Source organism: Cetorhinus maximus, chromosome 32 (assembly GCF_964194155.1).
Source record: "Cetorhinus maximus chromosome 32, sCetMax3.hap1.1, whole genome shotgun sequence".
NCBI classification, from domain to species: Eukaryota; Metazoa; Chordata; class Chondrichthyes; order Lamniformes; family Cetorhinidae; genus Cetorhinus; species Cetorhinus maximus.
In genome coordinates this window covers 17,455,123-17,526,692 of record NC_135910.1, presented here as the reverse complement: position 1 = coordinate 17,526,692, position 71,570 = coordinate 17,455,123, and the positions used below count along the sequence as shown (strand labels likewise).

Genomic DNA, 71,570 nt, shown 5'->3' with positions numbered 1-71,570 from the left:
CTGGAGGGAGATAGGGAGGAATGCAGAGACCTCAGAGTGTGAATAGATGAGCCATCAAATGAAAAAGATCTCAAGTTCATTTCCAAGTTTCTGCTATGTCAGCTAATCTCAGTGTGGATGTGCATTGACCTGTTACAGTTGCCTGGGAATCCCTGAGCTAGGGAGGGAGAAATTATAGTGCTTTCCTGATCCTGATCCCTGGTAGGACAATGTACTGTTACACACATTGGCCGAGAATGTGATCAGACTGAATTCTGTTATTCCTGAGGCAAATGGAACCCTCAGTGTTCAGGGACCAAATAACCACATGAATAATGGCGTTTTACAAGAAAGAAAGACTTGCGTTTCATAATCTCAGGACATCCCAAAGCACTTTATAGGTGCTTTTGACATGTAGTCACTGTCGCAATATCAGAAATGCAGCAGCCAATTTCTGTACAGAAAATGCCCACAAACTGCAACATGATAATGACTAGACACTGGCCAGGACACCAGGGAGAATTTTCCTGCTCTTCTTGAGAATAATGGTCGTGGGATCTTTTACATCCACCTGAGAAGTTTGAAGTCTCATCCTAAAGACGGTATCTCCGACAGTGCAGCTCTCCCTCAGTACTGACCCTCTGACAGTGCAGCTCTCCCTCAGTACTGACCCTCTGACAGTGCAGCACTCCCTCAGTACTGACCCTCCGACAGTGCAGCACTCCCTCAGTACTGACCCTCTGAAAGTACAGCACTCTCTCAGTACTGACCCTCCGACAGTGCAGCACTCCCTCAGTACTGACCCTCTGACAGTGCAGCGCTCCCTCGGTACTGACTCTCCGACAGCGCAGCACTCCCTCAGTACTGACCCTCTGACAGTGCAGCACTCCCTCGGTACTGACTCTCCGACAGTGCAGCACTTGAAACAGGGGGAACGTGTGGAAGAACCTCTTTACTTAATGAGTGGTAATGATCTGGAGGGAGGTGGAAATGAATAATATTGTAATAAATCCTTCAATCACAGAAAATGTCTCATCTTCAAGGACTAAGAACATTCTGGAAGAGTTTGTGATTTTAAAAGACTTTGTCCCTTAAAGGATTAGTCCAAGGACTCTGGTTGCTGCTGTTCCTGGAAAAGACCGCATTTTACAAAAAAAGGTAATTAAACAATTTCAAAGAAGCTGGAAACCTCTTGACCCCGGTGGATGTTTACTCAAGGGTCACATGGTGATTTATGACTTTGAAAAAAAACACGCCTGGAAAATCTGTGTGTTAAAAGCTGGCTTTGGTTTTGCTTTGGAGGAGAAAGAAGAAGGATCACCTGCTTGTGTACAAAGACCACAGCTCTTCACAGTCCAGAGTCAGCCCAAAGCCTGAAGTGAATGGAAGCTGCTCCTCAGTTAGTCTACATGGTAAAACTGGGTATCTGCAAAGTTTTCCCTGGAATCAGCCTGAAAATTAATGCAAGAGTCATCGATTGTTTCCCCAATCAGTGCTGAGAAAGTGTGTGTGTGATAGGGTATTTAGAAAGGGTAATTATTATACTTTCATGTTTCATACTGTATGACCATAAGACATAGGAGCAGAAATTAGGCCATTCGGCCCATCGAGTCTGCTCCGCCATTCAATCATGGCTGATAAGTTTCTCAACCCCATTCTCCCGCCTTCTCCCCGTAACCTTTGATCCCTTACCAATCAAGAACCTATCTATCTCGGTCTTAAATACACTCAATGACCTTGCCTCCACAGCCTTCTGTGGCAATGAATTCCACAGATTCACCACTCTCTGGCTAAAGAAGTTTCTCCTCATCTCTGTTCTAAAAGGTCTTCCTTTTACTCTGAGGCTGTGCCCTCGGGTCCTAATCTCTCCTACTAATGGAAACATCTTCCCCACATCCACTCTATCCAGGCCTTTCAGTATTTTGTAAGTTTCAATCAGATCCCCCCTCATCCTTCTAAACTCCATCGAGTATAGACCCAGAGTCCTCAAACGTTCCTCATATGTTAAGCCTTTCATTCCTGGGATCATTCTCGTGAACCTCCTCTGGACCGTCTCCAGGGCCAGCACATCCTTCCTGAGATACGGGGCCCAAAATTGCTCACAATATTCTAAATGTGGTCTGACCAGAGCCTCAGCCTCAGCAGCACATCCCTGCTTTTATATTCTAGTCCTCTCAAAATAAATGCCAACATTGCATTTGCCTTCCTAACTACCGCGTCAGCCTGCAAGTTAACCTTAAGAGAATTCTGACTAGGACTCCCAAGTCCCTTTGCACTCCAGATTTCTGAATTCTCTTAATAAACTTCACCTTTGTAGTTGACAAGACTGGTTTTCTAACAAACTGATAGTTTTGTTGTTTATTGAAGAAACCTGGGCACTGAGCGGTCATTCTGAGGTATGTTATGGCACAGCCGATGGTAAATGCTGAGTTGTTCAAATCCCAAAGGGAAATTTGAAACAACTTATTTTGCAGTTTGTATAAATTTCGAGATGCGTGCCTTGAATTCGGTAGTGATAAGACCCCCAAGTCTTATAGGTTTTTATAAAACTGCATTAAACATTTATTAATAAGAGAATTGATTTTAAACACGTACATAGATCTACAAATTACTACTGTGGTAACTTCCAAATCCCCCAGTCAATCTAACGCCCAGTTACACTTTTGTTAAGGCAACAGTAAGACACACAGATTTTAAAAGACCCAGGCAAAGAAACTTGATATCCTGAATGAGTTGAATTCAAAGTGAGTTTACTTAACTTCAGTCCTTTGAAGACAGCAGTTTGAGGCATAGATGCTGAAGGCTTTTCACACTTGTAAGATCTTAAAATGCCTACCCTTACAAACTTTCATCTCTCCTTTATACATATTTTCCTCTTTGAATGCAAATTCCCATTGCCTTTTGAACTTTGCCTCTCTACAAACAAAAATTCCATCATGGTACCAATTCCACCAGTAATCTTTGGGAAAAATAAATAAACACACTATTTCTTACTACTTCTGCTGGCTAGGTATACATTTCACCCCCTCCTTTGAATTCACGCAACTATAGTTTGATTAAAAATGCAAACGTTCCCTTTACACTTTACATTCTCAAACTTCCCGGGCAGAATTTCCTGCCTGCCGGGCGGGCGAGATGATCCCCACCGGAGAAGCGGGCCCCATTGCCATTTTACGTGGGCAGGCCAATTAAGGCCTTTGCGCTATGCGCTCTCTGTGCGGGCAGGTGGGGGGGGATTCCCCAAAAGCGAGACTGCGCTTTTTCGCGCATGCGCACGAAAGAGCGCACATCTCCCTGAGGCTAAGTGCTGCCTCAGGGAGATCGTTGACACTTTTAAAAAGATTACAAATAGAAAAGAAAAATTCCCTAACATGTCCCCCTCATGTGACAATGTCACATGAGGTGGGGCATGTTCATATATTACAGTAAAACTTTATTAAACTTTTCAGAAGCCTGCATGAAACCTCATCCTGGCTGTGGATGAGGTTTCATGTTTTTTCTAATTCCCGCTGGGGCTCCTGGCCTGCCCACCAACCTTAAGGTTAGATGGGCAGGTCCTTTAATTGTTTCAATGATCCTGTCAATGGCCTCAATTGGCCATTGACAGGTCGGTGGGCGCACAGCTGATGTTGCTGAGCCCCCGCCTACCTGAAAATTTAAATGGGGCAGGATGACATCGGTGGGGGGGGGGGGGTTCCGCCCAACATCATCCCACGCCCTGCCCCCTGCTCGCCGATGGCAAAATTCTGCCCCCCATGTTTACCTAATTAACATTTCAAACCTAGCTTCTCTTCTTACATCAAAGCACCCAGACTGGCTGCCTCTAATTCAATTAAATCTCACACACACTCACACACACATACACACACACGCAGACACACACATAGACACACCCCACTATTGACCCGTGGAGTATTGGAACTGGAGACAGACAGTACACTCCCCCCATCCCAGTCATAACAGTATGAATGAAATTGGATGGGTACTTGAGGGTTAAAAGCTTGCAGGGCCACAGGGATAGAACGAGGGAATATGGGACTGACTGGATTGCTCTACACAGAGCTGGCATGTACTTGATGGGCTCAAAGGCCTCCTTCTGTGCCAAAATGACTCATTGACTCTAGGGATGTAGGGATGTGCTGTAGGAGTTGTGATGGATTAGACCCCTGTATATTTGGTTGGCGTAATGGGAATCAGCTTGAGCTCCTACATGAAATATTAATCCAGTTGCTCTCCCACTTGACATTGTGTGTTATAGGAATGGGCTCGGCTGAAAAATGTTTTGTTTTATTTATTGACGGGATGTGGGTGTCGCTGGCTAGGCCAGCATTTATTGCCCATCCCTAATTGCCTTTGAGAAGGTGGTGGTGAGCTGCCTACTTGAACCGCTGCAGCCCATGTGGTGTAGGTACACCCACAGTGCTGTTAGGGAGGGAGTCCCAGGATTTTGACCCAGCGACTGTGAAGGAACGGCGATATATTTCCAAGTCAGGATGGTGTGTCGCTCGGAGGGGATCTTCCAGGGGTTGGTGTTCCCATCTATCTGCTGTCCTTGTCCTTCTAGGCGGTAGTGGTCATGGGTTTGGAAGGTGCTGTCTAAGAAGCCTTGGTGAATTCCTGCAGTGCATCTTGTAGATGCCTCCACAGTTTAATAGCTGGGAAGCATTCACTGCATTTACATAAAGAAGATTGGCCACTTGGGATTGTTCCTGCCGGGAGAGTCGGTAACCCATCTTCCCCCCACCCCACCAGGGCAAGAAACTTACAGGAGAGGTTGTGTGAATCTAAAATTAGGCTCTATTTTTGTTCTTAAAAGGAATGAATGAAATGATGGAATTTGCTGAAAGGTTGGCAGCTTCTCCCTGAAATGCCAAAGCTGGTTCCTCTCAGTAAAAGCGGCTCTGACCACAGTAACGCCGTGAATGTGAGACCCCACTCGTAACAACGCAGAACTCAGTCTACAACTGACTTGCAGCTGGCACTGGTGTGTCTGGGAGCCTTACGTGTTGCTATATCTGGAGAAATTAAGATTGATAATCGGGATGTGGAATTTCTTTGAAGAATTCGGGAGAGACAGCGAGCACAAGGAGAGTCTTTCTGTTCTGTGGACCATCAGCTGCTCCTGATGTGAAATAGAGCCCGAGGAACTAGTCAAGACAGAACAAACACTGGACAATCGAGCATTTTAAGAGTCTTTTATTAGATTGCACTGCCCGGAACAGTCACTGGGCTGAATTCAGTTTATCATTAGACCACTTGATTCACCTACTGGTGCCGACCGCAGCTGAGATGACCCAGTTCCAGCCCACCCACTACTCCCCATCCCCTCACTTTGCCCACAAGCAAACCTCGCTTCCCCCCCACCCACCCCCAGCAAACACATCCTGAGCAAGCCCCATGGCTGGCAAAAAGCGTGCGAGTCGGTTTGCTGTCGGTCGATGCCCCGTCACAGCCTCTAATAACTAAACCCACACACACACACACACACACAACACTGGCTGTGTAAGGCAGTGAGTGGATGGCCGCTGTCTCCTGCAGCAGCTCAGACGCTCTCCAGTGAGGACGCAGCTCCCTCAGGAGGGGCGAGCGTCAAACCTGGAAGGGAATTGTGAGGGGGGGTAGCGTTTAGCGAAGTTAAGATCAGGTTACTTAACAATCCTATTACTGTAATTGAGGATTCCAGGCTGAAAGACTGCAGCACACGACATTAAAGATTGAAAAGGAACAATGACCAGTGATTGGATTGGATTTTGAATTTGGATTTTCAAAAGACTCTGGGTTTTCAGGATGCAGAAAACAAAAACCTTTATATATCGACACAGGAATGAGAGAAGGTCCATTCAGCCCCGGAACCTGTTTCTTTTTATTCATTCACGGGATGTGGGCTTCACTGGCTGGGCCAGCATTTATTGCCCATCCCTAATTGCCCCTTGGGTAGGTGGTGGTGAGCTGCCTTCTTGAGCCGCTGCAGTCCATGCGGTGTAGGTACACCCACAGTGCTGTTAGGGAGGGAGTTCCAGGATTTTGGCCCAGTGACAGTGAAGGAACGGCTGATATATTCCCAAACAAAAACAGAATTACCTGGAAAAACTCAGCAGGTCTGGCAGCATCGGTGGAGAAGAAAAGAGTCGACGTTTCGGGTCCACACGACGCTTCAACAGAACTGTTCTGTTGAAGGGTCGTGTGGACCCAAAACGTCGACTCTTTTCTTCTCCACCGATGCTGCCAGACCTGCTGAGTTTTTCCAGGTAATTTTGTTTTTGTTTTGGATTTCCAGCATCCGCAGTAGTTTTTTGTTGATATATTCCCAAGTCAGGATGGTGAGTGGCTTGGAGGGGAACTTCCAGGTGGTGGTGTTCCCATCTATCTGCTGCCCTTGTCCTTCTAGGTGGTAGTGGTTGCGGGTTTGGAAGGTGCTGTCAAAGGAGCCTTGGTGAATTCCTGCAGTGCATCTTGTAGATGGTACACACTGCTGCTACTGTACGTCGGTGGTGGAGGGAGTGAATGTCTGTGGATGGGGTGCCAATCAAAGGCTGCTTTGTCCTAGATGGTGTCCAGCTTCTTGAGTGTTGTGGGAGTTGCACTCATCCAGGCAAGTGGGGAGTATTCCATCACACTCCTGACTTGTGCCTTGTAGATGGTGGACAGGCTTTGGGGAGTCAGGAGGTGAGTTACCCATTGCCGGATTCCTAGCCACTGACCTGCTGTTGTAGCCCCAGTATTTATATGGCTAGTCCAGTTCAGTTTCTGGTCAATGGTGAACCCAGAATCTTGATAGTGAGGGATTCAGCTAATGCCATTGAACATGAAGGGGCGATGGTTGGATTCTCTCTTGTTGGAGATGGTCATTGCCTGGCACTTGTGTGGCACAAATGTTACTTGCCACTTGTCAGCCCAAACCTGGATATTGTCCAGGTCTTGCTGCATTTGGACATGGGCTGCTTAGTATCTGAGGAGTCACGAATGGTGCAATCATCAGCGAACATCCCCACTTCTGACCTTATGATAGAAGGAAGGTCATTGATGAAGCAGCTGAAGATGGTTGAGCTGAGGACACTACCCTGAGGAACTCCTGCAGTGATGTCCTGGAACTGAGATGACTGACCTCCAACAACCACAACCATCTTCCTTTGTCCTAGGTATGACTCCAACCAGTGGAGAGTTTTCCCCCTGATTCCCATTGACTCCAGTTTTGCTAGGGCTCCTTGATGCCACACTCGGTCAAATGCTGCCTTGATGTCAAGGGCAGTTACTCTCACCTCACCTCGAGAGTTCAGCTCTTTTGTCCATGTTTGAACCAAGGCTATAATGAGGTCAGGAGCTGAGTGGCCCTGGCGGAACCCAAACTGGGCGTCAGTGAGCAGGTTATTGCTAAGCAAGTGCTGCTTGATAGCACTGTTGATGATCCCTTCTGTTACTTTACTGATGATCGAGGGTAGACTGATGGGGTGGTAAGTGACCGGGTTAGATTTGTCCTGCTTTTTGTGTACAGGACATACCTGGGCAATTTTCCACATAGCCGGGTAGATGCCAATGTTGTAGTTGTACTGGAACAGCTTGGCTAGTGGCGCGTCATGTTCTGGAGCACAAGCCTTCAGTACTATTGCCGGAGTATTCTCAGGGCCCATAGCCTTTGCAGTATCCAGTGCCTTCAGCCATTTCTTGATATCACATGGAGTGAATCTAATTGGCTGAAGACTGGCATCTGTGATGCTGGGAACCTTAGGAGGAGGCCGAGATGGATCATCCACTCGGCACTTCTGGCTGAAGATTGTAGCAAATGCTTCAGCCATATCTTTTGCACTTATGTGCTGGGCTCCTCCATCATTGAGGATGGGGATATTTGTGGAGCTTCCTCCTCCAGTGAGTTGTTCAGTTGTCCACCACCATTCATGAATGGATGTGGCAGGACTGCAGAGCTTAGATCTGATCTGTTGGTTGTGGGATCGCTTAGCTCTGTCTATCACTTACTGCTTATGCTGTTTGGTATGCAAGTCGTCCTGTGTTATAGCTTCAGCGGGTTGACACCTCATTTTTAGATACGCCTGGTGCTGCTCCTGGCATGCCCTACTGCACACTTTATTGAACCAGGGTTGATCCCCTGGCTTGATGGTAATGGTAGAGTGGGGGATATGCCAGGCTATGAGGTTACAGATTGTGTTCGAGTACAATTCTGCTGCTGCTGATGGCCCACAGCACCTTATGGATGCCCAGTCTTGAGTTGCTAGATCTGTTCGAAATCTATCCCATTTAGCACGGTGGTAGTGCCACACAACACGATGGAGGGTATCCTCAATGTGAAGGTGGGACTACGTCTTCAGAATGACTGTGCGGTGGTCACTCCTACTGATACTATCATGGACAGATGTATCTGCGGCAGGCAGGTTGGTGAGGATGAGGTCAAGTATATTTTTCCCTCTTGTTGGTTCCCTCACCACCTGCCGCAGACCCAGTCTAGCAGCTATGTCCTTTAGGACTCAGCCAGCTCGGTCAGTAGTGGTTCTACTGACCCACTCTTGGTGATGGACATTGAAGCCTCCCCCCCCCACTCCCATTCATTTAGATCATGGCTGATCATTCGGTCTTGACTCCATCTGCCCTCTATGGTTCCCTAACCCTTACTACCCCCACCTAACCACAATCTATAAATCTCTGTTTTGAAATTTTCTATTGAGCCCAGCCTCAACAGCTTTTTTGAGGGAGAGAGTTCCAGATTTTCACTATGTTTGACAATGAGGATGAGGTGATCGCTGTTTATTGGTTATTCCAGACTCTGCAGAGATTCCCGTGGCTTTCTGTGTGAAGATCTTATGCAGCCTTTCAGCTGCACAGGGTGTTCAAGGCGCCTTATAGACAATGAAGTCCTTTTTAAAGTGTAATCAATTTGCAATGTAGGAAATGCAGCAACCAATTTGCACACAGCAAGCTCCCACAGACAGCAATGTGCCAATGGCCAGATAATCTGTTTCAGTGACGTTGATTGAGGGATAAACATTGACCAGGGCACCAGGGATAATGCCCCCGGCCTTCTTTGAAATAGTGCCATGGGATCTTTTACATCAACCTGGAAGGACAGATGGGTCTCGATTGACATCTTGACCAAGGCAGGACTGACTGAGGGAGGTGAATTGGTCAAAGAGTAGAGGGGACCTATGATGAGTTAGGGGAGGAGAAATTGATTAAGTGTTAAAAATGTTATATTTCCTAGAGGTCAATGCTTGTCCCCTGTAGTTATCTTGAAGTCATTCATACCCTTATGTTTATCTTTTTTTATCTGAGCTTCAGATGTTTGCACATTGTTTGGCAATACACCAGAGGAAAGGACAGAGATAGACAATACAATAATATTGTCAGCTCCCACTGGATGTTAAGATGTGTAAGAATCGTCTGTAAGGTGTGAGAGGTGATGTGATCTTGTGGCCCTGCTCTTGCATTTAATGTTATAGAACTGTCTCCACTCCTCACTCTTCTCCTCATCACCTTGCTGTGCTCTGAATGAGTTATTAACCTGTCCAAACGGTCCTGGGGGTTGTTGGAAATCCCACAGCAACATACGAGAGAGAGAAGGGAGCTTTCCCGGGGTCCTGTTCACCATTCCCCACCCGCCCACCACCAATCCCCCCGTGTCTCTCCATGCTCAATAGCATTGAGATTAACAAATGGAAAGGCTGGAAAAGTTGGGATTGGCCTTAGAGCATGGAAGGTTAAGAGGAGATTTGATAGAGATGATCAAAATCATGAAGGATTTCAATAGAGTAAATCATGAGAAACTGTTTCCAGTGACAGGAGGGTCGGTATGAAGGGGCCGAATGTATGGGAGCTAAATCTTGACACCAAGACAGGTAGGAAAGTAAGTTGTCAAGAGGAGGTAGAAAGTCTGCAAAGGGATATAGACGGGTTAGGTGAGTGGACCAAAATTTGGCAGATGGGGTATAATGTGGGAAAATGTGAACTTGTCCACTTTGGCAGGAAGAATAGAAAAGCAGCACATTATTTAAATAGAGAGAGATTACAGAACTCTGAGGTACAGAGGGATCTGGGTGTCCTGGTACATGAATCACAAAAAGTTAGTATGCAGGTGCAGCAAGTGAATAGGAAGGCAAATGGAATGTTGGCCTTTATTGTAAGAGGAATGGAACATAAAAGTGGGGACATTTTACTACAGCTGTTCAGGGCCCTGGTGAGCCCACATCTGGAATATTGTGTACAATTTTGGTCTCCTTATTTGAATAAAATATATAATTGCTTTAGAAGCAGTTCAGAGAAGGTTCACATGGCTCATTCCTGGGATGAAGGGCTTATTTTATGAGGAAAGGTTGAACAGATTAGACCTGTACCGATTGGAGTTTAGAAGAATGTGAGGTGATCTTATTGAAACATATAAGATCTTGAGGAGACTTGACAGGGTGGATACAAGGAGGATGTTTCCTCTTGTGGGGGAAAACTAGAACTCAGGGACGTACCTTGAGAATAAGAGGTCTCCCTTTTAAGACAAAGATGAGGAGAATTTTTTTCTCAGAGGGTCGTTAAAGTGTGGAATTCCCTTCCCCAGAAGGCAATGGAGGCTGGGTCCTTAAATTTATTCAGGGCTGAGTTACATTTTTGTTAGACAAGGGAGTCGAGAGTTATGGGGGACAGACAGGAAAGCAGAGCTGAGACCACAACCAGATCAGCTATGATCTTATTGAATGGTGGAACAGACTGGAAGGGCCGAAAGGCCTACTCCTCCTCCTATGTTCCTATGTCCTATGTTCCTACGGTAACCAGTGGGCCACAGATGTAAGGTAATTGGCAAAGAAAGCAGAAGCGACACGAGGAAACGTTTCTCGTGATGTGGACTGCGCTGTTTGAAAGGACGGCTGGAAGCAGGTACAATATTAGCTTTTAAAAGAGAATTGGATAAATTCTTGAGAAAGAGAAAAGGAAATTGCAAGGTTAATGGGGAAAGAGCAGGGGGGAGTGGGATGAATTAGACACTCTTTCAAAGGGCCAGCACAGACATGATGCACCAAATGGCCACTACACATGCTGTATCGTTCATGTGCTGTATACATGTTGTATCATTCTGATTGTACAAACTGGTTAGCCATTTGCTGTTTGTGGGATGCTGCTGGTCAGAATAGCTGCTGTATTTACCTAATTAACAACAATCATTACACTTCAAAGAGTGACTCATTGTGTGAATGGCTTGAGTCTGAAACAAGCTGCTGTATAAACACAAGTTTTATTAGATTATTACTGCCTGGCAGTTTACACTCAGCTGAATGACTTTATTTAGGAGCCAAATGCAGTAATTGTCGCCACCTCGTGGCTATAGGTAGTGTAAGCCTCAAACCATCAGCAGCTCCAACCTGTGAATCAGTTTTAAAGCTTGACTATGAAACTCTTGCCTCAGGCTTTCCTTAAAGCTTAATGTTTCTCTCTATCATAAACACTCTTCACTGGGTGTTGGAGTACGTGTGAGACCAGTCTTAGCAATCAGGGTTCACAATCTTGCTTGTTAACTCATGGCCCAGTTGGTAGCACTCTTACTATAAATCAGAAGTTATGGGTTCAAGACCCACTCCAGCATCTGACACTCCTGAGTGCTGCACTGCTGGAGGTACTGTTTTTTGGATGAAATATTAAACTGAGACCCAGTCTGTCCTCTTGGGCAGATGTAAAAATCCCATGACGCTATTTTGAGGAAGAGTTCCCCGTGGTGTCCGGGACAATATTTAATCCTCAACCAAAATCACAAAAAAAACAGGTTATCTGGTCATTATCGCATTGCTGTTCATGGGAGCTTGCTGTGTGCAAACTGGCTGCCGCATTTCCTGCATCACAACAGCAGCTACACTTTAAAAAAAAGTGCTTCGTTGGCTGTAAAGTACGTTGGGATGTCCTGAGGTTGTGAAAGGGGCCACAAAAATGCAAGTTTTTCCTTTTTGATTTTACTCTGCCTGTCGCAGGTGTGACTGAGCCTGGGACAATCTGTTCTTAATGGTTTTATACCACAGCAAAGTGTCTATCACCAACTGAGCCCACCCAGACCTATTTTAATGCTCATGTAGGTATATCCGCTTATTTTAATGACAAGTGTAAAAAAGGAGACAATGTACCAAAAATGGTTTTGCCTCTTGTTAACTGAACTGCTTCCATTTTACACTCACCGGCTCAGACTTTGCCACTCTGCTGAGGAATACTATTCCTCTATTGGGCTCACTCCACTCACACTCAATTCTACGCTACTATGTGTCATATATCAGACCCAATAAGCCCTGCTCCCCTCCAATTGTTACCAGTGCTCTGCGTTATGTATCCCTCCCATCTTCCTTCTTCAGATGTGGTAGCGAAAAGGGACAATAGACTTTGTGACAAAATCATGTTGTCAGTACACTCTGATTTGCCCCAACTCAATATGGTCAACACCCCCCAAATTTTCCTTCCCCCTCTTGGGTATGAAGAATGAAGCCTGCCCAGCTGCATTTAGCTTATCTGCTGCTGAGACCCTCATTCGCATTCTTGTTACCTCCAGACTCAACTATTCCAAGGTAATCCTGACCGGCCTCCCATCTTCCTCCCTCTGTAAACCTGAGCTCATCCAAACCCCTGTCCCAACTTGCACTAAGTCCCAACTTGCACTAAGTCTCTACTTAGTTCTGTTGAAGGGTCGTGAAGACTCGAAAAGTTAACTGTGCTCTTCTCCGCCGATGCTGCCAGACCTGCTGAGTTTTTCCAGGTATTTTTTATTTTTTGTTTTGCACTAAGTCCTGTTCATTCATCGTCCCCTCTGCTCGCTGACCCACACGGGCAGGTGGTTGAGCAAAGCTTTGATTTAAACATTCTCATCCTTCTTTTCAAATCGCCCCAAGGCCTCTCCCCTCCCTATCTCTGTGATCTCCTCCAGCCCCACAGCTCTCTGAGATCTCTGCGCTCATCTAATCCTGACCTCTTGCAGATCCCGAGTTTTAATTGCTCCACCATTGGCGGCCGTGCCTTCAGCTGCCTGGGCCCTAAGTTCTGGAATTCCCTCTCTCAGCCACTCCATCTCTTTCTCCTCCTTTAAGACGCTCCTTAAAACCTACGTCTTCGACCAGTGTCAGGTTTTATTTGATAACTGCTCCTGTGAAGTGTATTGGGACAGTGTTCTGCATTATCACAGAGATAAAAACAAAAAACTGCGGACGCTGGAAATCCAAAACAAAAACAGAAATACCTGGAAAAACTCAGCAGGTCTGGCAGCATCGGCGGAGAAGAGCAAAGTTGACGAGTCAACTTTGCTCTTCTCCGCCGATGCTGCCAGACCTGCTGAGTTTTTCCAGGTATTTCTGTTTTTGTTCTGCATTATCACAGATGTTATTGTTGACCCATGCTCACCAGCCGAACTGCTGGTGTCCTACACAGTTTGATCACTGGGAAGACAACACTCCAAGGTGGATGGAATTAAACGCCAAGTTTAAAGCAATAATAATTTCTCTTGAACTCTGTCAGTGCTTTCTGCTGGAGTGTGTCAGTGGAAGAATGCCAAGGAACAGTAGAACCAGATTTGTTTGAGTTGCTCTCTCTGATGCATACGTGCATGCACACACTTCACAAACACACGCGCTTCTGTACACACGTTCTCCCACACTCTCGCTCTCTCTCGTACACTCGCGATTGACAAATATTAATCAGGACGCCGGGGAGATCTCCCATGCTCTTCTTCGAAATAGTGGCCGTGGGATCTACTATGTCCACCTCAGAGAGCAGACGGTTTGGCATCTTATCTGAAAAATGGCACTTCTGACAGCGCAGCACTCCCTCAGTCCTGCACTGGGAGGGTCAGCCAAGATGATGCGCTCAAATCTCTAGAGTGGGGCTTGAAGCTACAACCTTCTGACACATAAGTGAGACCCCTGCCCATAGATCCACTTTAACCAGTTGCGCGTGGGCACCAGGATAGGGCACAGGTGGACAGGAATACATCCCCACACAACAAAACACTGCAGAGTTCCAGAGTGTGAGGTTCCACTTGCGACGTCTGGCTCCGAGTGTGCATCAGCACCTTCAGAAAGGAAGGAACAAAAACTCTGAGCTAAGACGAAAAATCCTTAATGAGTGGCCCTTTCCCGAAATTAATCAACGAGGAGCATTTGTTTAACAATGTCCAAGAATCAATGCCACAAACAGCAAAGCTTTTCGAGGAAGGCCCAAATTGTCGTGTATTTTCCTTTGCAGATTATTTTCTGTGCAGGCACAAATTCAGTTCAGGGACTTTGCCTTTAAGACAGATTTCTCTTTAATCCTGCCAGCTAACCTCCTTCATGCAATGATTAATGTGCTCTTGCTTGACTGCACTGAATCAAATTGCCCAGGGCTTCCTGGAGACTCCGATCGAGGGCTAAAGCGGTTTGGTCACTATGTTCCTTTCACAAGGGGGTTTTTTTAATCTGGCCTCTTCGTCACCGTGTAAAGAGACACTTCTGACCCCTTTAAGGGAAGTGAGTGCTCAGTATTTGGCAGGAAATGTGGGACTCTATCCACAGGAAGTGAGTGAGTGTGTGTGTGGGGAGCAGGATTTTGCAGCTCTGAATTCACACACTGGCTTCTGTGAAGAATGTGGAAGCGCTGAGAGTACAGAGGCACGGTGAGGTACTGGTGGGGGGGTGGCACAGAGCAGAGTGGTCAGTGCGAACTCATTAAGTGACGCCAGACTCCTGCTGAGTCCTTTCCAATTCAGTGGGTTTGACTTGGCAATCCTGTGGCTGGCACTAGCGCACAGTTAGCGGTAGAGACAAGGCCATAATCCACACTGGGTAGATTTATGTCCAGTTTCAGGCAGTAAACAGTTCAGCTGAGCAAGTTTCTGTCGTGAATGATGTTTAGAAGGTGCTGGGAGAGAGGACAAACTTTCTGGAGTGGTTTGCTAAGGGGGGCCTTAGAGGTAACTGATACATATTGTGAAACAGACCCAGCTTAGGCCTGTAATGTAACAGCTGCAGGTACCTTGTGTGCGTATATCAAACTGACTGCCTTTCGCCACGTTCAGTGTCACTCTCATACCCAACATTTCTGGGCAGTTTCAGGGAGTTTGGGCTATGTGCTCCGCCCTCCATTTCTTTTAAGTCTTGGGGCAAACTTATCGGAGGCTGGTCCGAGGCGGCAGGCTGTATGGGAACAGCGTTCCGGAGGCAGTTGCCCCTGGCAGACAAGCCCAACGCTGGGTGTGCTTGGGCCATGTGACTGTTTTGGGTGGGGTAGGGAAGGATGGAGATTAGGGTTGGATGGTGGGAGTTAGTGTTGGGTGTTAGGGTAGGGTAGAACTCGGGGCCATAAATATGAGACAGTCACTAATCAATCCAGTGGGGGATTCAGGAGAAACCTTTTTACCCAGAGAGTGGGGAGAATGTGGAACTCGCTCCCACAGGGAGTGGTCGAGGTGAATAGGATGGATACGTTTAAGGGGGAAGCTGGATCAACACACGAGGGAGAAAGGAATAGAAGGATAGGGTGAGAGGAAGGGGGGGGCGGGAGGAGGCTCATGTGGAGCATAAACACCAGCACGGACAGGATGGGCTGAATGGCCTGTTTCTGTGCTAGAATATTCTTTATAATTCACAGGATCACCGCTATCTCACCCGGCTGTCCATCTCTCAGACATGAAGCAGCCGACATTCCAGTGCTTTAATCTTCTTTATGGAATCTGTCCGTGTGTGAGATTCAGCAGTCAGGTGGTGGTGGGAGGGTGGAGTTTGTGCTGGCTGTATAATCCCAGGCCGGCGTGGTGTTTTGCTGATCACAGCAATCTGACAGGGTCAAGCAGTTAATCTCCCAGTTGAGATTTCCTTCGTGTGAAGGAGCTTTGAGGTTTAGTTAGTTCTTACCTTCGGCTCAGTTCCTTTTTGGGGAGTGGGGGGCGCGAGATGGGGTGAGATCAGTTTTGGCCGATGGAATAGAAAATCCAAGCATTGATTTGTGGGCCTGATTTCATTCTGAAGAAGAGTCATACTGGACTCGAAACGTTAACTCTTATTTCTCTCTCCGCAGAGTCTGCCAACCTGCTGAGTTTTCCTGGCACTCACTGCTTTGGTTTCTAGTTTCCACTCCCGTTTTCTCGAAAGGTTCGGTTAACTGTTGAGTTGAGACCTGAGTTTTAATTCCCCAGCTCAGTAAGAACAGGGTGTGTGTGTTGGGGGGGGGTGGAGTTTAAAATTTCAGCAGCCACTCAGTGTCGTCTTCTGGATTTGGCGCTATTTTAACGTGTGCTTTGGTCAGTTGTTGAAACCCTCAATCCCAGATTGATAAATGCCTCATCAATCTGTAAACTCCTGAGTCTGTTGATGTCACTCGGACCCCTGACATTATTTATACTCTTATCATGTATCTACCACCCAATATTCATCCCACCAAGATCACCAGGTGCTAAGGAGCTGGCATCTTCCACCAAGTCTGACCAGGAAAGGTTGACCCTCTATCTACCTGGAGCCGCTCTGGTCCACTGAGCAGGCAGGGACCCTTCCCCAAGGGCCCAAGAACTCCCTCCACACTCATCCCTCTCCCTCAGCATTCCCGACAGGTTCCAGTGGGAGTCGGGCCTGGACCACGTCAAGGAGGCCTGGGAGTGGGAATAAATCGGGATTATCAGACCAGTTCAGCAGTCCCTATTTCCCATTCAGTAAACAGTCAGAGATGCCTCTGTGCATGAGAAACAGACTAGAAGTTGTTGACATTGACAGCAGGACATTTGTCAGCAATAACTTGCATTTATATAGCACCTTTTAAAAGTAAAATGTCCCAGGGTGCTGCATAGGAGTGTTATCAATCAAAATTATCCATCGAGCCATAGAATTAGGACAGGTTTAGAAAAGGCCAAAGTGATGGAAGAGGTCATCGACAGTGCTATCAAGCAGCGCTTACTCAGCAATAACCTGCTCACTGACACTTAGTTGGGGTTCTGCCAGGACCACTCAGTTCCTGACCTCATTACAGCCTTGGTCCAAACATGGACAAATCAGCTGAACTGAGGTGAGGTGAGAGTGACTGCCCTTGACATCAAGGCCGCATTTGTCCGAGTGTGGCATCAAGGAGCCCTAGCAAAACTGGAGTCAATGGAAATCGGGGCAAACTCTCTGCTGGTTTGAGTCATACCTGGCACAAAAGAAGATGGTTGTGGTTGTTGGAGGTCAGTCATCTCAGCTCCAGGACATCAGTGCAGGAGTTCCTCAGGGTAGTGTCCTCGGCCCAACCATCTTCAGCTGCTTCATCAATGACCTTCCTTCCATCATAAGGTCAGAAGTGGGGATGTTCGCTGATGATTGCACAATGTTCAGCACCATTCATGACTCCTCAGATACTGAAGCAGCCCATGTCCAAATGCAGCAAGACCTGGACAATATCCAGGCTTGGGCTGACATGTGGCAAGTAACATTCGTGCCACACAAGTGCCAGGCAATGACCATCTCCAACAAGAGAGAATCTAACCATCTGCCCTTGACATTCAATGGCATTAACATCACTGAATCCCCCACTATCAACATCCTGGGGCTACCATTGATCAGAAACTGAACTGGACTAGCCATATAAATACTGTGGCTACAAGAGCAGGTCAGAGGCTAGGAATGCTGCAGCAAATATCTCACCTCCTGACTCCCCAAAGTCTGTCCACCATCTACAAGGCACAAGTCAGGAGTGTGATCTCCACCTGCCTGGATGAGTGCAGGTCCAACAAATCTCAAGAAGCTCGACACCATCCAGGACAAAGCAGCCCACTTGACTGGCACCCCATCCAACACCTTAAACATTCAGTCCCTCCACCACCGACGCATAGTTGCAGCAGTGTGTACCATCTATAAGATGCACTGCAGCAACTCACCAAGGCTTCTTCGACAGCACCTTCCAAACCCACCACCTCTACCATCTAGAAGGACAAGGGCAGCAGATAGATGGGAACACCCCCTACTGCAAGTTCCCCTTCAAGCCACTCACCATCCTGACTTGGAAATATATCGGCCGTTCCTTCACTGTCGCTGGGTCAAAATCCTGGAACTCCCTCCCTAACAGCACTGTGGGTGTACCTACACCACATGGACTGCAGCGGTTCAAGAAGGCAGCTCACCACCACCTTCTCAAGGGCAATTAGGGATGGGCAATAAATGCTGGCCCAGCCAGTGACGTCCACATCCCGTGAAAAAATAAAGAGAAAGGAACCAAAAGCTTTGTCAAAGAGATAGGTTTTAAGGAACATCTTAGAGGAAAGAGAGAGAGAGAAAGGGATGGAGCAGCTTAGGGAGGGAATTCCAGAATTCAGGACCCAGGCAGCTGAAGGCATTGCCGCCAATGGTGGAGAGATTAAAACTGGGGGTAGGTAAGGGGCCAGAATTGGAGGAGCTGAGAGATCTCAGAGGGTTGCGGGGCTGGAGGAGATAGGGAGGGGCGAGGCCATGGAGGGGTTTGAAAACAAGGATGGGACTCTTGGTATTGAGGTGTTTCTGGACCAAGAGCCAATGTAGGTCAGCGGGCACAGGGGTGATGTATGAAAGAGACCATATGAGTTTGGATGATTGAACTTCTTATCTCCAGGAAATAATATCATTTTTGTACATGATTTGCGTATAAATATGTATATGCTTCTGTAGCTCTACAGCCAGCGGTACACCATTTTTAAAATCTAAAATGAACTTTGCTTTGACCCTCCCCTATTTCCTGCCTGGTATCCCAATAAAGACATCCTTTGATGTCGTCTTTGATTAAGAGCTTTGATATGCTGATTGATGAATCCCGAGATCAGCAGCTGCATTTGTTTAATGTTGAAAGCCTCAGCTATATTGAGTTAAGTCCAGAGCCACTGCTGTTGCTTTTAAGAGAAAAGTAATTTGCGTTGTTATGGGCAACTTGCCTCTTTGGAAACCTGGAAGATGCAGTTTGCACAAGACCCCATGTATCAGGAGGCAGTGCTGTTAGTATAGCTTTATACCACTGATACAGTGATGCTGGCTCTAAGCCCATTGATCGAAGCACCTTACATCACAGAAGGAGGCCATTTGGCCCATTATGCTTGTGCTGGCTCTTTGAAAGAGCTTTCCCTGCTGATCCCCGAGACCCCTGAATATTTTGGCCTATCTAATTCCCTGGCCATCTTGGACAGATTGCCATTGCTGGGTCAAAATCCTGGGCAGAGTTGGTTACTGTACAGTAATCCCTTTAGGCATAGATTCATGAGGGAAGTCTCGTGGCACAGTGGGTTAGCATCCCTGCCTCTGAACCAGAAACTCTGGGTTCGAGTCCTACCCCAGGGCTTTATGGAAGGTGCGTTCATAACGTGGCCAAACAGGTTGGGTATCAACCTGCAAATCCTTCCAATACACACCCATGGTAGGCGGTAAGAGTGGGAGAGATTCCTGATCAGCTGTGTGATGGAAAGAAGATTGGAGCCTCTACCATCACTATCCATAGCTCCAGACTACAACGTGCATGTTCCCATAGCAACTCGGAGTCCCAGAATGATCTGTAACACACATACTACAGGTCCTGCCCAAGTGATATTTCAATATGGACATTGCAGCCACCAGGAGCATTTCAGCTAACCTCAGCCTTGACTGTATGCAAACATGTTCCCATCAGAACCCCGAAACCTTGCTGTACTCTTCCTTGCTAACCTGAGAATGCTGAGGCCAGTCTTATTACTATTACAGCTGAATTCCAACCGGGGACCACTGCTAAACCTTTGGGGGTGTGATGCCCCTTTTAAATGACAGACCTCACTAACCATGTGAGCAGGAACAAGGTGGCCTCTTTAATATTTATCTCAGCTGCTCCCTCCCTGAGCCCAGCTGGCATTAACTAACTCATCACAGTCCCACAGTGTTTAACAATCTGCTTCCCTCTACACAGTACAAACTTCGCTGGCTTGATTGTTTTGTAGTTTTACTAAAACTCTGTAAATTCCTGATTCTGTTTTCATATTCTGCAGGAGTTTTAAAGAGAGTCCAGCGCTATTACCAATGCACAGCAAGTCACAATGGTGAGTGCACAGAATTTCACAACATGTGTCTAACTAATTTCTCTGCAGCTTTGGTTGAATGGATGAATGCTTAAAGTACCTTTTTCTCTTGTGTGAATTCATCTTTTATGCTTGTTTTCAATTTCCTCCACAGCCTTGCCCCCTCCAACTTTCCAATCCCTTCTCTTAGATGATGAGTGTTGGTGGGCAATTTGACCTTGGGGTGCATCGCAGTCTATTCTAAGTCCATGCACTTTTCAGCAGAGGTCACCAGTTGGAGATTGGGACTGGGATCTCCGGCTGACTGTTCCCCTCCTTAACTAACCCAGCAATAGCATAGTTAATGGCCAGGGTACCAAGTTAACAGTCAGGGTACCAGTGCTCCAAGCAGGTTTTGAGGCCCACCCCACTTGACCAACCACAGCTGTGGTCACAGGCCCCCCCCATTCAAAGGCGTCTCAGGCAAAAGGAGTGGGGTGAAAAGGGGATCCTGACGGTCACTCTTGATCTCAGTAAATCCCCAACATTGAGTAAAGTCCTCAAAGAACTGGCAGGGCCTTGGCTTAACACCCAATCAGAAAGAACGTCCCTCCGACGGCGCGGCGCTCCCTCGACGCCGACCCTCCGACGGCGCGGCGCTCCCTCGACGCCGACCCTGCGACGGCGCGGCGCTCCCTCGACACCGACCCTCCGACGGCACGGCGCTCCCTCGACACCGACCCTCCGACAGCGCGGCGCTCCCTCGACGCCGACCCTGCGACAGCGCGGCGCTCCCTCGACGCCGACCCTGCGACGGCGCGGCGCTCCCTCGACACCGACCCTCCGACGGCACGGCGCTCCCTCGACACCGACCCTCCGACAGCGCGGCGCTCCCTCGACGCCGACCCTCCGACGGTGCGGCGCTCCCTCGACGCCGACCCTCCGACGGTGCGGCGCTCCCTCGACGCCGACCCTCCGGCGGCACGGCGCTCCCTCAACGCCGACCCTCCGGCGGCACGGCGCTCCCTCGACACCGACCCTCCAACGGTGCGGCGCTCCCTCGACACCGACCCTCCGACGGTGCGGCGCTCCCTCGACGCCGACCCTCCGGCGGCACGGCGCTCCCTCAACGCCGACCCTCCGGCGGCACGGCGCTCCCTCGACACCGACCCTCCGACGGTGCGGCGCTCCCTCGACGCCGACCCTCCGACGGTGCGGCGCTCCCTCGACGCCGACCCTCCGGCGGCACGGCGCTCCCTCAACGCCGACCCTCCGACGGTGCGGCGCTCCCTCGACACCGATAATTATTGCTATTTCTTAATGAAAATATTTTTTAAAGTTGCTTGAGGGTGCCTCAAGATGGAGGTGCCCTCTCTCTGCCTCACCCGAACTGCAGGCGGCAGCTCCTTTATGCTGAATGTCCGCCAATTAGCCCTCCAGTTTCGAGAGCCCATCCACCATCCTTAACTGGACAGCAAGTACACCTTCGCGATACTAATTGGCTAATTCAGTAAATTTTTACATTGGCTCCCAGTATGGCATTGCCCTGAAATTTAAATTATCATCCTTTTGTTTAAACGGCCTTCCACTTCTCTATTTCTGTGAACACCTCCAGTTCTCGAACCCTTTGAGATCGCTGTTGGGCACGCTCTATTTTAATGCTTCGATTTTTAAAAATCTTCATCCTCCAAATCAAATCCCTCCTATGGTTTCCCTCCCTATCTGTTTAATTTCTTCCAGTCCTACAGCCCTTTGAGATCTTTGCACTCATCTAATTCTGGCCTCTTGCACACCTCCAATTTTAATCACTCCACCATCGGTGACTGTGCCCTCAGCTGTCAAAGCCCTAAGCTCTGGAATTCCCTCCCTAAACCTGTCCACCTCTCTCTCCTACTCTCAAGAGCCTCCTGAAACCTACCCTAATGTCATCTTCCTTGGCTCAGTGTCAGCTTTTTGTCTGATAACCCTGCTGTGAAGTGGCTTGGGATGCATTACCACAGTAAAGGTGCAATATATAAATGCAAGTTGTTGCTGTCACTTTTTACAGAGCTGGGAGATATTGGGCCCAGTTAAACCTCGAGGAGCTGCGAATAAGGTAACCCTTTTCTCATTTCAGTCAATGACAGTGGATCCCAATTTGAAGACACGAGAGGAGAAAGATGCAGAGTTGGACAGGAGGATTGAAGCCCTCCGGAAGAAGAACGAGGCACTGATGAAGAGACACAAGGTGAGGTGCAGCCTGCTTACTAGTGAGTATAACCTTGTAGTGAGTGTCGGCAATTTTGAACTTGCAGTTCATCAGAGCTGAGCTGGGCCCCGCCTCCCGCTAATCCCGTTGGGCTGGGCCCTCCTTCCCCGGCCAATCCCTAGTCACCAAAGCAGAGATGGACCTTTCCCTCCCCTGTTCGCTACCAATAGAGGCCGTTGGATAAAAAGCCATGGAAACCCTATCAAATCATCCTTCCCCGGAGCCCAATTCGACTGTTACCATTTGCAACAATCCCCAGGATGAGGAGGAGCGACTGCTGACCTGGATTCGCATCCATTGTTCCCTCAAAACACACTGCACAGATATACAAGAATGTCCTTACTCCTGGCGAGTTGAGAAAGTGTTCCACTTGGCGGCAGTTTTCTCCCTCGTCTTATTTTCCAGATAGTTGGTCGAACGGAATGAGCTTTATGATTTTTCTTTTGGTTTTAAAACAGGAGATCGAAGCAGATCGGAAGAAGGCAGAAGAGGACGGCATCTCTGTGACCAACCGGAAACCCAAACATGAAACCGAGCACGATCGTAAATGGGCTGAAAAGGAGATTCTAACGGTCACTGTTGACCTTAGTAAATCCCCAACGGTGAGTAAGGTCCTCGGAGCACTGGCGGGGCCTTGGGCTTAAATGTCCGATCTGAAAGAAGGTCCCTTCGACAGTGCGGCACCCCCTCGGCCCTGACCCTCCCCGACAGCGCGGTGTTCCTTTAGTACTGCACTGGGAGGATCAGCCTGGAATTTGGGTTCCAATCTCCTCAGCAGTGGCAGAGTTGGGAAAGATTTAAAGATACACGGTGGATCTCCCCTGCTCTAAACCCGATCACGCACTGAATAAAAATCATTCACTAGGCAATAGTGTTGAAGTGTTGTCTTCCTGTACGCGGTCTAAAATCCCTTACCCTTATCGCCGACAGGAGAAGCGAATGTTGAATGACAAAAAGACAGTGAACTCCCCCCGCGGCAACCTGGAATCGCCCGGAAAGCGGCCGTGGACGTCGGGCCCCCATTCCCCAGGCCTCACGCAGGCTGCAGACAGGGGCAGCCATCTCCGTTCCCCCAGCAGCAGGCCAGACAGGATGATGCGGGCGGATCACCAGGAAAGGAGCCCCCGAGGCTTCAGTGGGCACGAGAGCCCGGGTGGGGAGGACCCCAACCGAGGGGGTCGCGCCAGAAGAGGCCGAGGCGGCGGTGGAGGTGGAGGTGGTGGCGGAGGTGGTGGAGGTGGAGGTGGTGATAGTGGAGCCTGTGGAACTGGCAGTGCTTCACCACAGGACAGAAGAGTAAAGGTTAGTAAGACTGGGAAGTGGCTTAACTGAGAAGGGGGCACAAATGGACAACTTAAGAGTTGCACAGAAGCAGGCCATTTGGCCCATTTGGTCCATGCTGGTGCTTAAGCTCCGCACGACCCTCCTTCCATCCCTCTTCATCTCACCCTATCTACGTATCCTTTCTCTCTCATGTGTTTTATCCAGCTTCCCCTCAAATGTATCCATACTATTAATCTTCAGCCACTCCCTGTGGTAGCGAGCTCCACATGCTCACCACTCTCTGGGTAAAAAGCTTCTTCTGAATTCCCTATTGGATTTATTAGTCACTATCTTATATTTATGGCCCCCTAGTTTGGGGCTCCCTCCACGAAGCCACCCGAGGAGAGTTAATGTGAGTGGCTGTTTTGTAAATGCTATAAAGGGGTGTTTTAAGTTGAAGTGGCTTGGTAGGTAAATGAATCCCCAGTGTCGGGGGGACAAGTGTATAGAAAAGAAAACCCCCCCCATCTCTTGGAGGTGTTACAATTCCCTTCTCTGCCCCCGGATGTTGGAAAAGAGAGAGGAACTTGTTCTCCGGCTGTCTAATTGTTACCCAGAGATTGCCGCTGGGAAGCGGGTGGACAAGTGTGCGGGCCTGGGAGGCGGACAGGACCCAGCTGCAATGTGATGCCCTCTGATGGGCTTCCCGTAGCTTATTTTCCTGCGCTCTCACTAAGAGTGGTCATATGGGGGTGTACTTAAGCTGTTAATGTTTGTGGGAGTAGCTTCAAAAGTGGAGAAAATTAATGAGAGGGGACAGCAGGAATGAAATGGGTCAAACATCTCATAGAAACATAGAAAATAGAAGCAGGAGTCGGTCATTCGGCCCTTCGATCCTGCTCCACCATTCAATATGATCATGGCTGATCCTCTGTCTCAACATCACACACCCACTCTCTCCCCATACTCCTTGATGCCTTTAGACTCTAGAAATCCATCCATTTCCTCCTTAAATATATTCAGTGACTTGGTCTCCACAGCGTTTTGTGGTAGAGAATTCCACAGGTTCACCACCCTCTGAATGAAGAAGTTTCTCCTCATCTTAGTCCTAAATGTTCTACCCTGTATCCTGAGATTGTGACCCTTTGTTCTAGACCCGCCCCAGCCAGAGGAAACATCATCCCTGCATCCAGTCTGTCCAGCCCTGTCAGAATTTTATACATTTAAATGAGATCCCCTTTCATTCTTCTAAACTCCAGTGAATACAGACCTAGTTGGCCCAATATCTCTTCATACAATAATCCAGCCATCCCAGGAATCAGTCTGGTGAACCTTTGCTGCACTTCCTCTATAGCATGTATATCCTTTCTTGGGTAAGGAGACCAAAACTGCACACACTACTCCGGGTGTGGTCTCACCAAGGCCCTGTACAGCTGCAGTAAGACATCCTTGCTCCGGCAATGAAGACCAACATACCATTTGCCGCCCTACCACTTGAATGCTTGCTTTCAGTGACTGGTGTACAAGGACACCCAGGTCTCTTTGTACATCAACATTTCCCAATCTATCACCATTTAAATAATACTCTGCCATTCTGTTTTTCCTACCAAAGTGGATAACTTCTCACTTATACACATTATACTGCATCTGCCATGTATTTGCCCATTCACTCAACTTGTCTAAATCGCCTTGAAGCCTCTTTACATCCTCACATTCCCACCTAGCTTTGTGTCATCAGCAAACTTGGAAATATTACATTTGGGTCCCTCATCTAAATCATTGATATATACTGTGAATAACTGGGGCCCAAGCACTGATCCCTGCAGTACCCAACCAGTCACCATCTGCCACTCTGAAAAAGACCCATTTATTCCTACTACAAAAATTAAAGCACATGGGATTGGGGGTAATATATTGGCATGGATTGAGAATTGGTTCGCAGACAGGAAACAGAGAGTAGGAATAAATGGCTCTTTTTCAGAGTGGCAAGTGGTGACTAGTTGGGTACTGCAGGGATCAGTGCTTGGGCCCCAGCTATTCACAGTATATATCAATGATTTGTGGGACCTTATCAAAAGCTTTCTGAAAATCCAAATACACCACATCCACTGGTTCTCCCATATCTATTCTGCAGTTAAGTCCTCAAAAAAAACTCTATTAGGTTTGTCAAACATGATTTCCCTTTCATAAACCCATGTTGACTTTGTCTAATCCCGTTGATATTTTCTAAGTGTCCTGTTATCACATCCTTTATAATAGACTCTAGCATTTTCTCTACCACTGATGTTAGGTTAACCGGTCTGTAATTCCCTGGTGTTTTTTCACTCCTTTTTTAAATAAGGGGGTTACATTTGCCACCCTCCAATCTGCTGGGACTGTTCCAGAATCTACAGAATTTTGGAAGATGACAACCAACACATCCACTATTTCCATGGCCACCTCCTTTAGTACCCTGGGATGTAGATTATTGGGTTTCAGTCCCATTAATTTCTCCAGCACTCTTTTTTTTAGTAATACTAATTTCCTTCAATTCCTCCTTCTCACTAGACCCTTGGTTCCCTAGCATTTCTGGGAAGTTTTTTGAAGACAGAACTAAAGTAGTTTAATTGCTCTGCCATTTCCTTGTTCTTTATTATAAATTCCCCTGTTTCAGACTGTAAGGGACCTACATTTGTCTTCATTAATCTTTTTCTTCTTACATACTTAGAGAAGCTTTTACAGTCCTCTCAAGTTCTTTGCAAGTTTACTCTTGTACTCCCCTCTTGGTCCTGAATTCTAAACTGCTCCCAATCCTCAGACTTGCTACTTTTTCGAGCAACTTTATATGACTCCTCTTTGTTTTCATGAAGCATCGTATTAGATCCAATGCTGCTTTGTTGAAGTAAAACTGAGATCACTGAGGTTCTGAACACACCCAATCTCCCAACTTCCTTAATCATGAGTAAGGAACAATAGCAATTTGAGGTCTCTAATGTAGGAAAATCCCTCATCGACCTGTGTCTTGACCTTATCAATTTAGTCATTTGCTTGAAGCACAGTTCCACAACCAGAAGGCTGCAAGGTGCAGTTTGTCGGCTCAGCTGCTGTATGTAAATATATTTAAACCCTTGGGGCAGAATTTTATGTCTCGTGGGCGGGCGCGTGCCCCACCCAATCAGGTGTAAAATTGCACGCGATGATGTCAGGTGAGCGTCCTGACACACTTGTGCGTGCCGCCGATCGAAATATCGCGCATGTGCCGGAGCTGCACCTACCATTAATTAAGAGGCCACTTAAGGCCCTTAACAGTCCAACTGATGGCGATTTTTTTTCCCCCCCTTGCCTGTGCGATTTCGTGCTCGTCACACGGGCGAAATGGGCAGGCAGCCAGCTGACATTTTCAAAAACCTCATCCACGGGTGGGATTAGAGGGGTCAGCAGCAGCATTGCCAGTATGAGTAGTGAGGAGTTTTGGAGATTGGTTGCTTATTGGTACTTGGTAGTCTCAACCCTGTCCTGAGCTTCATTCTTAGCATTTCCAGGCTTCACTTCAGGACTCATTGCTGTCTGCCAGGCCCTTGGAGGATTCAGACCATGTGGATCCTCCCAGGTAACAGACAGCCTTTCGTTACCCTGGGAATGGGGATTGTGGTCTCTGCTGGAGGCACCTCCTCTGAGGAGGGAGAGAGGGGCAGAAGGGAGAGGAGGTCAGGTGTCCCAATGCAGCTTCCAGGGGAGGGACCTGTGGGAGGAGAGGCGCAGGCACAAGGGGTGCAGGGCTAGCAGGTAGTCCAAGGCAGAAGGGACCACAGAAGACGCCAGTATCCTGCTGCCAGGGTTTACAGGTGACAAAGCAGCTACCTGGTTTTTTTTTAATTCATTCACGGGATGTGGGCTTCGCTGGCTGGGCCAGCATTCATTGCCCATCCCTAGTTGTCCTTGAGAAGGTGGTGGTGAGCTGCCTTCTTGAGCCGCTGCAGTCCACGTGGTGTAGGTACACCCACAGTGTTGTTAGGAAGGGAGTTTCAGGATTTTGACCCAGCAACAGAGAAGGTACGGCGATATATTTCCAAGTCAGGATGGTGAGTGACTTGGAGATGAACTTCCAGGTGGTGTGCTCCCATGTATCTGCTGCCCTTGTCCTTCTAGATGGTAGTGGTCATGGGTTTGGAAGGTGCTGTCTAAGGAGCCTTGGTGAGTTGCTGCAGTGCAACTTGTTGATGGTACGCACTGCTGCTACTGTGCGTCGGTGGTGGAGGGAGTGAATGTTTGTGGATGGGGTGCCAATCAAGCGGGCTGCTTTGTCCTGGAAAGTGGCAAGCTTCTTGAGTGTTGTGGGAGCTGCATTTATCCAGGCAAGTGGGGAGTATTCCATCACACTCCTGACTTGTGCCTTGTAGATGGTGGACAGGTTTTGGAGAGTCAGGAGGTGAATTACTCATCGCAGGATTCCCAGCCTCTGACCTGGTCTTGTAGCCACAGTATTTATATAGCTAGTCCAGTTCAGTTTCTGGTTAATGGTGACCCCCAGAATGTTGAGTGGGGATTCAGTGATGGTATTGTCACTGAACATCAAGGGGCAACGGTTAGATTCTCTCTTGTTGGAGATGGTCATTGCCTGGCACTTGTGTGGCATGAATGTTACTTGCCACATGTCAGCCCAAGCCTGGATATTGCCCAGGGTCTTGCTGCATTTGGACATGGACTGCTTCAGTATCTGAGGAGTCGTGAATGGTGCTGAACATTGTGCAATCATCAATGAATATCCCCACTTCTGACCTTATGATGCAAGGAAGGTCATTGATGAAGCAACTGAAGATGGTTGGGCCGAGGACACTACCCTGAGGAACTCCTGCAGTGATGTCCTGGAACTGAGATGACTGACCTCCAACAACCAGAACCATCTTCCTTTGTGTTAGGTATGACTCCAACCAGCAGAGAGTTTTCCCCCTGATTCCCATTGACTCCAGTTTTGCTAGGGCTCCTTGATGCCACACTCTGCCAAAAGCTGTCTTGATGTCAAGGGCAGTCACTCTCGCCTCACCACAGGAGTTCAGCTCTTTTGTCCATGTTTGAACCAAGGCTATAATGAGGTCAGGAGCTGAGTGGCCCTGGCGGAACCCAAACTGGGCATCGGTGAGCAAATTGTTGCTAAGCAAGTGCCACTTGATATAACTGTTGATTACTTTACTGATGATTGAGAGTGGACTGATGGGGCGGTAATTGTCTGGGTTGGATTTGTCCTGCATTTTGTGTACAGGACATAACTGGGCAATTTTCCATATAGCCGGGTAGATGCCAGTTTTGTAGCTGTAATGGAACAGCTTGGCTAGGGACCCGGCAAGTTCTGGAGCACAAGTCTTCAGTACTATTGCCAGGAATATTGCCAGGGCCCATAGTCTTTGCAGTATTCAGTATCTTCAGCCGTTTCTTGATATCATGTGGAGTGAATCAAATGGGCTGAAGACTGGCATCTGTGATGCTGGGGACCTCCGAAGGAGGCCGAGATGGACCATCCACTCGGCACTTCTGGCTGAAGATTGTAGCAAATGCTTCAACCTTAGCTTTTGCACCAAAGCACTGGGCTCCCCCATCATTGAGGATGGGGATATTTGTGGAGCCTCCTCCTCCAGCGAGTTGTTTATTGTCCACCACCATTGATGACTGGATGTGGCAGGAATGCAGAGCTTAGATCTGATCCGTTGGTTATGGGACCGCTTAGCTCTGTCTATCACTCGCTGCTTATGCTGTTTGACACGCAAGTAGTCCTGCGTTATAGCTTCACCACGTTTGCACCTCATTTTTCGGTATGCCTGGTGCTGCTCCTGGCATGCCCTCCTGCACTCTTCATTGAACCAGGGATGATCCCCTGGCTTGATGGTAATGGTAGAGTGGGGGATATGCCAGGCCATGAGGTTACAGATTGTGTTCAAGTAAAATTCTGCTGCTGCTGATGGCCCACAGGGCCGTGTAGATGCCCAGTCTTGAGTTGCTAGATCTGTTCAAAATCTAGCACAGTGATAGTGCCACACAGCACGATGGAGGGTGTCCTCAATGTGAAGGCGGGACTTCGTCTCCACACTGACAGTATCGGTAGGAGTGACCACTGCACAGTCATGGACAGATGCATCTGTGGCAGGCGGGTTGGTGAGGATGAAGTCAAGTATGTTTTTCCCCTCTTGTTGGTTCCCTCACCACCTGCTGCAGACCCAGTCTAGCAGCTATGTCCTCTAGGACTCGGGCTAGCTCAGTCAGTAGTGGTGCTACCGAGCCACTCTGGGTTGAGGACTTCAGTGTCCATCACCAAGAGTACATTCTGTGCCCTTGCCATCCTCAGTGCTCCCTCCAAGTAGTATAGCTGAGGTGGGGGGCAGTATGTGGTAATCAGCAGGAGGTTTCCTTCCCCACATTTGGCCTGACGCCATGAGATTTCATGGGGTCCGGAGTCAATGTTGAGGACTCCCAGGGGAACTCCCTCCCAACTGTACATCACTCTGCTGCCGCTCTGCTGGGTCTGTCCTGCCGGTGGGACAGGACATATCCAGGGATGGTGATGGTGGTGTCTGGGACATTATCTGTAAGGTATGATTCCATGAGGATGACTATGTCAGTCTGTTGCTTGACTAGTCTGTGAGACAGCTTCCCAATTTCTGCACTAGCCCCCAGATGTTATTAAGGAGGGCTGTTTGCCATTGTCTTTTCCGGTGCCTGGGTCAATGCTGGGTGGTCTGTCCAGTTTCATTCCTTTTTTTGTGACTTTGTAGCAGTTTGATACAACTGAGTGGCCTTGCTAGACCATGTCAGAGGGTATTTAAGAGTCAACCACATTGCTAAAGAACGTTAGCGAACCAGATGGGTTTTTACAACAATCTGTATGGTCATCATTAGGCTTTTAATTCCAGATTTTTATCAAATTCAAATTCCACCATCTGCCATGGTGGGATTCGAACCCAGGTCCCCAGAGCATTACCCTGGGTCTCTGGATTACTAGTCCAGTTACGACACCACTATACCATCGCCTCTGAAGGAGGCTCCGCCTCTCAAGGGAGACCATGACCTCCATTTGCCAGATGATTGGGCCTGAGATCAGCTCTGACTGTGTGGGTGGACACCCCATACCAGTGGCTCTGAAGGTCACAGTGACCCTCAATTTGTATGCCATCGGCTCTTTCCAGGGGTCAGAGGGGGATCTGTGTGGAGCCTCCCAATCAGCTGTCCACAGTTGCGTCAAACTGGTGACAGAAGCTCTGTTCAGGCGGATACTGACCTTTATTCTTTACCGTACGGATGAGGCCAGCCAGGCTGAGCGAGCCAGAGGCTTCGCAGCAATTGCTGGGATCCCCCGAGTCCCGGGTGCAATAGACTGTACACATGTGGCCATCAAGGCGCCAGCGGGTCAGCCGGGTGCCTTCGTCAACAGGAAGGGCTTCCACTCCATGAACGTGCAGATAGTGTGTGATCACAGGATGCTGATTCTGCAAGTCTGTGCAAGGTACCCAGGCCGCTCCCATGATGCTTATATCCTGAGACAGGTGCCGAGGCTCTTCAGTGATCCAGCCCAACTGGATGGATGGCTGCTGGGTGACGAGGGCTATCTGTTGAAGAGGTGGCTCATGATGCCTCTCCACTACCCAGGAACAGATGCAGAGAAGCGTTATAATACAAGTCTTGCCTCCACAAAGGCGGTGGTAGAGAGGACCATAAGTCTTCTCAAGATGCACTTCCAATGCCTGGACTATTCAAGGGGAGCATTACAATGCCCGCAGAGCGGGTGTTACTGATAGTGGTTGCATGCTGCACTCTCCACAATCTGGCACTGGCAAGGGGGGACCCATTGGAGGAAGGGGATCTTGACACAGCTGCACAGGCCACAGATGATGGGTCCGAAGATGAGCACGGTGAGAATGCTAAGGGGATGGAGGCAGACTTCGTTAACCTGCAGGGAGGCAGGGACACCAGGGACGCCTTGATCCAACGCTCCTTCAGCCAGGCTGCCAAAGATCAGTGTTTTAACTTCTAATTCCATCTCAGCTTCTCCCCCCTCTGAACTACTTTTCAGGTTCCCATCCCCCTGCCAATTTAGTTTAAATCTGCCCCAACTGCATTGGCAAACCTCCCCGCGAGGATGTTGGTCCCGTTCCTGTTCACATGTAACCTGTCCAACTTTTACAGGTCCCACCTGCTCCAGAAACAGCCCCAATGCCCCAGGAATCTAAAGCCCTCCCTCCTGCACCATCTCTCCAGCCACGCATTCATCTGCTCTATCCTTCTGTTCCTATACTCATTGCTGTGTGGCACTGGGAGTAATCCGGAGATCACTACCTTTTGAAGTCCTGCTTTTCAATTTCCGACCTAACTCCCTGAAGTCTGCTTGCAGGACCTCATTTCTCTTTCTTCCAACATGGACCATGACCTCTGGCTGTTCACACTCCATCCTCAGAATGCCCTGCAGCCGTTCTGTAACATCCTTGACCCTGGCACCTGGGAGCAACATACCATCCTGGAGTCACATCTACGGCCGCAGAAACGCTTGTTTACTCCCCTCACTAATGAATCCCCAACCACTATAGCCCTTCCACACTTCTTCCTCTCCCCCTGAGCAGCTAGACCACCCACAATGCCATGGCCTGGGCTCTGGTTGGCCTCCACAGAGGAACCATCACTCTCACCGTTTTCCAAGGCTGAAAAACGGTTTGCGAGCGAGATGCAGTCAGGGGATTCCCTCGCTACCTGCCTGGTCCCCTTCTTCTGTCTGGTGGTCACCCATCCCCTCTCTGCTTGCACCTCCTTCAGCTGCAGGGTGACCATGTCCTGAAATGTTCTATCCACGAACCCCTCAGCCTCGTGAATGCACCATTGTGCACCCAGCTGCTGCTCAAGCTCCAAAGCCCGGAGCTCGAGTTTCTCCAGTCGGAAGCACCTCCTGCACACATGGTCATCCGGACCACCAGGAGCGTCTAGGATTTACCACATAGCGCAGGATGTGCAAATCACAGGACTGAGCTCCCCAGAAAATCTTAACCAGTCAGAATATGGACCCTTGCTTTTATTTTACCCTTACTCCTACTTGAGTGTCGATGTCTTAATTAACCCCTCTCTCCCAAAGCCTCGCTGTTTTTCAAGTCCACGGTGCTTGGGCACACCTTAACACTTCTGCACACTGACCCACGTCAACATTCTGAGAGATCGGATATATAATTATTTGGACAGCCAAGGGCTGATTAAGGATAGTCAGCATGGCTTTGTGTGTGGTAGGTCGTGTTTAACGAACCTTGTAGAGTATTTTGAGGAGGTTACCAAGAAAGTAGATGAAGGAAAGGCTGTGGATGTTGTCTACATGGACTTTAGTAAGGCCTTTGACAAGTTCCCACATGGGAGGTTAGTTCAGAAGGTTCAGACACTTGGTATCCATGGAGAAGTTGTAAACTGGATTTGAAATTGGCTATGTGGGAGAAGACAGAGAGTGGTAGTGGATGATTGCTTCTCAGACTGGAGGTCTGTGACTAGTGGTGTGCCTCAGGGATCTGTGCTGGGACCATTGTTGTTTGTTGTCTATAATCAATGATTTGGATGATAATGTGGTGAATTGGATCAGCAAGTTTGCTAATGACACTAAGATTGGAGGCGTTGTGGACAGCGAGGAAGGCTTTCAAAGCTTGCAGAGAGATCTGGACCAACTGGAAAAATGGGCCAGAAAATGGCAGATGGAATTTAATGCGGAAAAGTGTGAGGTGTTACATTTTGGAAGGTCACACCAAGGTAGGACATACACAGTAAATGGTAGGGCACTGAGGAGTGCTGAGGAACAAAGGGATCTGGGAGTTCAGATACATAATTCCCTGAAAGTGGCATCACAGGTAGACAAGGTTGTAAAGAAAGCTTTTGGCATACTGGCCTTCATAAATCAAAGTATTGAGTATAGGAGTTGGGATGTTATGGTGAGGTTGTATAAGACATTGGTGAGGCCAACTTTGGAGTATTGTGTGCAGTTCTGGTCGCCTAACTACAGGAAGGATATCAGTAAGATTGAGAGAGTGCAAAGAAGATTTACTAGGATGTTGCCGGCTCTTAAGGAGTTGAGTTACTGGGAAAGATTAAACAGGTTAGGACTTTATTCCTTGGAGCGTAGAAGAATGAGGGGAGATATGATAGAAGTTTACAAAATTATGAGGGGTATAGACAGAGTAAATGCGAGTAGGCTCTTTCCACTTAGATTAGGAGAAATAAACACGAGAGGACATGGCTTTAGGGTGAAAGGGGAAAGGTTTAAGGGGAATATTAGGGGGAACTTCTTCACTCAGAGAGTGGTGAGAGTGTGGAACGAGCTACCATCTGACGTGGTAAATGCGGGCTCACTCTTAGGTTTTAAGAATAAATTAGATACATGGATGGGAGAGGTCTGGAGGGTTATGGACTAGGTGCAGGTCAATGGGACTAGCGGAATAATATTTCGGCACAGACTAGAAGGGCCGAATGGCCTGTTTTCTGTGCTATAGTGTTCTATGGTTCTAACATGGCTCACCCTTCCTGAGCGCAGCAGGTCATTGAAGCGCTTCTGACACTGGACCCAGCCGCACCACATCATGGCTGCTGACCATTGCTGTCACCTCCTCCCATGCCCTCTGGGTGAGGTGCGGTGGCCTCCTCCTTCCATCCCTGAAGACAAGGGTGCCCGTGCTGGCAGCCGCCTCCTCCAGGAGGACGGTGAGGCACTCATCGGAAAATCCGGAGGGGGGGGGGCCAGTGCCCACTGGACCTGCCCTCCCGCCTGCCGTGTGCAGCCGCACTCGATTCCTTTACAAACATACCAGAGCTGCCCTCCAGGGGCTGCCTGGGGCACTTTTAAACCAGCATCTGGGTCACCGTTGGACCCTCCCGGCCCTTCCCAGCCAGTGCGGAGCCGCGTTTCACGCTGGGCGGGTCTCCATTGGCCCACCCAGCGTGAAATCGCAGTCGGGGCCCAATCGCGGGCGGTGGACTGTTTCCTGGCCACTCCCACGCCCGCCCAACGATCTCAAAACCCTGCCCTTAAAGTTATTTTCTTCAGTTATGGGTTACACTGACCCCTAAAACTAATCCAGTTAAATTTGCAAACACCCCTTGCCACACAAAATAATTTCTTTCCACTTCTCATAAATATCTTGTGAATCAAAGCATCCTGCAGCACAGAATGAGGCCATTCGGCCCATTGTGCCCATGCTGTGCCTTTGAAAGAGCTATCCAATTAGTCCCACTCCCTCTGCTCTTTTCCCTGTAGCCTGGCAAATGGTTTTCTTTTCGGTATTTCTAACAGTTCCCTTTTGAAAGTTATTACAGGATCTGCAACCACCACCCTTTCAGGCTGTGCGTTCCACATCATTATAACTCACTGGTTTCTTTTGCCACTTACCTTTTAAATATGTGCCCTGGTTACTGAGGGCACAGGCGTCCGATTGTGCTTAATCACTCCCTCTGCCACCTTAACGACATCCATCACCGATTGGGCAAGTTCCAGGAAAAAGGTTCTGGGTTCTGCCATGTGCCTGCTGCGCTCTAGATGTTCCCTTGTGTAGTAGTAGATCTTCCCAGTTTCTGCTTTGGAATTTGTTGCGGAAATTTGACCAAAACTGGCACCAGACCTGTCTAAACATCACCGGTTGAAAAGAAAGCTAAGAATTCACTGGTGATTAATTTGCTGCTTTTTGCAGTGAACTGGGAGTTCCCAAAGGCTTGGGGCACTGGGCTGAAAGCAGCTTCCAGCTAATGGAGTGAATATGTGACTTTATTGATTGGACCATGGGGAGAGCTCAGTGACATAACCATTGGATCCTGATTCCAGTCAGAATGCTACCAACTGAGCCCAGCTGGCACATCAGGTGCTAACCAGTCAATGGGCCTCCCTAGGCCAAATGACCAATCAGCACTCTGGGTTTTGGCAGCTTGCCCTGGTGTGTTGGGGATCCAGAACCAATTCCAGTCCTACCTTTACCCAACGCTAACACAGTCATTGCACAGTGACACTAGATGGGACCTGTGTTTGATATTTCTGACTCTCGGGGACCTCTACGGTGGTCTCTGGTATTGGGTGGGTGGCAAATCAGCCCGGGTTCCAGCTCCTGATGGCTGTTTGCCTGAATAGGGACAGTGAGGTCAATTGTAGCCCCCCACAACAGAATTTGGCAGAGGCCGAGGCTGGAATTTTCCACCCCCCATCAGGGGCGCAGTTTCTGGCAGGTGGGGGCAGAGAATACGTGGAAAAAAATCGGTTTCCTGACAGCAGGAACTTGCGCTCCCAAACATCATGGTGGATCGACATTCCTGCCAAAGGCCCCCAGGAAGGCGTTTAGCTTCTTATTATTAAGGAGATTGAAATGAGCACCCACGATCCCCTACCCCCAGGTCTATCATATTGACTCACGCCAGTGGGAGTTCACACCCGTCCGAAACACGACCAAACCAACGTGGTATGCGCATGTGGAGGACTCGCCGGAATAGCTGGTTGTACCACTCGGTGGAAGGTGTGGGGTGGGGGGGGAGGCAGCGCAGGGGTAGAGCATGGGGAAGGGAGAAGAGGGCAGAGAGGGGGTGGGGATGCCAGAGTTGGGGGATTGTGGATTGGGGGGGGCGGGGGTGGAAGTAAGCATGCAGGGGTTGGGTTGAGGGGGTGAGGAAGGGGCTGTGAAAGTGGGGTCAGTAAGGGGCGGGTCCAGAGGGACGGGTCAGTGGAGGAATCTGGGGGGCAAACAGAGGGTACTGGTGGTAAGAGGGAACCATAACAGTTAAAGGGGGCAGTGGGATGTGGGAGGGTGAGGGTCCAGTGGGTGAAGGGCGGTTTGGTTTGTTGGAGGGGACACAGGTGAACGCAGATCCTAGGGGTCGACGGGATAAGGGTGGGCATGGATACTATGACTGGGGTGGGCTTGTTGGGGAGTGAAGGCATGTGAATGGTGACGGTGATGGGCTACAGGACTGTGGAGGTGATTGGGTGGAGGGGGGGATGAAAAGTAACTCTGGGGTCGGGGTCAATGACGATGGGGGGGTGGTGAGGTGGATGTGGGTTACAGGTGGAGGGTGGAATGTATCTGAAACTGTCTCAAAACCAAAGTGCGCCATGCGGATGTTGAGGCATTGTCCACTCCCTCGGTGTCTACCTCCAGAAATGCAGGTTGGAAAGAGAGTCATCAAGTGGGCGGAGCTGACGGTCAGCTCAACTGGCCAAGCGAAGGGGAACCCTAATATGCTGCCCTGAGGAGGGGGAGGTGTTTCTATAGACTAGACATAGGAGGGAAAGGGGACAGCCTGCATGAGAGGCCTTTCACACATGGCTCGCAAGGGCCTTGCAAAGATTGATGCCCCCAAGCACAGGCATGATTTGGGGGGTACACAACCAGCCTGGTCCAGCCCCTTGAAAGGGGTGAGGGGGAAGTGCACAGGCATCAACACGAACAGAAGCAATTAAAACCCAGCAGACCTCCATAAGGCACAATTAAACATATATTTACAACTGTGCAACAACTATTTACAATGCTTGTACACCCATACTACCAGAGTGAACTTAGAACTTCTTAATTTTCCTTACCCTACCAGTGCATCTAGGTGCTTTCCTGACATCCAGTGGTGTAAGCACCCTGCATCTCATCTCCAATGACCTTGGCAGTCATCCTCTGGAGGCCTGAGGCCTAGAGGGTCCCAGCCTTCTTTGGGTCTCCTTCTGTGGGGCAGATGCACCCTCAAAGGTCCCAGAGGCTGGAGCGGATCGGCTCAGAGACAGAGGGGACTTGGAACGCATGGACACCCCTGGAGAGTCCTGAGTGGAGGCCCCTGGGGTGTCCGCCTCGCACTCTTCCTCCGCTAGGGTGTCCGAGGGGCCCATCCCTGTCTCCTTGAGGGAAAGGGGCACCTGGAGGGAGATTGAGGTGCCTGTCCCCCTCCTGTAGGAAAAGCTCGCCCATGGTTACAGGTCTGAGCGCATCTCCAGCAGAAACTAGGCAGTCTGCTGGACCAGGTTCTCCATGGTGTCTGCCATCCCTCCCATGGAGGCCTCGATGTACACAAATGTCAATGCCACTACATGAGAGAGCAGGCGGATGGGCTCCTTCACCTCACATGCCATTCTGCTGAGGGTCTCTTGACACCTCTGCCTGATGTTCCTCTGCCTCTTGCTGCATCTCCAGCGCCTTGCCCACAACCGCTCCCAGACTCGTCATCAGACTCGGACTTAGCAGAGGCCCCTTTCTCCAGCAGTCCTCCAAGTGCCAGGGACCTTGCCTGAACCTTGCCTTCTCCCTCTCGCACCTGCTGTGCGCTGTCGTCTCCTGTGAGAAGACAGAAGATGGTTTGTTGAGCACCTTCTGACGCAGGTACCACTCACATGCTGCCAACCTCCGCCACCGACCAATTGGCAGCTGTACATGCCGAATGAAACTCGCACTGCTGCTGGTCCCCAGGGGTACTTTGGCAGCACCCTCCAGAGCTGATGGAAGGACAAGGACAACAGAGGCATGGCAGCAGCATCTGGTTACATGGCAGCATTTGGCTACACCTCTGTGCCAACCACTCACCCTCCAAAATTTGTGCCTAGGTCAACAGCCCACAGTTGCCCATCTACCAGCAGACCACATGAACTGCAATGGGGCTATGAGGCAGCACCTTGTGAAGGGCTTTTATGCGTGGGCGGCACAGAGGGTGGCTTTGCCATTGAGGCCCATGTCCCAGTTCCCATTCAGTGACGGGGGTATGGGGGCTAGAGGGTTTGCTTACCCTGGCGGCGCAGATTAGGTCATTCATTTCTTTCCTGCACTGCAGGGCGGTCCTCCTCCTGAATGCAATTGGCATTGACCACCCTGGTGATCACCTCCCATGCAGGTGTGGTGAGATAAGCGGGCCCCTTCCTCCCATCCCTTAGGAAAGGGATGTCCCCTTCCCCCCACAGTCCGCCACGACTTTCATTAGCGTGCCCAGTGAGACATCACTGAACCTTGGGGCCAGTACTTGCTGTTTCCTGGCAGCCATGTCTAGGTCCAAATTCCTGGCGTGATGAAAGAGTAGCTGTCCTGGCACCTTTTTAAATATGGCACCCGGATATGACAGCGGGGCATGTGACTTCCTGCCCGCCTCACCACGTGATTCACCGGGAAAACCCCGGCTGCATAATGAATGGGCCCGACATCAGGCGATTCGGTGGGTTTTCCTACTGGGCTCTGAGGCAGGAGTCCCTCTGACTTCCCGTCCCCACCGCGGGACTTGGGCCCGGAGTGGAAAATCCCGGCCCGAGAGTAAGGGGGGGTCTGCGGCCTTCAGGATGTAGTTTAGTTTCGCGAGGCTGTGCATGGGGAAATTGTGCAAAAATTTCAGCTTGGGTAATTTCTTTACTTTTACAGGAATGGGAAGAAAAGCGAAGACAGAACATTGAGAAAATGAACGAAGAAATGGAGAAGATTGCGGAATATGAAAGGAGCCAGATGGTGAGGCTAGTTAACCAGAGCAAGTTTCACCGTTTAACCCTAGAGCTCCCATTTTGGTCTTGTCCATGGGTCAGAATTCTGGGTGAACTTGAGGAGCTTGTTCAGCCTTTTTAAAACTGGTTTTCAGCAACTAACTTTTTTAAAATGCTCAACTTTTTCAGGAAGTGGAGCGACCAGGACAGGCCAGATTACATCATTGGAGCGAAGTCAAATTTTCATAGAGAATGAAGGAGAGTCCAAAAGAATTAGCTGGGATCCATTAGAGAGATACAGAAGGAGGCCATTTGGTCCTTCCTTTTATGTCTGTCATTCACAGTCCAAGCGCATTTTAATTAGCTGCTCGGGCTCTGGTTAAATGTACTGAGGCCACATAAACCAAAGAGGGCCTGGGTTTGTGATTCGTTGAAACCAGGGCAGCCTGTAATGGTCCCGGGGGTGTTGGATGGGTGAAAAATCAGCCAAGTTTCCTGCTGCTGATTAGCTGTCTGTTGTAAGTGGCATAAAGATGTTATTCTATCTCTGGTGTAAATACACATGACAGGCATTACCTTCGCCGTTTTCCCATAGATGTCAATGTAACCTGAGCACACTATTAACACAATTTTATAATATTATAGATGGCTGTTGTCCATAATTTGTTGGATACAAGTCTTTTGTAACTCCTTCATCACCTCATACATAGATGTCAGAAACTCACTCCACAGAACCACTTAGTGGTTCAAGCCTGCAACTGCACTGTGACAGTTGACATAGCAAAAATGGATGAGAAACATGGACAGAATAACGTGACTGAAAATTGTGGACAGGACATGCTTACTCACTGCAAGATATTTGATAAGATATGGATGCGGGAAGGATTGGGTTGGCCTGTGGTGCCTTCGGAGTGGCTGCTGATATTCACCGTTAAGACTCGGATATCGGTACGAGTCACGTGCGCAGGATGCGAGGGGGTTTCTCGGTGCCTAAGGACAGGAACCCATCAAGAGCTGAGCATTGAGAAGAGAGAAAATCAGTTGTGGGGGTTTGGGGAGGAATTTTTATGCAATTACTGCTGTAGGAAAGACGCACATCAGTAGCAGCGATCTCCTTTTCTCCCTATGGTAGAAAAGGTGGTTTAATCAGATTGTGTAAAGTGTATTAGGAAAGATACATGCTAAAGAAATCCTGGTGACTGAGTGATGGTATGGTTTCTGTCGCAGTTTGACATTGCTGAAGGAAGCAAAAATGCTGTGGATCCCTTAGCGTTGCTGAGTGAGAGGGCATTGGAACTTCTCTACAGAAAACATCGACTGATTAGATTAATGGAGCATCTCTGCCCTTTAGAGATGACTCTTGGCATATAAGGCAGCAGCAATTAACGATTTACTTGTACTATTCATGCAGTGACTTGCAAGGGTTGTAACTTCCATTAACTCCATGGACACCGAACGTCTTCAGACTGAAGGCCAATGCTGAGGGAGAAGGAAATTAAACTGGGAGCAACAAATGCTGGAAGTTAATCCTAGGGATGTGGGCAATGTTGGCAAGGGCTGCATTTATTGCCCATCCCTAGTTGCCCTTGGGAAGGTGGTGGTGAGCTGCCCTCTTGAATTGCGGTGATGCTTTTCCTACGGCACTGTTGGGGAGACAGTTTCGGAATTTTGACCCGGTGATGAAGAAATGGATGATATATCTCCAAGTCAAGATGGGGTGTAATTTGGAGGGGAACGCACAAAGTGTTGGCGTCCCATCCATCTGCTGCTCTATACCTTTTGAGTGGTGGAGCTGCAGGTTTGGGAGGTGCAGTCAAGGGGGGGGACCTTTCATGTGAACTCAACGATGCCTCAACCTATACATATCAGGAAATGATTGACAAACTGGGTCTGTCCTCTTGGTGGTGGGGGTGTCAGGCAACTGGAAAGTGAGAGGTGACCAAATAGAGGCCTTTAGAATTATGAAGGTTTTGCTCGAGTGGATGCAGAGAGAATGTTTCCTCTTGTGGGGAAGAGCAGAACTAGAGGCCGTCAAGACAAAATAGCCCCCAAGAAATCCAGTGGGGAATTCAGAAGAAACTTCTTTACCCAAAGAGTGGTGAGAATGTGGAACTCGCTCCCACAGGGAGTGGCTGAAGCAAATAGTATTGATACATTTAAGGGGAAACTAGACAAGCATATGAGGGAGAAGGGAATAAAGGGTTACGATGGCAGATTTAGATGGGAGGAGGCTCGAGTGGAGCATAAACACCAAATGGCCTGTTTCTGTGGCATACTGTAATCCAGTAGAACTCGAAGCAATAGTTTATCTTTCCCTTTATTGATTAATTGACTTGGTGCACATTTGCAGGCCTCCTGACTTGTTAATACACCTGTTGTCCTAAATTACTGCCTTTTGCTTCCTGTATATCTGTGAAATATCTCCTGGGGGAAGATCTTGTCTCTTTATTAACAAACACACAGCTGTGTTTAATGAGCCCTATTCCATATGGATGAGCTTTTTGGCTAATAGTCCCAGTTGAATGGCAGGGTTGGGACTGCGTGTGTGTGTATGATATTCCTGAGTGAATGTGCCATTTAGATTTGATTACTTCCTATATTTTTTTTGTTCTGAAGGCAAAGTAAGTTCAGAGCAGCATCTGAGACTGCTCTGAAGAAGTCATAAGGACTCGAAATGTTAACTCTACTCTTTTTCTCTCCACAGATGCTGTTAGACCTGCTGAGTTTTTCCAGCATTTTCTGTTTTTGTATCTGAGACTGCTTAATGTTTCTGTCGCCCCTTCTTTAAGTGATGCCCAGATTTAGCTCCCAGTATATTTTGACTCTAAACGTGTGTTCTCCATGATGGATCTTAAGGATTCATTCTTATACATGCGATTTGTCCACAAGCCCTTTTATTGTAAACTAGTCTAAACCATGACTGTAGGTATCGTATGATCAGAAGGACTGATGGTTGGCATAATTGTTAAACAGTGTGTGGATTGTTAAAGAAATGAGCTGGCTGCTTAAAACTCTAGTTGATAAGTACAAGGCATTAGAGTCTATCTTTCCATTCTGCACACCAGCCTCTGAATTAGCACCACCTAAGTTGCTGTGACCTTGTGTTAGAGACACATTTCAGTTTCAATAAGGTTTTACATCTAGGGCAAGTGATCTGATACAGCACTTCATACCCAGGATCCTGTGCACCTTTCATGACCATTCAAAGCTCTCTACAGACACTGAAGTACTTTTCAAGTGTAGTCACAGTTGTAGGAAACACGACAGCTAACTTGTGCACAGTAAGCTCCCACAAACATCAATGTGATAATGACCAGGTAACCTGTTTGTTGTTATGTTCGAAGGATAAATATTGGGCCGAGCACTGGGTATAACTCTCTTGCCCTTCGACTATGGGATCTTTTATGTAAGCCTTAAGATAGCAGACAGGGGCCTCAGTTTAACATCTTACCCAAAAGGCAGCGAAGTACTCCCTCAGTACCACAGCTTTGTTTTTGAACTGAATAAATCTGATGGTTTTTTAGGCTGACAGCAAGGAAACTGGAGTACGGAGGTCATCAGATTGTCATTTCAAACCAACTGGTTCATTATATCCCTTCAGGAATAGGGTAGTGTCTCCCTCTAACTACTCTGGGCTACAGGTGACTACACCCACACCATGTGGCTGACCTTGGGTGTCCTCAAGGCAACGAGAATGGGCAATTTTTAACCAGAGACAGCGAAGGAACGGCGGTATTGTTCCAAGCCGGGTTGGAGTATAACTTGACGGGGAACTTGCAGGCGGTGGTGTTCCAGTGCATCTGCTGCCCTTGCCCTTCTAGATGATAGAGGTTGCAGGTTTGGAAGGTGCTTGTGAAAAGCCATTGGCGCGTTGCTGCAGTTCATCTTTAGGTGATACATTAACAAATCAAAGAGTTGAATTTGATTGCCCTTCCCTTTTTCATTCCCTTCCCTGGGGCTGTCGGTTTAGATTTTGTGCCCTAGAGTGGGTCTTGACCCATGATCTTCTGCCTCGGAGGTGAGCCATGGCTGACACACTAGGGTTTCTTTTGCCAACACCGCACAACACGAGGTTGGACTTGGTATTTATAAAGTCGTGTGGTGATGCTGTTTTGAAATGAGATGGATTTTGTTTTTTTTTTAAGGATGGCTCTGGTGAGAAAAACCCTTTTCGGAACTTTCTGGATGACCCGCGGCGCTTGGGATCCCTTCCTGACAGTGACCGTAAAGATGGCAGCCGTCGGCACATCCGGAATTGGGGTGGGCCCGACTTCGACAAGGTGAAGACTGGATTGGATCGCGACAAGGACTGGCAGGTAGGGCTGTCATTAAAAACTCCACTTTCAACATCCTGGGGTTACCATTGACCAGAAAGTGTCAGGCAATGACCGTCTCCAACAAGAGAGAATCCAACCATTGCCCCATGATGTTTAATGGCATTGCCATCACTGAATCCCTCACTATCAAGATCCTGGGTTCACCATTGACCAGAAATTGAACTGGATTAGCCATATAAATACTGTGGCTACAAGACCAGGTCAAAGGCTAGGAATTGTGAGATGAGTAACCCACCTCCTGACTTCCCAAAGCCTGTCCACCATCTACAAGGCACAAGTCAGGAGTGTGATGGAACACTCCCCACTTGCCTGGATGAGTGCCGCTCCCACAACACTCAAGAAGCTCGACACCATCCAGGACAAAGCAGCCCCGCTTGATTGGCACCACATCTGCAAACATTCACTCCCTCCACCACCAACGCACAGTAGCAGCAGTGTGCACCGTCTACAAAATGCACTGCAGGAATTCATCAAGGATCCTTTGACAGCACCTTCCAAACCCACGACCACTGCTATCTAGAAGGACAAAGGCAGTAGATACATGGGAACACCATCACCTGTAAGTTTCCCCCCCGCCAAGTCATTCACCATCCTGGCTTGGAAATATATGACCGTTCCTTCACTGTCGCTGGGCCAAGATCCTGGAACTCCCTCCCTAACAACACTGTGGGTGTACCTACACCACATGGACTGCAGCGGTTCAAGAAGCCAACTCACCACCATCTTCTCAAGGGCAATTAGGGATGGGCAATAAATGCTGGCCTAGCCAGTGACGCCCACATCCCGTGAATGAATTATTTTTTAAAAATGTACCTCAGTCATTTCCCACATGGATTGACTCAATCAGAAAGGTGTGAGACAGGCTGCGTTCTTTCCCTGGTCACAGTGGCAGTCCTGCCCTCTGCTAAAAGAGGAACATGGCAGCAGGAATAGGCCATTCAGCCTGTCAAACCTGCTTCGCCATTCAAACATCATAGCTGATCATCTACCTCTTCACCTTTTTCCCCACTATCCCCATATCCCCTGACGTCATTAGTCTCCAGAAATCTGTTGATTCCTGTCTTGAATTTGCTCGGAGATTGAGCTTCCACAGCCTTCTGGGCTAGAGAATTCCACAGATTCGCCCCCTCTGAGTGAAGCAATGAACCACAGTGAACTTTCTCCATTGATGGAGACTTAAGGAGGTCTGTTTAATGTGGAGGATTTAAGGGGGAGCAACTGTGAAGAACATTTATGGGGTCCTGTGAGTTAAGTGGCAGGGGGAGTCCAATGTCCTTTTCTGAGGAGGATTTGTAAGGGGCCTGTTTATCTGTAAAGATTTAAATGAGAGGCCCTTGTGTTCATCAACTGAGGGAGGAGATTTAAAGGGGAGATGGGGTCCACAAAAGTCCAGATACTTAAACAAAAGCAAAAATTGCTGGAAAAGCTCACCAGGTCTGACAGCCTCTGTGGGGAGAGAGACAGAGTTAACGTTTCGAGTCCGTATGACTCTTCTTCAGAACTTCATACGGACTCGAAACGTTAACTGTGTCTTTCTCTCCATCTGTCAGACCTGCTGAGTTTTTCCAGCAATTTTTGTTTTTATTTCAGATTCGCAGCATCCGCAGTATTTTGCTTTTATCCGAATACTTAAAAACCTGGGAAGCAAAAATGCTGGAAATACATGGCAGGATCCAAAGGATCTGTAAAGAGAAACAGAGGATTAATGCTGAGGGATGGAAACCTTCTTCAAATTCAGCAAAGTTTTGCCTCCCTTTCCATTTCAGTTTCTACCAAAAGATTCTGCCCCTGATTCTAATTTGTTTCCTCACTGCGTCCTGATCTGCATTTGTCCAGCCTGGGGTTTACTTCAAATTTAAGGAAACCCATCACCATCAGTCGAGGTGTAAGAGGAGCCCGGGGTGTCTTTATTCCCTGCCATTGTATCATGAAAAAGCAACTCTTTGACCCTTCAATGACATAATTTATGCCAAAGTATTGTATGGATTTCAAAGGAAAAGAACAAAGATTATTTTGCAAACAATTTTTCACAAATTTAGAGCTTCTGTAAAGGCAATGGGAATTGGATGGGTGAGTGAAGTGACAAGCGTCCTCATCTTTTTTTGCCCAGAGCCCTTATCCGGGATTTAATCGAGCAGACTGCACCACATTAAACTGATTATCTGTTTCACCCTCGCCTATTGTGACTCCTTCAGTGAATAATCCAGCTTGTGTCTGCTCCCACAGGGCAGACGGTCAGGTTCCAAGAGCTCCGTTGACATGACCATGTCAATGACTGGTCGCGAGAGGGCGGAGTACATGCGCTGGAAGAAGGAGCGGGAGCAGATCGACCAGGAGAGGCTCGCAAGGCATCGCAACGCAACAGGACAGTGGAGGCGGGAGTGGGATGCTGAGAAAACTGAATCCATGTATGTGGGGTTTTTTTTTTTGAGAGCGCTAGGGCACTGTCAAACTATTGCTAACTCCCATCTCTAATTAAAACCCAAGCATTAATTTCCACCCCATTTTTATTCCCCAGGTGCTTTATTTGCACATTCCAAGAGTGTCAGCTGTTTTTATAATCCCTCTTGTCAAAGTGCTCTGTATGGTTCTGGTCATTTATGAGAGTTCTTAGCCTTTACGTTGTGGTACTTGTGGCTTCCTCTGTCAGTCTAAGACAATGACAAAAATAATCGTTTTTAGTTTTGGAAATAATCTGTTTCAAAGGTTTGAATTTTTTCCCCATTATATTTTCTGTCAGTTTTAAGGCATAGAACAAGACTTGAGACACTAGTCCACAGACCAGTTGCATATCACCACTACTTAACTGAGCTATTGCTTTTTAAAATTAATTCATGCCTTTAAGTGGAGGCTAGATAAGCATACGAGGGAGAAGAGTCTAGAACCTTAGATGAAGAAGGATGGCAAAAGACTCCATGGAGCATAAAATGCTGGCATGGACTAGTTGGGCCGAATGGTCTGTTATTTTGCTGTATTCTCCATGTAGTTCTTCAGATGTTGGCGTCACTGTCAAGGCCAAAATTTATTTCCTATCCTTAATTGCCCTTGAAGATGGTGGTGAGCTGCTGCCTTGAACCGCTGCAGTCCATGTGGTGCAGGTACACCCACACAAATGGTGCATCCACTGCCCTTGTCCTCCTAGGTGGTAGAGGTCACTGGTTTGGAAGGTGCTATCGAAGGAGCCTTGGTGAGTTGCTGCAGTGCACCTTGTAGATGGTACACACACTGCTGCTTACTGTGCGTCGGTGGTGGAGGGAGTGAATGTTTACAGTAATGGAGGGAGTGAGCGCAGGCTGCAGTTAATATTGTCTCCTTCCACCAGCAACTTCTTGTTCCCTTGCATCCAGCCACATCAGCCAAACTCCACTGAGAAACTTATTATTGTTTGATCCTTTCTCCCTCAGCTCCTAGGAAGAGGCCTGATTAATGACTCGTCTCTTTAAACGGGCCTGTCATTCCAACCCGCTTCACCATGATTCTGACAAACGTGAAAAACTCCTCTGTGATGCCCTTGATTTGATTCGCTGCACGCTCCTATCTATTGTACTCTGTTCCGGCAAAGAGAAAAGCTGTATTTTAATCTGTTCATTGATTTTATTTATTTTTCTCTTCCTCCCCCTCTATCAGGTTCAAAGATAATCCAGGTCCCACTGGGAATTTTGAAGGAGGCAGCAGGCGAGGTAGGTTACCCCATCAGCAGTTGAAGAATCATGAGCATCATGTAGCAGAGGAGGAGGAATTCCCAACTTAACCATCAAGGATTGTTCGATTCCCATCGAAATTTGTCTCGAACTGAAAGACTAGAGGATTAGGGTTGCAACTGTTAAAATGTGTTTACACATAGGATTGGATAGTATATACAGCACTGAAACAGGCCATTCAGCCCTACCAGTTCATATTGGTGTTTATGCTCCATTCGCACTGCGTCCTATCTTTTCTCATTTAAATTTGCCATGGTAACCCTCTATTCCTTCTCCCGCATATGCTTGTCTAGTTTCCGCTTAATTGCATCTATATTATTTGCTTCAACCACTCTTTGGGTAAAGAAGTTTCTTCTGAATTCCCTATAAGATTTCTTGGTGATGGCTGTATTTGATCTCCTCCTCATGAGGAAACATTCTCTCTCTCCTAGCTCTATTAGGTCACCACTCAGCTTTTTCTCAAGAGAGGAGATATCAGGAAAGAATTGACAGACTGGATATGTATGCCCATGCATTTCTGGTATCATCCTTGTAAAAACCTTCTCTACACCCTCTCTATTGCCTCTGTATCCTTTTTATAATATGGTGACCAGAACTGCACACAGTACTCTTAAGTGTGGTCTAACCAAGGTTCATTACAGCAACTCACCAAGCCTCCTTAGACAACACCTTCCAAACCCATGACATCTACCATCTAGAAGGACAAGGGCAGCAGATAGATGGGAACACCACCACCTGCAAGTTTCCCTCCAAGCCACTCACCATCCTGACTTGGAAATATATCTCTGTTCCTTCACTGTCGCTGGGTCAAAATCCTGGAACTCCCTCCCTAACAGCACCGTGGGTGTACCTACACCATAGGCACTGCAGCGGCTCAAGAAGGCAGCTCACCCCCACCTTTTTAAAAAGCAATTAAGGATGGGCAATAAATGCTGACCTAGCCAGCGACGCCCACATCCCGTGAAAGAATAAGAAGGTTTAACATTACTTCGCTGCTTTTCAATTCTATCCCTCTAGAAATGAAATCTCGTGCTTGGTTTGCTTTTCTAAGGTCCTGCTAACCTGTGGAGCAACTTATAGTGATTGTTGTATTTGTACAAATCCCATTGTACCTCTACCCCCACCTAGGCTTGCACCTGCCTAGTCTGCCTAAATTTAAAGAAAGTGGCAAAAGGTAACTTCTCCAAGCCTGCCCTCTTTATAATTTACAACTTGGGGGGAAACAAAGTCAATTTTACCTGTCTGCTGCCTTTTGGAATTAACATCCACACTGTTTGATCCAGTACTTGGTACCTGTCCCTATGGGGCTTGGGCACAAAGACTCTGGTTGTGTCTGAATGTTAGGCCTGCACTTTTTTCATCTTGTATGGTTATTTCTTTCTGTTCACTTTTCTTCTCTATTTGGGAGAGTTACCCAGCACCGCTATCTACAATGGGCTGACATTATCGCTGCCTTCCGATTAATCGCCCTGTGTTGAAGATTGAATGAGGGAGTTCTGTCTCTGCTGACTGGGAGGTCCCAGAACTATGAATGCGGTTCTGCCCTGATAGCAAGGAAATTATGCTAAACTTTAAAATCACTGGTCAAGCCGCAGCTGGAGGGTTGTGTCCGATTCTGGTCACCGTACTTAGGAAGGATGCCAAGGCCTTGGAGAGGGTCCAGAGGAGATTGACTAAAATGGTACCAGGGATGAGAGACTTCAGTTAATGTGGAGAAGCTGGGATTGTTCTCCTTAGAGCAGAGAAGGTTAAGGGAGGTGTTCAAAATCGTGAATGGTTTTGATAGTGGATATGGAGAAACTGTTTCCAGTGGCAGGAGGGTCAGTAACCAGAGATACAGATTTAGGATAATTGGCAAAAGACACAAATGGACAGAGGTAAATGAGACTTTTCTTTAATGTAGAGTTGTGACCTGGAATGTGCTGCCTGAAAGGGCAATGGAAGCAAATTCATTAGTAACTTTCAAAAAGGGAATTGGATAAATACTTGCAGGGATTTGGGGAAAGAGTAGGGGAGTGGGATTAATTGGATAGCTCTTTAAAGAGCTGGCACAGGCATGATGGGCTGAATGGCCTCCTCCTGTGCTGTAAGATTCTCTGCCTCTGACCTTGAAGCACTGATAGTGTTTGTGGATCTAAGTATTTCCTCCCCTCTGTCTGGTGTTGGCGAGCTATTATTTGCCTAAATTCCAACCAAAGTTTGTTCATGGCACTGCACTGATTTGATTTCTTCCTGTGTGGCTTCTGCCAAAGCGGTTACTAGCTTTATGCCATTAGTCTTTAGCCATTAGGAGCCAAGTTCAGACTCTTTCCCCAGACATTTTTCACATTGTGACTGTGCAGCTGGCAGAGGGGAGAAAACCTCTTTCTCCAGCCTGCGTTGAGTTCAAACCCAGGGAACAGAACTGGCCAAAACAATTCAGAAAGTCAGCTGTTTGTTGCATGGTAAAATAAATTCCAACCTGTTTCCTCCTTCACAAGAGTGCAAAATCAATCAAAGAAAGGATTTTCATGCTTAACCAGCAAGGCCACCTTGCAGTCTGGCGATTAAAGGTCATTGCACCATCTCTGCTCTGCTTTGCTAATTGGCTACTCTCATATCAATGGAAAATCTTTCTGCTTGGAACCTGTTCATTTGGCTTGTAGCCCCAACAACAGCAGCAGCAGCTCTAGAAACTGCATTTATACTGCACACAGAACCTGGCAGCTGAGCACATAACCCAGGCTGGCTGTCCCAGTGCAGTACTGAGGGAGTGCTGCACTGTAGGAGTTACCGTCTTTCAGATGCAACATTAAACCCCAGGCCCTGTCTGCCTTCTCAGATGGATGTAAAATATTCCATTGCCACTGCTCCAGGGAGGAACAGGGGAACTCTGCCCAATGTCCTGCGTTGACATTTATCCCTCAACCAATATCATTATAAATCAGATAATTAAGTCATTACCATATTGCTGTTTGTGAGATCTTGCTGTGCACATAGGGTGTGGGTGTCACTGGCTAGGCCAGCATTTCTTGCCCATCCCCGATTGTTCTTGAGAAGGTGGTGTTGAGCTGCCTTCTTGAATCGCTGCAGTCCGTATGGTGTAGATACACCCAGAGTGCTGTTAGGGAGAGAGATCCAGGATTTTGACCCAGCAACAGAGAAGAAACGGCGATATATTTCCAAGTCAGGATGGTGAGGGGAACTTGCAGTGGTGAGGTTCTCTTGTATCTGCTGCCATTGTCCTTCTAGGTGGTAGAGGTTGTGTGTTTGGAAGGTGCTGTCGAAGGAGTCTTGGTGAGTTGCTGCTGTGGTGGAGGGAGTGGACGTCTAAGGTGTTGGATGTGGTGCCAGTCAAGCGGGGCTGCTTTGCCCTGGATGGTGTCGAGCTTCTTGAGTGTTGTGGGAGCTGCACTCATCCAGGCAAGTGGAGACCATTCCATCACACTCCTGACTTGTGCCTTGTAGATGGTGGACAGGCTTTGAGGAGTCAGGAGGTGAGCTACTTGCCACAGGATTACTAGCCTCTGACCTGCTCTTGTAGCCACTGTATTTATATGGCTAGTCCAATTCAGTTTCTGGTCAATGGTAGCCCCCAGGATGTTGATAGTGGGGTATTCAGCAATGGTAATGCCATTGAATGTCAAGGGGCAATGGTTGGATTCTCTCTTGTTGGAGATGGTCATTGCCCAGCACTTACACTGCACAAATGTCACTTGGCATTTATCAACCCAAGCCTAAATGTTCTCCAGGTCCTGCTGCATATGGGCATGGACTGTTTCTATTTCTGAGGAGCCACAAATAGTTCTGAACATTGTGCAATCATCAGCCAACATCCCCATTTCTGACCTTATGATGGAAGGAAGGTCATTGATGAAGCAGCTGAAGATGGTTGGGCCTGGGACACTACCCTGAGGAACTCCTGCAGTGAGGTCCTGGGACTGAGATGATTGCCCTCTAACAACCACAATCATCTTCCTTTGTGCTCGGTCTGATTCCAACCAGTGGAGTGTTTTCCCCCGATTCCCAGTGACTTCAATTTTGCCAGGGCTACTTGATGGGTCAAATGCTGCCTTGATGTCAAGGGCAGTCACTCTCAGCCTCTCTCAAGTTCTGCTCATTAATCCATGCTTGGATGAAGGCTGTAATGGCGGAACCCAACTGAGCATCAATGAGCAGGTTATTGCTATGTAAGTTCTGCTTGATAGCACTGTCGATGACATCTTCCACCACTTTGATGATCAAGAGGAGGCTGATGGGGCAGTAATTAGCTGGATTAGATTTCTCCTGTCTTTTTGAGGACAGGAATTACCTGGGCGATTTTCCACATTGCTGGGTAGATGCCAGTGTTGTAGCTGCACAGGAACAGCTTGGCTAGGGGCACAGCTGGTTTGGGAGCACAGGTCTTCAGTCCTATTGTTGGAATGTTATCAGGGCCCACAGCCTTTACGCTATCCGGTGCCTTCAGCTGTTTCTTGATATCACGTGGAATGAATGGACTGAAGACTGGCATCTGTGATGTTACAGACCTCTGGAGAAGACCTTTCCTATATTTATAACCGTGACTGACCACACTTTGGTGGCAGGAGTAAAGTACTTCATTTGTCGTACAGAGTTTTGGAACATCTTGGGGTTGTGAAAGGTGCTATCAAAATGCAAGTCTTTGAGGAAAAAGTATGAAGTGACTATGTAGTCACATTCCCAGGTCTGGCAAGATCCACCTATCCCACATATGGATTATGCAGATGGCCTCCCTAACCAAGACCCAGATGGTGGAGCTAGCCTCCTGATGCTCATGACGGTGACTGTTCACCTGTGGTGCTCCTTTCCTGACCCAGACATCAGAGTTACCCAATAACCCACCCATACCTTCACCCAGGAAGGTTTTAATGCCTCTCGGTTGCATTAAGCCTGTGCTGCCATTGGAAAAATAGAATGCCTGATGCAACTAAGGAACATTTTTTCCCACAATCTAATTTAGTCTTTTTTTTTCTGCTTTAAACTACTGAAAAATACTTTTAAAAGAAATGGGTCAGAGATTAAGATGTAGAAATGGTACTTCGAGTGAGATGATGTAATATAGGTACTGGAGGAAGCCATTCACTCGTGTTTGATTTGTATCCAAACTCCCATCTACTCTACTTGCTCCCACACCCATTACTTCATAAAAATCTATCGATCTCTGTTTTTAAATCTTCAATTAATATACCCATCTCCCCACCCAGTCTTAATAGATTTTTTCAGGAGAGAGAGAGAGTTTCTCACTTCCACCACTCTTTGTGAAGAATTGTTTCCCCACAATGGAAAATGGAGGATCAGCAAAGTAGACCAAGAACTGAGGAGCTCTCCAACGTTGAGTATTCAGGGACAGTGCAGCAGATAGACTTAATCCTTTGTCTCTTTCTTGGGGAAAGAGCGTGATACTTATAACCGAGTGAAATTGGCTTTTGTTAAAATAAATATTTTGGTAGCACAGAACTTAAGTAATGTTGGGAAAAACGTTTTTTTTTTGTCAAAGCTTTTCACCTTGCACTTATCAGGACAATTTGCAAGAATGTCAAATGTAAAGCAATATATACTGTATGAGAAGAGAGTGCTGATTTGTGTGTTTGGCAAGTGGACTCTAAAAATGCCTCTTCAAAGCTAAAATACTGTCACATTTGCATGGTTCTAGCACTTATATTGAGCAGGTAATTGGTTACAAATCAGCTGTCTATTTTAACTTCTGCTGGATTGGTTTGCACACTCTTGTGTATTTGTGTTTCATATATTTAAGTGTTCATCATTTTGCCATTTCTACTTTTTTCCTATTTCTATTTCTTTTATGACTGTCTTTCCATCTGGAGGACTGAAGACCTTTAAGAAATCAAATCTGAGTGCCAAGCATACAGGTTTGCTGTGTCAATCTTCTGCATGTGTTTGGTTTGTGAGTGTGAATCCTGACATCTCCCCACTGTTTTTTTTTAATCAGCTGTGGCTCAGTGGGTAGCGCTCGCACGTCTTGAGTCAGAAAGTTGTGGGCTCAAGGACCACTCCAGAGACTTGAGCATAAAATCTAGGCTGATACCTCAGTGGAGTGCCACACTGTCGGAGGTGCCATCTTTTGAATAAACCTTTTTGGTTAAACTTGAGAACCAGCCTGCACTAATAGCATTATTCCCAAAAAGAGCAGGGGAGTTCTCCCCGGTGTCCTGCTCCATTATTTATCCCTCAACCGACGTCACTAATATGGATTATCTGGTCATTATCATATTGCTGATTGTGGGAGCTTGCTTTACACAAATTTGTTGCCATGTTTCCTACGCTACCTTGAAGCGACACTTCAAAAGTGCTTCATTGACTGTAAAGCACGTTGGGAACACTGAGGTCATGAAAGGCTCTATAGAAACACAAGCCTGTCTATTTTTACACTGGAATATTGGCCTAGATTATGAGTTTGACCCTGGAGTGGCACTCCGGCCCCTGCTCTTCGGACGGTTGCAAGATTTTCACCAACTGAGCCGAGCTGGCTCTTAACTGCTTTACTGTAACAAAATGTACAAGTCGTTCATTTATTCCTGTCCTTTCTAGAGAGGATCAGCACCTGTCTTCAGAAAAGCTCTAAATACACTAGTTCTGTAGACAGTAACAGGACTGTTTTCAGGGAATTCCAAGCGCTGTTATTCAGCAGTTAAAGCTCACGCCTAGCAAGTTGAGAAACAAAATGAGAACCTGTTTAGCAAAAGGCTGCTTTCTTCCTTGGGGCAGGTGCGGGATGGGATTTGGTTTTGGGGTCTTGTTAACTGTGTGTGGAGGCTGGAGCTGGTAACGTCCGCTTCTTTTTCAGATGACCGACGCCCTCCCAAGCCGCCAACAGTTTCAGACTTTATCTCTCAATCCAGAAGCAGGGATTCCAGGAGAGGGAGAGACAAACGCGGGGGTAAAAATTACAGGTAGGAGAAGCATTTTAATTCTTGTCTAATAGGACATTCACCTTTTGCTATGTTTCTCTTTGTTGGACTGCTTAGACCTCCCTCGAAGCCTGTATGATGCTGATTAAACTGAGCTCTGTTAAGTGCTTCTAATGAGAGAGCAGGGGAAACTATACAGAGCCAGTGTGCCACCACAACTCCTGTTGCAAGTATTGATAGAATTCACCGCACCGACTTGCAGAATAGTTACAGCACAGAGGGCGGCCATTCAGCCCATCATGCCTGCACCAGCTCTCTGAATGAGGAATTCACCTTGTGCCATTTCTCTGCGTAGGCCTCCACACTCCTCCCCCCTCAGCACAGTGGCAGCAGTGTGTACCATCTACAAGATGCACTGCAGGAATTCACCAAGGCTCTTCAACAGCACCTTCCAAACCCGCAACCACTACCATCTAGAAGGACAAGGGCAACAGATAGATGGGAACACCAGCACCTGGAAGTTCCCCTCCAAGTCACTCACCATCCTGACTTGGAAATATATCACCGTTCCTTCACTGTCACTGGGTCAAAATCCAGGAACTCCCTCCCTAACAGCACCATGGGTGTACCTATGACACATGGACTGCAGCGGTTCAAGAAGGCAGCTCACCACCATCTTCTCAAGGGCAATAAATGCTGGCCCAGCCAGCGAAGCCCACATCCCATGAATGAATAAAGATAATAATCCCATTCCCCCTCAAATGGCCCCACTGAACCAGCCTCCCCAACATTCCCAGGCAACACACTCCAGACCCTGACCGCTCACTGGATGGAAAAGTTTCTCCTCTTGTCCTCATTGCTTCTTTCAGCAATTGCCTTAAATCTGTTGTCTCTCGCTCTCGATCCTTCCCAGTGGGAACGGTTTCTCCCTGTCTACTCTGTCCAGTTTCTCCCTATCTACTCTACCCCATCTCCCCTAAGGAAGAGAGCAGCCTTGCTGAACAGGTTTTCATTTTGACCCAGCTGCTCTGTACTGGTGTTTCTGCTCCACGTGAGTCTTCGGGGTCAGAGCTTATGGAGTTCCCTGACTACATGAAAACGAATTTCCAAGCCCATTTCATCAGAACAGTAATGGCTGCCATTGATAAAACAGTACCAAGCCCCAGCTGTGTCGCAAAATTCATTTTTGTCTTTACTTGGGTCCTCGTAGCCATTTGAGTGGAATAGTCAGAGTTAACCCAGCTTGTGAAGAGGGGCTAAGAAGCTGGTCAAAAGGCAAATAATCTTTCTCAGGGCCCCTTTTTAAAAACAAGGGAGGGAGCGGGGAGAGGGCCCACTGATGGAAGGTCTCGGATTTAACCTCGAATCCAGTCAGGGTCAGCACCTCCGGTGGTCTTGGGTTTTTGACACCTTGAGGGTGGGAACTTCAGCCAAGTGTCTCAGTCCGGAATGTCACCCAACCATACTCTGCATTGGGGCGGGGAAGGAAGGTGGGGGGGGGCGGGGAACGAAGGAAGGTGGGGGGGTGGGCGGGGAAGGAAGGTTGAGGGGGGGGTGGCGGGGAAGGAAGGTGTGGGGGGGGGCGGGGAATGAAGGTGTGGGGGGGTGCGGGGAAGGAAGGTGTGGGGAGGGGCGGGGAAGGAAGGTGTGGGGGGGTGCGGGGAAGGAAGGTGTGGGGGGGGGTGCAGGGAAGGAAGGTGTGGGGGGGGGTGGGCGGGGAAGGAAGGTGTGGGGGGGTGCGGGGAAGGAAGGTGTGGGGGGGGGTGCAGGGAAGGAAGGTGTGGGGGGTGGTGGGCGGGGAAGGAAGGTGGGGGGGGCGGGGAAGGAAGGTGGGGGCAGAAAGATTCCAGGAGGTGAAAAATATAAAACCTTTCAATCAACATTTGTCTAGAGATGCACCTTCTAAAAGCTTGTCCTATGATATATGCTACATCCTGTCCAACACGGTCCAGTGATTTACCAGGGAAGGAGTTTAAAGTGAAGAGAGTTCCAATGATTATAAAACAGGAACTGCCTGGAGAGAATGTGCAGAATGTATGTGTTTTAAGCAGCTCCCTGTACATTTCATTCTCCAGCGCTGAAATGTGTTTCCCTTCTGTCTCTGTAGCATGCACGACAATCGCTGGGAAACATGCGAAGGAGAGCATGAGCAGAAGCAAATAAGTGAACAGCAACAGGTGGGTACGGTCCCGTTGTATAAAAATCTGTGGAGGTGCAACCCTCCTCCTCTCCTCCTCCCCTCCTCCTCTCCTCCTCCCCTCCTCCTCCCCTCCTCCTCTCCTCCTCCCCTCCTCCACCCCCTCCCCTCCCCCTACTTCCCCCCTACCTCCTTGGCTAAGGCTGATGGGTGCTGTACCAGAAACAGTCTGTGTACAGATGTAGGCATGAGTTGAACTCCACTTGCCCAGTTAACAGTTTAATATTTGTCTTGTAGCTACAAGCTCTTGACTAAAAGTTGCTTCACTGAACCTGAATGAAATATACCCCGACCTGTGTGGGAAAGGTTTGAGCGACTGCTTGTATTTGTGTTCAAGTTGTCAAATCCGTGAAGCTGAAAGTCATCCTCTTTGTTTGATCATTACAGGAAAAGGAATTTCAAGAAAAACCTGTTCAAGATCTGAAGCTTAGTGAGCTCAAGGCCGATATGGAAGAGTCCCCTGTAGACGAGGCAGATGATGAAGATGAATGGGAAGATGCTAGTGATGGTGAAGAGGAGATAGTGGGAGAAGATGTATCAGAGAGTGAAGATGAACTGGAGGGAACAAAGGAGTTTGATGAGGAGGAGAAGAAAGATGTTGGAAGAACAAAGGAAGAGGTAGAGATGGGGGTAGAAGTAGAGCAGCACACCAACAGAAGCCCAGAGATTGGTGCCAAAGAACAACGAGCCAGGAAACCCAGGGAGACTCCAAAACTTCACATTCCCCCAAAGGATGTGGCTGTCCAGCTTAAAGAAACCGAATCCAAACCCCTGAGCCCTTTCTCACTCGATGGGCATTACCCAGTCAAAGACTGGGCAGAGGAGATGGAAACATCATCACCAAGAAGCAACGTGGAACAAAGTCCCTTGCAAACGGCTAACACAACAAAGGATTCTCCTCCAGAGTGTAAAGAGAATGGTAAGATTTGGAGGGTTGTGGGGAGGGGGGCAAGTACAATAGATTCTCTCTCTATTTAACCCTCCATTTTTTTCCTACCTGTTTTTTTTTAAACTCTGCCCCAAACCAAATGACCAGTTCCCAAATCTCAGGCAGCACATTGTGTTCAGAGTGGGGTGGGGAAAAACTGCCTTGAGATCATTTCATAATGCCTCAGCCAGCCACCTTTTTATTTTTACATCCCATCCTTGCATCCACCAGTTCCACTGAGTGAATAAGTAGAGGGACCTCCTTTCCCATGGTTTCTTCTGTCAATACTCTTGAGCTGAAACCTATCCCAATTTCTGGGACCCAGCCTTCTTCATCAGGAGAGAAGACTTTAACACGCTCCAGAATTCCCCTCCTATCCTGTGCTCCTGGGTGCCTCGAGCTTGGGTAGTTCGGTTTGAGTTAATGAGCAGTGCTTTCATTTGCAGTGGAGATCAAGCCTGGGGACATCACCGCCGATGGTGAATCACATGCGTTGGATGTACAGATTGAGGAGGAGCCTGTGTCTGTAACGGACCAGTCACCCCTGCCAGACAGGAGTGGCAGCAACAATCCTGCTGGTGAAATCCCGAAAGAGCAAGTGGAACCTGACACTGGTGATCGGAGCAGTGATGCTGCCACCATATTGGCTACACAAGCAGCAGCAGAAGAGGTGCTTAAGCAACAGGAAGTCAATAAGACAGCAGGTCAGTGTTAAATGTGCACTATAATTACATCGTCAATCGAAATTGCAAGCCCTGGTCAACTTCCCTTTTATCATATATGGGTTGAGGATATTTCCTGCTTTTTTACTTTAGGATCTGGGATTAAGGTGAGCACTTTTTGGGATCCCTTTGCACCATTGTGATGCTATCAAACATGCAGTTCGAATTTAATTCACCCAAACCCTCTTGCAATTCTGAATACTCAACAAGATTCGCCGGTCAAATGTCTCCATTGTAAAGCTTTCCCAGTTTCTACTGAGGAATCTAATCCATGCTTATTCAGTTTAACAGTGGCATGTATAACGTGGAGGGGCTGTTAGACATTTTTCAAAGCATTGATTATTCTATCATTGCAGTTTGTTAAAAATCCACTACATGCAGCACGATTTATGAGTAATTATCTCAACCCTCTATTTTATTAAAGGAAAAATGTGGAAAGAGCTGCAAAACTGAAATTTAAAATAGCTTAAAATATGTCATAGGCCAGTCAGCATTTGATAACAACCTCCTGATTGCTCTCTTTCCAGATGTTCTGTTTTTACTGTGAAATGTTATCTGCACATGCAGATTTTAATTGTGTTTTTTTTTCAGTGGGGATATTGACTTTGTATCTGGCAATGGTGTCTCATTATTTGAAATTAGCTTCTATATATTAATCAATAAAATAAATTCTACGATCTGCCCTTAGGCTAAATGTACACAGTCTTTACCCACCCATCCTCAGGAGTATGAAGACCATCATGGAATTTTCTAATGAGGAAGGTGTAAATCCAGCCCATCACATCTTTTCCTTTATCTTTTTCTGGGAAAAAAAACTATTCATTTAATTCCTTTACTGTGCTCTTTCCTCCGATATCTTTTTTAAATGGTTATTTTTCGAACTCTTAATTTCTCTTTGGAGAAACTTTCCATGGATTCTATGCTTCTGCACAGTTGTCTGAGGAACCCTGCTTTATGTTTTTAAAAAAAACACTCCTATCTTTTTTGCCCTCTTGATGAGGTCTAGTTTTTCCAGATTTGCCTTGTTAAAACTCCCCTCTCTCTTTTTCACATACACCTGGCAGATCTCCACACTCCCTGTTCCAATCAAGAGCACCGTTCATAACTAAAGCCTCTTTCCCCCCACCCTGATATCGGCTTGATGAATCTCTTCTGCTCCCTCTCCATGACCTCAACATCTTTCCTAATGCAAAGCATTCTCCCCAAAAACGTTGCCAGGGCTTGAAAATTGCAGTTATGAGGGGAGATTGGATGGGCTAGGGTTTTATTCTTCGGGCAGAAATGGCTAAGGGGTGGCCTAATTGAGGTGTACAAAATTATGAGCGGCCTAAAAAGGGTAGATAGGAAAGACTTGTTTCCTTAGCTGAGGGTTTAATTACCAGGGGGCATAGATTTAAGGTGATTGGTAGAAAGATTAGAGGGAACATGAAAAACTTTTTCACCCAGAGGGCGTCTGGAATTCGCTGCCTAAATTGATGGTTGAGGCTAAAATGCTCAACTCATTTAAAAGGCACTTGGATCTGCATCTGAAGTTCTGTAACCTGCAAGGCTACGGACCAGGGGCTGGAAAGTGGGATTAAAATGAGCTGCCGGTTTCTTTTTCCTCTTTGTTTGGCCAGCGCAGATATGATGGGCTGAATGGCCTCTTTCTGCATCGTAACTTTTCTATTATTTTATGGTTAACACAACACCTCATTCCCTGACGCCTTTAGTTCTTAAAAATGTAATGTTGCTTGCAAAATGGGCATTGCCTTTTTAAAAATGTGTTTTTCTCTCTTGAAGGTGATGCCTTGGAACCCACCAGAAGGACAGCACAGAGCACGGATTGTGTGGAAGATAATGAGCCCAGCTCAGGTGCAGTGCGAATTACTAGCTACGAGACGGTTTGTTTTCGTAAGACTCCTCTCACTCTGGGCTAAACCCGAGTATGCTGTCTAACCTCAAGTCTTTGCTTAACCAAACTAGACAATGCGCCTAACATCTCTAACCTCCTCCAGCCCTAACCAAAAGGCAGACATTAACCAGCTCCAAGGACATCATTAACATTTAACATTTTGGCCTCCAAGGTGCTGGGCTGAGGACTCGGACTCAATTCGGGACAGATTCCACGACTGTTACTCTGAACTGCAGTTTCTGCTCTCCGCTCTTCTTGTCCAACTGCATTCTCTTGCCGCGCTGTCTCGGGAAAGCATGGGCTACAGGTGCTTGGGAGATCTCTTCCCCTTTTTCGCACCTCTATATTCTGTGCTTCTGGTTTTCTGAACGATGGAAGCTCTCTGAAGAAACGGCCGTGGTTTCTATCCGTGTTGGATTTATTTACCACCTGCTTGGTTTCTGGATTGGACGATCTAGACCTCCAGTGGGCTGTCTGGAGGGTTGTAGAACGTAAACTGGACGCATAATGTCTGATTTTTAATTGTCTTTAAATGCCCTTTGTGTGTTTTTACTGCTACTTTGACATGATGTGCAAGACATTAGTAAAATAGTAAGGTCGCTCATCACCAAAGCAAATATGCAATGCGAACCATGATCTCTTTACCCTGACCCCATCCAGTCTTTGTCAAGGTTTGATCTTAACTACAAGGTGACTAAACCCTACCAAAAGTAGCATGCATGAGAAGCAGTATTTAAAGCCAATATTAGTGATAAATTAAACAATGGAGCCACAATGTCCATAGAGAGTAACAGAAACGTGTAAAAGAATTGAACCCTTTTTCAGTAGGATTAGACTAGGTATATTTGATTAAGGCCATGCCTTTGGTGGAACTTTTTTCTCCACTATCGATAGTATATTTTCTGGATTTGCCATTAAGTTTTTTTTTTTCTCTCTAGTTATGTTCAGATGCCAGTTTATTTTTCCATTTTTAGATATATCCACAAATACTTGTTGTGTACACAAGCATAGACTTTATACAAATTTTGTGTCCTATTTATGCAAACCTATATGAGCACAAGTATTGATGGTGGAGTGACGCAAAGTGTTTTGTTTTGGAATTTTCCATCAAGCAGTGTTTACCAGACACAGCAACTTGAATCCATTGTGTCGCGGGCTGCAGATGCCCAAGGGGTGCTTTTTCCACTCCCACTCCACATTAACATCCTCGTCTGGCTGTGGGATTTTTCCCAGGCACCCAATCGTTTTCATAGATTTTCACCTTTACTACGAATGCTGGAAATCCCCGATTCCCCCACGGTGTTTTTTCCTCCTGTGGCAGAGACCAGGAAAGAAAAAACATGCACTTCCATAGCACTTTTCATGTCCCCAGAGTGCCCCAAAATGCTTAACAGCCAGCAAGGTACTTGGAAGTGTAATTACTGTTTAGAAGTCGGAAGCAGCCAATTTACACGCAGAAAGATCCAGATTAAATGACAAGATTATCTGCCTATTTTACTGATGGGTTGAGGGATAAAAATTGGCCAGGCTATGAGGCAGAGCAGCCCTGCTCGTCAAAATAATGCCATGGGATCTTCACATCCTCCTGAGAGGACAGATGGAGCTTCAGTTTAGCGTCTCACCCAAAAGATAGCACATCCGACCAGTGCAGAACTCCCTCAGTATTGCACTGGAGTGTCAGCCTAGATTATGCTTCAGTCTCTGGAGTGGAACTTGAATGAATGACCTCCTGAGCCATGGCTAATGCAGTGTAAGGCAATGCTTGAGATTTATCCTTGCAGTGTGCACTCATAAATGAATGCCATGTTTTAGCAGGAGAGCTGTTGCATGCATACAAAGATTTCTAATTCCAACCCAGTGACTATTAATGTGAATGTGGGTGTATTAGGACTCTGGATGTGGACCAGATCAGGGCCCGACTATAAGTACCCCACCAGAGTTTGAATACACTAGCACTGCCTGCTATTTAAGATATGACCATTCAGTGTACTAATGAAGCTGGTGGTGCCTGGACAGCTGTCCCCAGTGAGACATGGTGCCTTCAGGAAAGGGGAAAGAGTAGTTTTTAAGTAACCAGTTTAATTTGTTCTTAGAATCATAGAATAATACAGCATGGAAAGAAGGAAGCCATTCAGCCCATCATGTCTGTGCTAGCTCTTTGTAAGAGCAGCCCAATTAGCCCCACCCTCTCTTTCTTTCCTCATAGCCAGGAAATTTTTCCTTTTTTTTAGGTGCACATCTACTTCCACCCACTTACATTCTTGAAATTGCTTATTACTCAATGATATGCTGCTAGATACCACCTGATGGGGGTTAAAATTGTACACAAAGGAGTTTGTCAATCTCACCAGCATCAGTATTCATGCTGCACAGTCGCGGTTTTACTTGTAAGACTTGAGATATTTTTGATGAACCTTTAACCGGAGAATATAATGGATATAGGAGGGAGGGGGAACAGAATTACGTTAGCGGCTATGGGTAGGGTCTCTGGCATATTGAATAAAATTGTCAGCGTTCTCAGAACTTTGTTAACACTTGTGACTGTTAAGGGAACTAACATCCCAGCTGCTGAATATATAAATGCAAATGTTTGTATGTTAGCCGGATCCACGTAATAGCTTTTTTTAAAAAAAAAACAAATCTATTTGACAATGCAGTGCTGAAATCAGGCACTAGGTGAGTTCTGGGCCCTATAACAATATTGATGTTTTACTGAGTAATACTTTTTTCTATTAAATGCTTTCTATAATCTGGGTATTAAACAATGCTTTAATGTACCGTGTGACGTTTCCTTATCTGTTATATTAATGCAAATGAATGGACTCCGCAAATAACTGAGAAATCCAAGCCTGTGTTGGGGGTCTCTAATTATCACATGGTGTTTCAATGAGTTTGTCTTTTTATATAACGGCTACGTTGCTGTCGAACTGGTTTTTTATTTTCTAGACGTTTATTTCACCTGACCAAAAGTAAATTTGTATTTTCCCCAACAAATGGGCAAGAATATTAAAAATTGGCTTGTTCCAAAATGCCTGTAAGCTGCTTGGGGAGGTTCTCAAACAAGTCATTTGTCTATTCTCTCTCTCTCTCTTTCCCACACCCTGCAACTTTCTCTTTTCTCTAGTTGACTCGTGTTGAATTGCGTTTCACAGGAAGCCTGTGCTATTTTGCCTAAGTGGTCATCGATTGAAGTGTGAAGCTTGGTATTGAATGTCCATAGGCTATTCAACAATAATGTACCATCACAGTTGAGCCTGATAGGCACACATGCAAACCTCCAACTGGTGTTGCCAGATAGAGACCAGCAGCCTAGAAATGGGAGGAGGCCATTCAGCCCCTCAAGCCTATTCCACCAGTCTGTTCGATCATGGCTGATCTGTACCTTGACTCTATCTACTTGCCATGGTTCCATAATCCTTAATACCTGGCCTAACATGATCCCATGCGTGTAATGCAATAAGCCACAGTAGCAGCTGGCTATAACTGTGTTTAACAACTTTTAAAAGCAAGGTAAAGATCAAGTCTGTCTTTTTAAGAGTGATGTGATAGGTTAGTTCCAGCAATCATGGTGTGTGGCAGGCTGAATGGACAATCGCGCCTTTTCCTGCCTGTCATTCTCGTATGTTTATACTCTAGTTGAAGAGGTGGGTGATCAGGGTGGAAGGGGGTAACTTGTGCTATTCAGTAATGTTTCTCTGAAGAGATTACTGTTAATCAGTAAGAGAATTTCACTGTCTGGTTGGGTTTATTTGTTTTTATTCACTCATGGGAAGTGGGCATTGCTGGCTGGGCCACCATTTATTGCTCATCCCTAATTGCCCATTTAAGAGCCAACCACATTGCTGTGGGTCTGGAGTCACATGTAGGCAGACCAGGTAAGGACGGCAGGTTTCCTTCCCTAAAGGAAGTTCCCTAGTGAACCAGATGGGTTTTTACAACAATCGGCAATGGTTTCATGGTCATCATCAGACTTTTAAGTACAGATTTTTATTCCATTCAAATTTCACCATCTGGTGGGATCTGAACGCAGGTCCCCAGAACATTACCCTGGGTCTCTGGAATATTGGTCAGTGACAGCACCACAATGCCGCCGTCTCACTGAAATTAGGGTTTCATTGTTTCTGAAGCCTGAGGAGAAACTGCTGTACACATAGGGGAGCTGGCGAAATATTGCAGTGCCTGACTGGGAAAGGGCCTGACTGGGAAAGGGCAGAGGTTAATGTAAATGGTGAACCAATAAAGTTCAATGTGGGGAAGGTCCATATCAATTATACGGGCTCCATGTTAATGAAGATGACTCATTTAAAAGGAAAGAGCTCCCTGGATTTGATTTGCATCTCATGATTCTGGAGCTTGATATTGGAGATATTGGAATGCATTAGCTCCCCTTCAGGGAGAAGGTGAGAAAGTGAAGTTGAGGCAGAAGATCAGCCATGATCGTATTGAATGACGAAACAGACCTGAGGGGCCATATGTTCTACCCTTGATTTTTCAAGTTCAGTGACGTTTAATACAGATTTTTTGCACATTTAGTTTTAATACAGATTATTTTTTTTTTAAGTGGTGTAGCCATGGTGGTTGGTTGACTTGAATATTAGCAGCTTCCTTCAAAAGGCCTATTTTTTAAAAATCTTGCGTCCTTTTTCACTGACTCTAACTGTTAAGTCTGAAAAGAAAAAGCAAGAAGCTTTGGAGTTACTGAGGCCAGAAGTGTGTGTGGATAATTGAAGGTGAGATGCGTGCCACAGTCTGAGAGAAATGTTACTGTGAAATATTACCTCAGGTATAACTGACGGGATAAAGGGGCATAGATTTAAACTAGCAAAAAACAAATTTAGGAAATGTGTGGCAATTTCATTCAGCGTGATGTTCTGGGTTATATCAGAGGTAGGAACCTGAAATGCTTCAAGATAACCACCACGCTAATGTGGATGAGTTGGTTCATTCAGGAAGGATACATTATAATAAGCCAAATGATTTTCCCGAAATATATCAACCTCCGGCCTGTGGGTGTTGGAAGGCTGGTAGGATAGGAGATGGAAACGCTACTTTTAAGTGGAGATTGAATTTTCTGCAGCAATTAATGCATTAATCTGGAAACATAGTTTTTAGCTTGTTTTGCGTTTCCTGCTAACCGGCATCCATGTTATTCACAGGTTGATCAAGACCCCTGGAATGAAGACGCTCAGCTCAGGAGGAATATCACATCAATCCACACATGGGAAGATAACTGATGTATCGGCATCTACCACTTAATGAGTTCAGAACTAGTCGGAGCAGAGGCAGTGAGAATCGGATTGGCAAATTGTTTGGCACAAGAAAATAGTGGGCCTAGGGTTGAAAGGTCAGATTGGAAATTCTTTAAAGATCATCAGGAACGGCAATAATTTTTACACCAAAGGATCTTGAGAACTATATATATATATATTTTCAAGCGGTTGCAAATTTAACTGCAGCTTCCCCAACCACAAAATTTAACAAATTTAGATTTAGAGTTATGCCTTTTGCTGCGGGGAAAGAGACAGTAAGTTGTACATTACTTTTGCAACACTAAGCAGTGCAGTTATATTGCTATAATATAATAAACATGTTCTGGACCAAATTACGTTCTTCTATTGAATACTTGGCAATGGAACCATACACTGAACTCATTCTTTTAAAATTGAAGCATCTATTTACGATATCCAACAAATATTTTGTTGCAAATGTTCTCCTTTATTGCAAACCCCAGTTGCCTTTGAGAAGGTCATCTTGGACTGCTGCAATCTGTGTGGTGACCGTGCTCCCACGGCGCTGCTACGTAGAGAGCTCTAGGATTTTGACCCAGCGATGAAGAAGAAATGGTGATTGAGGATGTGTGACTTGGGGAGGAAGGAACTTGAAGATGGTGATATTCCAGTGCGCTTGCTGTCCTTGTCCTTCTAGTTTTGGCAATTATTAAGACACTTGCATCAAGACAGTTGTGTGTTGTGATGTTCCTCTTCCATGTTGACCATTTATTTCAATCTCTTCTACTTGACTTCCGTCAGTAGTACTGTAATCAACCACTGCCCAGGCAGACTCCAGTGTGCACTATTTGTGCTGTCTAATGTCCGATCAATGCAAGATTCTGCCTGCTCCTCTTTGTTTTCCCCCGACCACCCACAACATTTTTAAAGGGTTATTCCCATTTAAGCCAGATGAGGAGAATGTTTTTCTTTGCAGGTTGTTGGTCTGTGGAATTCTCTTCCCCTGAGAGTGGTGGAGGCAAGGTCATTAGATATTTTTAAGGCTGAGTTAGAATCCTGACTGACCAGGGAGTCAAATGTGATAGTGGGTCACCAGGAAAGTAGAAGCCACAATCAGATCAGCCATGAAATGGCAAAGCAAGCACGAGGGGCTGAATGGCCACCTCCTCCTAATTCAAATGTTCACATGTTATCAAAACAGGAGTATCCTAACTCCATCCACCTGTTTGACCCAAATGACCCACTCAATGGTAAAATGTGTCTCAGTCTTTTCTAGTTTTGCAAGGTATGCAGGACAGTTTAATATGTCAGCTGTTGCTCAGTGTTATCACACTCAGTGTGTGAGACAGAAGGCTGTGGCTTTAGAAAGTAAGCACATATAAACCAGCTGATACTTCAGAGCAACACTTGAGGGAATGTTGCATTCTTGGAGTTGCTTTGTTTCTGATGAGATGTACTGGGTCTACCCTTTCAGGTGGATGTTAAAAAACAAATCCCACAGTGCCATTCAAATAAAAGCAGGACAGATTAATGTTGTCCATTAATGTCCCCATCTGTAACCAGCCACAGGCTGGCTGGGGTTTTCTCTGATTTCTCCTCTGTTGCCCTTATGAAATGTGATTGGCCTCTGGCAGCTTCAGATGGGGAATAACATGATGTGAAATGAATTCTTTAAATATTTGTTCATGGGATGTGGGTGTCACTGGCTGGGCCAGCATTTATTACCCATCCCTGATTGTCATTGTCCAGAAGGCAGTTAAGAGTCAACCACATTGCTGTGGGGATCTGGAGTCACATGTAGGCCACACCGGGTAAGGACAGCAGATTTCCTTCCCTAAAGGACATTAGTGAACCAGATGGGTTTTTAACAACAATCGACAATGGTTTCATGGTCATCATCAGACTCTTAATTCCAGATTTTTATTCAATTCCATGACAGATGGTGGGTGAGCATTACTCTGGGTCTATGGAATGCTAGTCTAGTGACAATACCACTCCACCACCTACCCCTAATGTGCACACAGAGCTGTTCCACCTTGACATCAACATTAAAAGCATTCATCCTGTGTAACAAGCTTCTCCATATCCCTGTCCTGTTCTGTTAAGCCCATTCAAGGATTGGTTCTGCATCAGAGCACCTTCACGTTGTGTTTTGAGATATTTTAAAGTGCACTTTTACTGAAACCCTGTATTCTTCTTGAAAGAAGTGGATTTATCAATAACAACATATGTAGTCTGCACATTCTGTCACACGAGCTGTGCCAACTCATGCCACTAAATGAATGAGTCAGACTGATAGTACAAGATTGGCTGGGATCAGGCCATTGTTAGGAATTTCTGATTTTTTAGTATTTAATAAATGCATTCCTGCCAGATCCGTGTGTAGAATCAAACATATTATAAAACAAACCTTCTGAGAAAGGTTAGAAAAATTGAATACAAATGAATTATAAATAATTATGATCTTGTAATTGTTATAATGTATATTAGTTTCATTTCTCTTTCTTCCTCTCTTTGGGAGAAGAGTTCTTGTAAGTTACAGGTTAAGCATTGCTATGCAGCCACTATGCCATCTATATCAAAGGCTCTTTACAATTCCCTCTAGAACTGCAGAAGAAATTCTTTCATCCACCTTATTCATCACTGCACTGTTAACATGATGGCTCCAGTCTAGTGCAGTTTCCATTCCCCATCTAACTGTGACAGTTTTCCTTTATAGCAAACAAGCTACACATTAGAGCAGAAAACGCAAGGTTGTAATTTAGTTTCCAGATTCCGATAACTTGACCGACATTCTGACAAGCAGTGCAGCCTGTCGACAGTCCAAACTGCAGCCACGGTTTACTGACGATGGAGGGATATTTAACGTGGTGCTGCATGAATCCTGTTGCCTCAGTGTGCCAGTCATAGGGAGAGTGGAGGTTTGTGCTAGTGGGAGAGGTGCTGACCAAGCAGACTGTTTTGTCCCAGATGCTGTCAAGTACAGCTGGGTAGGCTATTGTTGAAGATGGTCATTGCCTGACATTTGTGTGGCATGAATGTTGTTGTCACTTATCAACCCAAGACTATCTCTATAAATGAAGGCATAGACTACAAAAGCAAGAAAGTTATGCTAAATCTTTATAAACACTCAGGCTCCAGCTGAACTATTGTGGCCAATTTTGGGGACCATACTTTAGGAAGGATAACCAGACTTTAAAGAGGGTGCAGAGGAGATTTAGTGGAATGATACCAGGCATCAAGGCCTTCAAGTTAAATGGAGAAATTAAGGAAGCTGAAGTTGTTTTTCTTCAGATCAGAGAAGGTTAAGGGGAGTAAAAAACAGAAAATGCTGGAAATGCTCAGCAGGTTTTGGTAGCATCTGTGGAGAGAGAGAGAGTTAATGTTTCAAACCTGTGACCTTTCATCAGAACTGAAAGGTTAATTCTGTTTCTCTCCACAGATGATGCCATGGCCTGCTGAGTTTTCTGTTTATTTCAGATTTCGAGCTTCTGCAGTGCACCCCTTTGTGATTTAGGTTAAGGGGAGATTTAATAGAGGCATTCAAAACCTCAATGGCGTTTTTAAGGAGTAAATAAATGTTTCTCGTGGCCACAGAGGCAGTAACCAGAGGGGACAGATTTAAGTTAATTGACTCAAAAACCAGAGAGATGAAGAAAACATTTTTATATTGTGGATTATTATGATCTGGAATGCACTGTCTGAAAGAATAATGGACGCAGATTATCATATAACTTGCAAAAGAAAATTGGTAAATACTTGAACAGGAAAAATACAGAGCTATGGGGAAAGATTGGAAAGAACTAGTACAGGTATAATGGGCCGAATAACCACTACCTGTGCTGTGCCACCCTATGATTCTGTGTAAGAATCAAAAGAGGCAGCAAACATGGATTATTTGCTATTTGTGGGGGGAAATATTCGGGAAAGGAATCGCCCTTCAAAATCAATCACTGTATTTCTGTTTCAGCGAGCAGAGGTGGGCTGGAACTTGTTAAATTACATGCTACCGAGCTAACAAGACTCCTCATTTTGACACTAGCCAACTGGTGGAGCTAGGGGGCGGGACAACTTCTCTGCCTGGCGCTGTAAACAAAAGCATGTTTCTATGTTAGTCTCGCTGGAGAGACCGAAAAGATAAGGCTAATAATGAGGTTTGAGGGCATGCGAGCAATGACGAATTAGACCCGCGTTTTTGTCCGAGCCATAAAGTGGCCATTACTTTATTTTGCTTGGAAAAGCTTGAAGGCCGAAATGAAAAACAGGGCGTCTGATGGCATTGGGAAGCAGATCAGGGGTCCCAGCTTCACGGGAGACAAGAAAGCAAAAATTACGGCAAAAACCCAAAAGACGTGGATGAGGCTTGCAACGGTTTTTGCTTATTTGCTCTGTGTATCTTTGACTGCTGTGATTCTGGTGATCTATTACACTTTAATTTGGGAGCCGGTCCGGACGAAACCAGGACCGTCCAACAGCAACTTGACCGTGATTAATGCAGACACCGGCAACTTCAGCTCCGGGCAGAAGCAGAGAAGCGCCTTCAACGCTATAAGAAGCAGTCCAAAAGGTTTCAGCAATCCGCGATTCGAGCGGAGCCATTTGAGAAACACAGGCGGTGGGGTTGGCGGTTTTGTGACCTCGCAGGGTGAGAGCTCCGGCATCATGGACGGTGCTGTCACCCACTTCAGCACCACGGACAGCAGCGGCGGCGGCGGCGGCGATCTCAGGGTTACCAACAGCAAGGCAGCGACCACCGAGAGCGGGGAGCTCAGGACAATGGACAGCGGTGACCACAGAGTCACCAGCGGCCAGGTAGCGACCACCGAGAGCACAGTGTTCAGCACCATGGACAACGGTAACCACAGGGCCACTAAACGCGTGGAGTTCAGCACCATGGACAGCGGCACTCCCAAGGCTCCCGATCAAAGGAGCCATAAGCAGAACGCTCTTGCCGACAGCGGAAACTTCAGCACCGCGGACAGCGGGATCGGCGCTCCAGTGATCTCCACGCTGCAAACGCCCCAGGCGGGCAGCCAAAATAAGCCCACAAACAATCCTAATGAGCCGAATCAGGCCGACAAGGACGATGTAGCGAACGTAGGATCAAACCGTTGGGTAATCAGTCCCTCCAATGCAGAGGAATTGGGAACTGCATCGAGTTTGCTAGGGCTGAATGAACATTTAAGAAATGATTCTGACAGCAAAATGAAGAACGTCAAAATGGACAGAATGGCAACGATGAGATCGCGAGGTGGCTTTTCTGGCAAGAGTGACATGGAGACCACCCACGCTCTGACTATGTCAACAGATGCAGCTCATCATGACTTGCAGGATGAAGTAACGAGAAGTAAAGTGAATGAAGACGATGGAATGAAGTCGGTTGTTCACCCTTCCAGCAGATCCAAAGGGATTGAGGACATTCTGGCTACGTCCAGACCTACAATGGACCCGGGTCCGTTTAAGACTGCTCCCACTAGGGTGAGTGATAGTGAGTTGGACCATCAGCACTCTTACAAAACCAGCACTAACAATCCGACAGAGACGCAAAATCTATTTGCTAAATTAATGTTTTTGGACAGGACACACAAGAACCAAGAAATGAAACATTCTATTGGGTTACACGGAGACAGATTAGATCGATTGCCCACCAGAAACCCAGCAACCACCGTTCCTCGCACGCCAAGACTATCATCACCTGGCTCCACCAATCCAGCAGAGATCTGGGCGAATAGGGAATCGGGTCACACTGGGACAACTGACCTTGAAGCCCACTACGCCCTACAAAGCTTCAATAAGGAAAAGGGGCAGCCATCTCCCACTTGGAAGCAAAGCCAGGCCGATGAAGAGGACACATATACAAATACTGTAACTAATTCTTTACCAACACTCCCAATAACATAGCTTTGCACTTAAAATATTTTTATCTTAGGAGAAAGATACTTTGCAATATATTTTAACTAACTACCGTGTAAAATATATATATTGCAATATATTTTAATTTATATTAATCTTGGTGATATTTCGCCCTTTGCGTCAAAATGGCATTTAAAGAAAAATTGTGGATTACAAAACTGGAAAACACAATAGCTTTTATTTAACTGAAATAGTTTCTGATACATTACTGTGCTTCAAAATGTATCATTTTACATGCTATTAGTATAATTTAAAGAAGAATATCACACATTTAAAACATTTTATATTACAAATCTGTAAGGCATTAAACAACTTATTTGTCTGTGTTTCCTGTCATTTTTCCACATTCTAAATTTCTATATCCATATTTATAATGAAAATTATCTATGTAAACTTGTCATGCTGTAATTACGACCTTCACCAGTGGAGGCAGTGCAGCACCACCCTTACAGGAGTCTGCAATTACAGTGTCACAAGTTTGAATAAACAATTTCATTATAAATATGAGTACAGTTATTTATAGTGAAACTATATAAATATGAGGACAGAATGTATGACTTTAAAATGGATATTTAGTAAATATTTAATAAATAATATTTTAAAAACTTATGTCTACATATTCAGGTCCAATTATACCTTCCACCTTCTAACTCCTCTCCATCTGAAGGCTGCAATTCATTTGGAGTCCCCATTAGCAATGCAATCAGATATTGTGTAATAGAAGGAAGAATTGCTTTGATCTCCATGTATAATTATATTGCAATTGCAATCCTGAAACCTTCCTCTGGTCAATATTTCTGGTGATGCATTTTGGCAGAAGGGATTGGGAGAGGCAAATAGACAATGTCACAGATCTAAAGAGTGTCACTTCTAAAGACAAACATGTGACTGTTGTGGTTAAGTGTCTTTAATTTCAGTTGCTGCTGGCTCATTGAATTCTTTTCATGATCAGCAATAT

The 71,570-nt window shown here is 46.8% G+C and overlaps 2 protein-coding genes across 6 annotated transcripts; both read left to right on the top strand.

The window, feature by feature from the left end:
* The first annotated feature begins 14,458 nt into the window (after positions 1–14,458).
* On the top strand, positions 14,459–65,073 carry ccdc9 (coiled-coil domain containing 9). Of its 5 annotated transcripts, XM_078533455.1 has the most exons (17): positions 14,576–14,592; positions 16,352–16,446; positions 19,910–19,960; positions 22,035–22,145; positions 22,625–22,768; positions 23,097–23,468; positions 38,768–38,851; positions 42,969–43,139; positions 45,387–45,568; positions 46,788–46,840; positions 52,687–52,731; positions 53,667–53,772; positions 55,838–55,907; positions 56,315–56,846; positions 57,302–57,559; positions 59,360–59,431; positions 64,628–65,073. In XM_078533455.1, the coding sequence occupies exons 3-17, from the start codon at positions 19,958–19,960 to the stop codon at positions 64,630–64,632; spliced, it is 2,208 nt and encodes a 735-aa protein (XP_078389581.1). In that variant the 5' UTR covers positions 14,576–14,592; positions 16,352–16,446; positions 19,910–19,957; the 3' UTR covers positions 64,633–65,073. The 5 variants fall into 5 exon arrangements, with proteins under 5 accessions (XP_078389579.1, XP_078389582.1, XP_078389580.1 ...); XM_078533453.1 differs by lacking the exon at positions 16,352–16,446 and having other exon boundaries at positions 14,459–14,587; XM_078533454.1 differs by lacking the exon at positions 16,352–16,446 and having other exon boundaries at positions 14,483–14,592.
* A 3,733-nt stretch (positions 65,074–68,806) lies between these two features.
* On the top strand, positions 68,807–70,931 carry LOC144671380 (uncharacterized). Its single transcript, XM_078533254.1, has one exon. The coding sequence runs from the start codon at positions 68,954–68,956 to the stop codon at positions 70,598–70,600; it is 1,647 nt and encodes a 548-aa protein (XP_078389380.1). The 5' UTR covers positions 68,807–68,953; the 3' UTR covers positions 70,601–70,931.
* The last annotated feature ends 639 nt before the right edge of the window (positions 70,932–71,570 follow it).

Bases quoted from the DNA above. Each gene is read 5' to 3' on its own strand.
- LOC144671380 (XM_078533254.1), top strand. From the start codon at position 68,954: ATGAAAAACAGGGCGTCTGATGGCATTGGGAAGCAGATCAGGGGTCCC.
- ccdc9 (XM_078533453.1), top strand. The intron at 22,769-23,096 runs GTGAGTAAGGTC...TATCGCCGACAG, and splicing joins ACCTTAGTAAATCCCCAACG to GAGAAGCGAATGTTGAATGA. The intron at 45,569-46,787 runs GTATGTGGGGTT...CCCCTCTATCAG, and splicing joins GCTGAGAAAACTGAATCCAT to GTTCAAAGATAATCCAGGTC.